Source organism: Notolepis coatsorum (assembly GCF_963971535.1).
Source record: "Notolepis coatsorum genome assembly, chromosome: 16".
NCBI lineage: Eukaryota > Metazoa > Chordata > Actinopteri > Aulopiformes > Paralepididae > Notolepis > Notolepis coatsorum.
The window spans coordinates 11,927,561-11,999,649 of NC_140180.1; the positions used below are offsets into that span (position 1 = coordinate 11,927,561).

The window sequence follows — 72,089 nt, forward strand, 5'->3', positions numbered from 1 at the left end:
AATTTAGCTGCTGCGGCTTATATTCAGGTGCGGCTTATAGTGCGAAAAGTACGGATTAAAGCCCTACGGATTGTTGCCGTTCGAATGCCACCTCACTCGACCAAATCCAACCAAATCAAGCTTATACCTATTTTTTTTTGGGAGGGGGGTGTTTGCAACCAACCACTGCAGAAAAATGTGAGTACACAAGTTCAAGTTCAACTCAAGTTCAGACTTATGTTACTCTATTAGCACTAAATGATTTTCCTTTTTCGCATTAGTAACTTCAGAATGTTATCTTTCAAAAAGAGACCGGGCATATGCATGTACTATATAAGCATAAAGTATATATAAAGATAAGCTTTGCAAAAAGAAATATGCAGTCCTCAAGTTCAAGTAAAAAAAAATGGCCGCTTTTCTGGGTGCATGTTAAGAGGTTTTAAGAAGCCCTAACGAGAAGAACACCTGCCACTTCTTTAGAATTATTTTGTCTGTGCATAATTCTACTTTGTTTTGTTCCGTGTATAATTCTACTTTTGTCTGGGTTACACATGTTAACCTCTTTGGGAAACATAAGCCTCATTCAAAACATTTGATTGAAATTCTTTTTGCCCATTAAAAGCAGCACTCCTGGGTTGCCATGTCTGGCTGAAACCAATCCGCAAATGAGTGATTTTCTTATTTTCATATTCTTGTAAAAATGCAGGCTGAATTAATCATTCAGAAATGAAACAATTAATAAAAAGCTACAGTTCAGCAAATGCTTTTCTGCAGCAGGCATTCAGTTAAGGTGTTACACACACACACACACACCACACACACACACACACACACACATCAGTATGGGCTGAGATTAGCAGTACCACCAGAAATGTAATTTAAATCCCATCAACTTTAATTTGCCTCGCTCATCTCGAATAATTGCGTTCATAAATCACATTTGAATTGCCCCGATGTAGCATATCAGGGGATATTTTAATCTGAAATACAGAAACGATGCTCTGACACGGCTGCTCGGTCAGCTGCCCCCCCCCCACCCCCAGCACCAACTGTCATGTTGGTGTGTTAATTGGACAGTCACAACACATGTGTTATCAGGGCGAGGAATTAGCGTAGTTCCGGAATATACCGAGCGTCCTCCACACAACTGAATGGACAGCGGGGGTGTGTGTGATGTATCGTTGATAGTCCACAATATCATATCACTAGAGAGTAGAGACAACCCACCCGGTAATTGTGATATTTTTCACTGTACTTTTTCCAGGGCCTAAAAAGGGGCCTTTTTGATTATATTCCCATTTCCACCCGTCTTCTCTTGCGTCTTCTGTAGACCGTATTGCGAGCTGAATACTCTTTAACCCTTTCCCTGCCACACTACCAAAGGGTTACCCCTTTCACTGCGACAATACAGAGGGTTACCCCTTTCACTGCTGCACGAGGTTAACCGTCTGTAGTGTGGTAGTGAAAGGGTTAATGACCTTTGCAAACGTCAACTTTCCCCGTTTCCTGTTCTCTGGCGATGTTTATATCCCATCCGTGTCCCTCCTTTGACTGACAAGACAGTTCGCTTGTTTGATTTGGAGGGAGATCCTGTGTGTACTGTAGACCAATCAATTTGAAATTGAAACACAAAAGGGGCGTGTGCTGCTGCTTACACAACTCTCCGGTGCAAACAGAAATCTCGCTCTGAAATCCCGCGAGATGAGTTGTTGTTGCAGGAAGACAACTCTGGTGGTCAGCCGTGGAGCGTGGGTGTATGACGAGCGTGGAAAACGCAACCGCAAAAACAGAGGTTTGTGTTCGTGCATTTCCAAATCGTGCCAACTTTGCGTAGCGATCGTACTAGACTATCAATACGGAGTCCTGCTGCGGTGCAGACAGAGTGGATGTAATGTAATTATTATTACAAATGGCGACTCCGCAGTACAATATCTGGTTATTGATGCTAAAAATGTATTTCCCTAAACAATCACTCGAGCACCACTAGAGTAATTCGAAAATCAGCATGCTGTGTTGCATTTGGATCTGGTCTTCGTCACCACACACACACACACACAGACACACACACAGACACACACACACACACACACACACAGACACACACACACACAGACACACACACACACACACACAGACACACAGACACACACACACACACAGACACACACACTCCACCCCCGACATCTCTGCTGAAGGTGTGGTGTCCCGCCTCGCTGTCTAAACATGTTGACTGGGCCTGGTGGGTGACTGACAGCTGAGAGGGAAGCCAGTACTTCCCCATTGTGCTCCGTCATTCCCTGCCTCAGAGCTGCACCGTCACTCTCTGCTCTCTCACTCTCTGCTCTCTCACTCTGCTCTCTCACTCTCTCTCTCTCACTCTCTCCTCCCTCACTCTCTCCACCCTCTCCTCCCTCACTCTCTCCTCCCTCACTCTCTGCTCTCACTCTCTCCTCTCTCACTCTCTCCTCCCTCACTCTCTCCTCCCTCACTCTCTCCTCCCTCACTCTCTCCTCCCTCACTCTCTGCTCTCTCACTCTCTGCTCTCTCACTCTCTCCTCTCTCACGGTCTCCTCCCTCACTCTCTCCTCCCTCACTCTCTGCTCTCTCACTCTCTGCTCTCACTCTCTGCTCTCTCACTCTCTGCTCTCTCACTCTCTGCTCTCTCACTCTCTCCCCCCTCACTCTCTGCTCTCACTCTCTGCTCCCTCACTCTCTCCTCCTCCCTCACTCTCTCCTCTCACTCTCTGCTCTCACTCTCTCTCTCCTCCCTCTCTCTCCTCCCTCACTCTCTCCTCCCTCACTCTCTGCTCTCTCCTCCCTCACTCTCTCCTCCCTCACTCTCTGCTCTCTCACTCTGCTCCCTCACTCTCTGCTCTCTCACTCTCTCCTCCCTCACTCTCTCCTCCCTCACTCTCTGCTCTCTCCTCCCTCACTCTCTCCTCCCTCACTCTCTGCTCCCTCACTCTCTGCTCCCTCACTCTCTCCTCCCTCACTCTCTCCTCCTTCACTCTCTCCTCCCTCACTCTCTCCTCCCTCACTCTCTCCTCCCTCACTCTCTCCTCCCTCACTCTCTGCTCTCTCACTCTCTCCTCCCTCCCTCTCTCCTCCCTCCCTCACTCTCTCCTCCCTCCCTCACTCTCTCCTCCCTCACTCTCTCCTCCCTCTCTCCCTCTCCTCCCTCACTCTCTCCTCCCTCCCTCACTGCTCTCACCTCCTGCCCCCCCTCCCCTGTCGGCTCAGCGCCTCCCAGCAGGTGCTGCTCTGATCTCTTGTTTACATCACAGACGCACGAGCAGAAGGAGACGATGAGACGATGAACCACCCCCGAAATGTCTTTATTTATGTAAAGAAAAGACAACTTTCAGGTACCCGCCGACAGGAATACAATGCAATATAATGCAGTGAGGCTCTCAGGCATTTTGTATTGCTTTCAAATATAGCTACAGGTAAGAAGGATACTATAAATGTTTTGACCCCCTTATTTTTCACCTCTGATGGGGAGGGGGTTGTCTTTCATATTAGCTATATTTTTGGAGGGGGACACAGTGAGCTCGTCTCAGGCTGCGGTTACACTAGGGCCAGTTTCGTTTTCAGTTTCGTTTTTCAGAACGCTACGTAATGGCAGGCAAGTTAGACATCGTTTTGTCTCCTTTGTTTGTTTGTTTAACCTTTATTTACCCAGGGTAGGTTCGCTGAGCACAGATGCTCTTTTTCAGCTACGCCCTGCTTCACATTCACACAGTTCCATTCACACCTGGGAGCCGCCCAGTACAACCACAGTCTGACACCATTGGCCACTGAGCAACTCCACTGGAGCAGTTGGGGGTTAAGTGCCTTGCTCAAGGGCATTGCAGCGACAGATTTTTTCTGCCGGTCCCGGGGATCGAACCGGCGACCTTCCGGTCACAAACCCGCTTCTCTAACCATTAGGCCACCGCTTCTCTCCTGACCACCGAGTGATGTATATACATGTAGTACAATGCCAAAGCAGTAGGTGGCGATGTAGTTCAAACATGAAGGCCATTTTCAACCAATCAGAAAGGTTGAATGAGTCACTCCACTTCCTGCTAAAAAAAAACAACAGTACACCATCTTTAAATACCTCACGTGAGCCATTTAGCCAACATAGCATTTATTTTTCAGCAAAGAAAGTGCGATAAAAGTGCAACGGATACATTCACTGTGTTCTGCCTCTCATTTGTTGATGAAACAAAACCAACATCAACACAATTTACCACCAAGAGCGGATAGTTTAGTCTCACAAAAAGATCTCCGGTGTTGTTAGCTACATGCTAATGTGAATGGCATTCTCCATGTATATAGTTAGCATCGAGGCTATTAACGTAGTAACGTTAACGCTAGTAGAAATGGATGAAAACTTTATTTAACAGATTGCAGAATGGGTACAATACAATACGGCTCAATACACACAATTGTTAAGGGTATGCAGACTGTTGTAGTTTTGGACTGGGCTCCTTATAACAATAACTTGACAACACGTTGGTAGCCGCAGCTACTTGGGACAGCTCTGCTGTAAACACTGGAAATAACCGTGCAGATCTCTACTGCGCATGGGCATTGGGCAGAACGGCTCCGTATCCGGCTCGCGCAAATTACATGGCACCATTGTCGGCGAGTTTCGGCGAGTTTCCAAAACGAAAAAACCCTCTGAGCGTTGCCACTAGGAAGACGCGTTTTCCTGCCAAAACTGCGTTTATTTTTAACTTGGACATGCAAACGTAATCATTCGAAAATAGAACGTTGCTGTTTTAACCCAGTGTAACCATGGCCTCAGTATCGAGGGGGACATGTCCCCTGCAGCCGTCCACCCCCCTCTGCCCTAAACCTGCGCGTTCAGTTATCTGGTGCACCAGAGGGGGCGCTGTACAGCACGCGGCAGGAGCCACGTGCCACCTTCGCCCCCAGACCTTCCTAGCCGAGCCCGGAGCCGGTCGCGGCGCACTGCGACGGAGGAAATGCGCCCGGCGGCGGCGGCACGGGCGCGACGGGGGCCAAGTCCAGGCCTATACATCATCGCTCACTTTTTAATCACCGGCATCGATCGGCTTCCATCGCCTCTCTGCGACTAGGGTTGGGCACCGAAAACCGGTTCTAATAGGAACCGGTTCCTAACTTCCGATTCTAAATTTCGATTTTTTTTTTTTTTTTACTTTGTTAATTAATACCCTAGTTACAGTACAGCAACCAAATTAAACTGTATCAAGTCAACTGAAAATGTGAATAGTATGATTTTCTTTTTGAAATAAAAAAAATCTCCTTCAAAATAAGCTGTGACCTGTTTTGACCTGCACCTCAAAGAAGCGGAATCGAGAATCGTTTAGAACAGGAATCGATATGGAGAATCGGAATCGGAACCGGAATCGTTCAAATCCAAACGATGCCCAACCCTATCTGCGACGCGGCTGCCCTTCATGGAACAGGCGGGAGGGAGGATACAGTGAACAAGAAAACAAGGGTGCTCGAGGTCCATATCGTCGCTGGCGGAAGAAAACCTTGTAACTCCATTTTTTTTTTTTTTTTTTATAAATCAACTCAGTAGATCATCCTCCATATGTGTGTGTGGTTTTACAACGTTTAAACGATGGGAAAGCATTAAACCGATCATCCGTCTAAAGAAACCGTGTAACTCGTTGCGGCCGTGTATGGTTCTTCCACACGCTACTGTTTGTTAAATTAATCAATTGTAAAATTGCCAATATGTCTCGTTTCAAGTTCAAGTTTGTTTATTAATTATCACAATAAAATACACGTACTTTACGGTGCAATGCTTGGTTCTGTATGAGCCCCTGAATGTGCTTCATACAGTAAAAAAAAAGTACGTAAAAAAAGTAGTAAAGAGGAATGTACATATACACAATACAATGTAACAATGAGTAAACAGTGAGGTACAATGCAGAAAATGAGGTACAGAACTTTAAGGAAAGGTGCAAATACAAACTATGAACGTAGTGCAAATCTCTTTAATAATAGATCAATATAATGTAGCGTTAAAGTGTCTAAAGTGAGTGTTAAGGTGAGTGTTTGTTTAAAAGTGAGTGTGTGCATGTGGATGTGTGTGCAATGAGTGTAGATGGTGGGTTGTGTTAGATAGTCATTGAGCATCCTGATGGCCTGGGGATAGAAGCTTTCTTCCTCGTTACCGATAGATTAGACTTCAATCATCCAATCCACCAAACAACACCAAACAAGAGTCAATAGCAACTGCAGAATAAGCTGTTTGAATAAGGTTTGGCACATTTTTCATGGGCGCAACCCACATACTCCGCTGTGCTGCTCATCCCACAAATGCATGTTCCTTACAAATGGGGCACCATTTAAAAAAGGTAAATAAACAGGCTTTCAAACGGTAAAATGTATTGCCAAGAAACATTGTTAACAGAGAAATAATCCACCAAACACACATCCAAACTTTTTGTTATGTTTATATATATATAGAGAGAGATATAGAGACAGAGAGATAGAGAGATATAGAGAGAGACAGAGAATCAGATATATAGAGAGAGAGAGAGAGACAGAGAGAGAGAGAGTCTCTTAACGCAACAAAGGCGACACAGATCGGCCTCGGCGGCAGCGTGGAAATTTCCATCCGTGCCAGACGAGGAGAGAGAGAGAGAGAGAGAGAGAGAGAGAGAGAGGTGATAAAGTCAATGTTAAATCAATAAAGCTGAATGTCATTGTCTCAGACGGGCCAGGGGCCCTCCGAGCCAGGCACGCTCTGCTGAGGGTGGGAGGACACTACAGGATTCTAACCCCGTTTAGCCTCAAATCGTTTTTCGAGAGCAATTGGGGGTTAAGTGTCTTGCTCAAGGACAATTTGACACGCTGCCTGGGAGGAGCGGGAATCAAACCCAGGAACCTCCGGATTACCGGATGACTGTTCTACCTCCCGAGCCACTGTCACCCCCAGATCTTTAGTCATCTTGAACACAACAAACCTACAAATCACAGTAAATTCAATAACTTGATATTGGTTTTGATTAGGGATATTAGTAGCTACAATAACATAGCTGTACGGAAAACATGTCTCGATCCGACAAGCTGCGTTTCACGTTCCCCTGTATTGGATTTCTTTCCGAGATGGCAAATATGGAGCTTAAGTATGATGAAATCTTCCACATGACCCTTGACCCACAGAAGGCAAATTGTATGCAAATACAAAAACAAATAGAGCAACGCCGGAGTCCAGCCTCACATTTGCTATCCATCCTAGCTCATATTCAAGAACGTGCAATGCTAAAGGCAGGGCTTATGAAAATAAATGTCACACAACCGACATGCAACTGTCCCGAACTACAGTTTTGTTCATCCCTCGCTGAAGGGGAAAAGTCTCAAATGCCAAAAAAAGATTTAGTTGTAAATTAATTCAGCCTCTTTTTAAATATCACCCCAGAACTGTTCCAACATTGTTATTATTCCCCGCGGTGCGCAGGATCCCTGCCTCCGACAAGGCGGGTGTGTCCCAGCTGTGAGCTGGTGACCGAAGGGTGAATGCCATGGTGTTACATCTAGGGTGCTCCACCATCTCTGCCTAAGTGCCCTTGAGCAAGGCACTGAACTCCAAAAACTGCTCCAGGGAGCACTGCACTGCGGGCGACCCTGCACTCTGACCTCTCTGATGAAATGCTGTGGGGGACTGTGTGTACTAGGAGGGATATGAGGACTGTGTGTATAATAACTAGGAGGGATATGAGGACTGTGTGTATAATAACTAGGAGGGATATGAGGACTGCGTATAACTAGGAGGGATATGAGGACTGTGTATGTGTAACTAGGAGGGATATGAGGACTGCGTGTATAATAACTAGGAGGGATATGAGGACTGTGTGTATGTGTAACTAGGGGGGATATGAGGACTGTGTGTATAATAACTAGGAGGGATATGAGGACTGTGTGTATAATAACTAGGAGGGATATGAGGACTGTGTGTATGTGTAACTAGGAGGGATATGAGGAATGTGTGTATGTGTAACTAGGAGGGATATGAGGACTGCGTGTATGTGTAACCAATGTAAAAAGTTAGTCTGGAGCCCTGAGTCAGGCTCGTTGCTAAGAAGAATCCCGTTTATTCCGGGCAAATCAGAACCGGTGTCTGCTCTTATGACCCTCCTTCATCAGCCCTGAGATTCTGTGACTCATTTTGTCCTATATTTATGTGTCTCCGTCGGCTACTTGACCTCGGCGGCGTGCAGACGAGGCAGGGCACATGGACGGCACGTCTCTCGCCAGAAACACGACAGAAAAGGCTCGAGCGGTATTCATCTTCCTTCCGAGGTAAACCGTGACCCGGTTAGACAGAGAGAAGGTTCCCCGCCCCCCTCCAATATTCAACTCTCATGCAGCCTACGCATTGCAAACGCATTTTCATCTCCCCAGAGCCACAAGAAAAAAGTGAAACATCCAAATACATCATGTCAAATTTGGTATATTATAAATGGTAAATGGTGCATTTATATAACACCTTTATCCAAAGCGCTTTACAATGTGCTCCTCACATTTTACCCATTCACACACCAACGGCGGATTGACCGTGCAAGGTGCCGACCTGTGCAGTTAGGGGTTAAGTGGTCTTGCTCAAGGACACTTCGACACGCCGCCCGGGAGGAGCTGGAATCGAACCGGGAACCTCCTGATTACCAGACGACCGCTCTACCTCCCGAGCCACTGCCGCACTTATGTACAACTTCCAAAGTTCCACTTGTGTTTTTAAATTTTTTTTTTGTTACGCAAGTCGAGCTTCTGAATTGACCGCAAACGTGCCTCGTGTTTGTTCTCAAAGGTCGCCGTCGGAGCGTCACACGGGGACAAGTCTTCCCCCGCGTTCACCACCGTCCAGAACCACAGGCCCGTCTCACGGCAGCCATTTTTGACCAGTCACCGCATTTGCGGAGCTAATGATGGAGCATCGCCGTCGGTTGTGTGATAGTAAAGGGCTAACCTTCTGTCGTGTGGCAGTGAAAGGGTTAATAATGTGGTTCCATTACCATTTAGGTGTGCCTGCCTGCCTGCCTGCCTGGCGTTCTGCAATGCCGCCACACCGGATTGTGCCGTGACGCACCTGAATGGAACAGCGCCGTCATTAATGTTACTAATTACACCTACAAAATGGCCGCTGTGAAAAGGGGGGCGTATCCGACTTTCGTTTGCCGAGCAATGTCGCCTCGCCCGCTTGGTCAACGTGATAAGAGATATAAGATAAACCAAACCACAGACCTTGTTGTGAGCCGCTTCACGTAGGAACTACTTTCAAACCAAACTACAGCCCCCATAATAATAATAATAATAATAATAATAATAATAATAATAATAATAATAATAATAATAATAATGAATGGAGTAATTGGATATGGATAATTTAACCCTTTCACAACCACACCACAGAAGGTTAACCCTTTCACTGCCACACTACAGAAGGTTAACCCTTTCACAACCACACTACAGGTTAACCCTTTCACTGCCACACGGCAAAGGGTTAACCGACAGTGGCTCGGGAGGTAGAGCAGTCGTCTGGCAATCCGGAGGTTCCCGGTTCGATTCCCGCTCCTCCCGGGCAGCGTGTCGATGTGTCCTTGAGCAAGACACTTAACCCCTAATTGCTCCCGATGAGCAGGTTGGCACCTTGCATGGTCGCCTCCGCCGTCGGTGTGCGAATGTGTGAGTGAATGTGTGAGTGAATGGGTAAAAATGTGAGTAACAAATTGTAAAGCGCTTTGGATAAAAGCGCTATATAAAAAAGCAGCCATTTACCATTACCACACAAGACGGTTAACCCCTTCACTACCACACTACAGAAGGTTAACCCTTTCACTACCACACTACAGACGGTTAACCCTTTCACAACCACACTACAGAAGGTTAACCCTTTCACTACAGGTTAACCCTTTCACTGCCACACGGCAAAGGGTTAACCCTTTCACTACCACACAAGACGGTTAACCCCTTTACTACCACACTACAGAAGGTTAACCCTTTCACTACCACACTACAGAAGGTTAACCCTTTCACTACCACACTACAGAAGGTTAACCCTTTCACAACCACACTACAGGTTAACCCTTTCACTACCACACTAGTCTGTAGTGTGGTAGTGAAAGGGTTAACCTTCTGTAGTGTGGTAGTGAAAGGGTTAACGACTATTAGAATGTTGGAAAGTCGATGCCCATCGCCCGCTAAGCGCCCGACGGGACTCGGCCAGAACCCGCTAGGCCTGCCTCTCCGGCCGCGTCGTCGTCACCACCCAGAGCCGGTGGGCCCGACCTCTGACCTCTGGAAGGCCGGTGGGAAGCCCTGGCACACGATGGTGGACGAGGTCAACCGACACTCGCAGTACAAACATCCATTGTTGCCAAAGGGCCAAAATATGTTGAGATTCTGACCCCAGCTGGAGAGACGAGGTCAGTCACACCCCTGGCCTCTGCTGAAGGCACACAATGGCGGGATGGTTCGTCAGTCGCATTCTTCACATTGCGTGTCGGGGGGGTGGGGGGTAAAGGGGTAAACAGAATTCTCATTTCTGTTGTAGGACACCCTACGACGTGCAAAACTAATTGGTTCAAATTAGTGCCGTCAATAGATTAAAAAAAAGTAACTAATTAATCTCACAATTTTCTGTAATTAACCTAGATTTATCTAGATTTTTTTTAAAGAAATCGCATTTTTCTACTTAACCCTTTCAGTGCCACGGACGACATATCTCGTTTTATCAGCCTGCCCCCCCGTTGAGTGCCCACAACGACAAATATCGTTTTATTGTTTTTATTAGCGATCCGATTTCATATTTCATCAACCGAGTCTCCCGTTGGTACACCAGCCCCTAAAGGAGCTCAGAATGGGAAAAAGCGGCCCCTATCGTCTATCACTGTATAACTGCAGGTCAGTCGCTTAGACTGACCTGGGATCTGTAGCTATGTAGAGGCGGAGCCAGCTGGTTTCTTGTGCTGGCAAGAAGTCTGATCAACATGGAAGTCATCGCGGGATGGGAATCAGCCTGGAATATATATTTACAGCAGCCAATACTCAATCAATAAGCGTGATCGATATTTGGAATGGCGATCAGGAATTGGAATGATCTTTTTGGAGAACATCTGATCTGAGGTAAGGAATCTATTTTACCAGTCTTGGGATAATCAGAGTTGTATTCGCTGAGATCTCAGCGTTTGCCCTGTGTGATGTGTCTCTGTGTGCGCGATCGCTGATGAGGAAATAAGATAATCGATTTTTCAGATCGCCTCTATAGCGTGCATACGTACACATATACTATCGATAATCTAGCGTTTATTTGAAAACTATTCATAAATAGGCCGAAAAATGACAACGTTTTTGTGTATTCTAGAATATTCCAGTAAATGTCTTTTATCATGGAATCTTTATATTTTCCTTGAAAACGAGGGCTTTTCAAAATGCTATAAAATGAAAATGAACCGATAAAAAAACAATCCGCTTCGACAATGTTGACTGCAAACGAGTCATTGATAAAGCGACGGGCAGATTAGACACATAGCCATAATTAAAAACATAGATTAGGCGTTTTTAACGCTAACATTAAAGTGGATGGTGGCTAGGCTTGGGCGGTATCATTTTTTTCATACCGTCATACCTTGCTGACATAATACCCCGGTATACGGTATATGACGGTATGACTTTCATTTTCATCAGCGGGGGGGCGGAGCTAACAATATACTCGTTATCACCATACATAACGCTTATATTGAAACACGTTGAGATTAGGGCCGTTCTTTCAACCTAAAAGTGCACTTTCTTCAACCTCGAAGTAAACAAATCACAGAACGGTAGCCAGTTAGTAGGTATCAACGTGAGCTCCCGGGACGGTAGCTAGTTAGTTAGCACCATCCAGGTATCAACGTGAGCTCCCGGGACGGTAGCTAGTTAGTTAGCACCATCCAGGTAACAACGTGAGCTCCCGGGACGGTAGCTAGTTAGTTAGCACCATCCAGGTATCAACGTGAGCTCCCGGGACGGTAGCTAGTTAGTTAGCACCATCCAGGTATCAACGTGAGCTCCCGGGACGGTAGCTAGTTTGTTAGCACCATCCAGGTATCAACGTGAGCTCCCGAGACGGTAGCTAGTTAGTTAGCACCATCCAGGTATCAACGTGAGCTTCCGGGACGGTAGCTAGTTAGTTAGCACCATCCAGGTATCAACGTGAGCTCCCGGGACGGTAGCTAGTTAGTTAGCACCATCCAGGTATCAACGTGAGCTCCCGGGACGGTAGCTAGTTAGTTAGCACCATCCAGGTATCAACGTGAGCTCCCGGGACGGTAGCCAGTTACCCCGCACCATCCAGGTACTACTATAACGTTAGCTCCCAGTCCCAGAACGATATCCACGTAACCCTCTGCTGGCGCGTGCTGTGCACTACAATCAACTCTGTGTCAGTGTAATAGCAGTCTGTGACGTCACGGTCACGGTATTGAGAATCATACCGGCGGGATCTCGAAATACCCTGGTATACCGTAATACCGTCATACCGCCCAAGCCTAATGGTGGCATTCAACGGGTAAATCAAGGTTAAGCAAGGGCTCTGAAAGTGTTAAGACCGAAGCTTGTAACAGATATTTACTTGAGTAAAATCATGGAATTAATGTAGAATCAACACAAATAAAGTATATTTAGATTCACTTGTATGAACTACCAGTAATAGAAATCATATTAACAACAAAAAATTTGTTCCATCTTCATGTCAGATGATTTTCAAAAAGGTGCATGAGTCAATGCAAAAAAAGAACAAGCAAAGATACTGCTGAAAGTTCAGAACATTGAACATTTTTCACACTATAGATTAATCTAGATTCATTTTTTTAACGCTTCAAATCATTTAAATTAATCTCCAAAGTTAAAGCATTAACTTTGACAGCCCTAGTTCAAATATATTATAGGCAAATAAGGTTTTCAAAAGGGGTGAAACTAAACAAATTTTAAATAATGGGCCTAAATATTTTTTTCGCCCTTTAGTGGAATACACAAAACACGTTGTCATTTTTCGGCCTATTTATGAATCGTTTTCAAATAAACGCTAGATTATCGATAGTATATGTGTACTTATGCACGCTAGAGAAACGTTTATTGATCCAACGCTGGGTACTCGAAACACATATTCCACGCTGTTCTGAGTGTCTACAATGAAGTGGGATCGGCTCGGGTTACATGCCTGAGAAGTAAAATGTGGATTCCGGAGTTTTCTTTTCTCATCCATTTCCATTGAGTCCAATCCAATGGATGCATTACCATCCGGGAGACGATAGGGGGCGGTATTTTCCCTGTTCGAGCTCATAGACAGTCCCAATGGTAACCTGAGGCTAGATTGATGAATGATATCGCTAATAAAAGCAATAACAATTCAAAAACAAGACTTCTCGTCATTAGCACTCAACGCATGGCATGAAATAACAAGATTTCTCGTGGCTGGCACTCAAAGTGTTAATGTAAAAAGACAAGTATAAAAAGAAAATTATTAAAACAAATGAAACCAAGTAAATCAATCCTCCTTGTTCAGTCAACAACATTACTTTTCTGTGCCATTTACAAAGTGATGGCCATTTAAGTTCAAGTTGTTTTATTTGTCACATACATGTACAGTATAGTGACATGCTTGGTTCTGTATGAGCCTCCTGGGATTTTGCTTCATACAATTAAAAAGTAAAAAAGTACAAGAGTAAAGAACAACACTATACAAAACGAAATGTACAAAATGCAAAAAAAAAAAAATACTAAATGCTCATTTATATTATATAGTATGTTTGCCAGCTACAAATTCCTATGGTGAGCAACCTACAACAATGCTCCCTTGTCATTGGAAATGATTAAACTGTATATTTTATTTTGCAGTAGTGTCGAGAAGGGAAATATTTAAATGTTAAAAATTAGGGATGTCTGATATTATCGGCCTACCGATATTGGCATAAAAATGTGATATCGTAAAATATCGGTATCGGTTTTCAGTTCTTTTTTAGCGGGATCATTTGGGACAAAATTTGTCATATTTTTAATAGGGATGCTCGATATTGGCCTATACTCGGTTAGCACCATCCAGGTATCAACGTGAGCTCCCGGGACGGTAGCTAGTTAGTTTGCACCATCCAGGTATCAACGTGAGCTCCCGGGACGGTAGCTAGTTAGTTTGCACCATCCAGGTATCAACGTGAGCTCCCGGGACGGTAGCTAGTTAGTTAGCACCATCCAGGTATCAACGTGAGCTCCCGGGACGGTAGCTAGTTAGTTAGCACCATCCAGGTATCAACGTGAGCTCCCGGGACGGTAGCTAGTTAGTTTGCACCATCCAGGTATCAACGTGAGCTCCCGGGACGGTAGCTAGTTAGTTAGCACCATCCAGGTATCAACGTGAGCTCCCGGTACGGTAGCTAGTTAGTTAGCACCATCCAGGTATCAACGTGAGCTCCCGGGACGGTAGCTAGTTAGTTAGCACCATCCAGGTATCAACGTGAGCTCCCGGTACGGTAGCTAGTTAGTTAGCACCATCTACGTTTAGAACACCTCGGCGAGGCGCCTCGGTATTCTAAACTCCGTGTCGGTCAATTATTTTGCGACAATGACCTTGTAGCTATACATTATCCCTTACATATTACATTTATTTAACCTTTATTTACCCAGGCAAGCAAGTAAGAAGAAATTATTATTTTATTTATTGTCAAAGTATGCATAATGTTGTGTTAATTACACGACAAGAAATAGGTAATGTTAATTACCTGAAATTATTCCGTTTTTGGGGGGGGGGGGGGGGGGGGGGAACCCTGCATATATCGGTATCGGTTGATATCTGTATCGGAAATTACGAGTTGGACAATATCGGTATAGGTAAAAAAGCCAATATCGAGCATCCCTATTAAAAATATGACAAATTTTGTCCCACAACTCTCTGCAGTGTATTTGAAAATAAATATGCACTAATCTTTTCTATGAAACTAAAATGTTATTATTAGATGTTCACACATTTCTCTGTGAGAGACTGGAAAATGGTTTAGGAGGTGTGAGTTCTCACAGGCAGAGGACCCCCTGCTGAGAACAGGGGAGGGGGGGGGCAGAGGTCTTTTACACTAGAAAGATAAATTAATTACATCAAATATAAGCAAAGTGACTTTTCAAATCTGGCTTCAAAAGGAGCTCTAGCCTAAAACAATTTTCTTTAACCATTTCACTGCCGCACTACCAAACGGTTAACCCTTTCACTGCGACAATACACAGAAGGTTAAACCTTTCACTGCCACACTACAGAAGGTTAACTGGGTAACCGTCGGTCGGTAGTGTGATAGTAAAGGGTTAACCTTCTGTAGTGTGGCAGTGAAAGGGTTAAGATTTCTTTGGCTGTGTAAAACAACAAAGCCTGGTTATATAATGTAGTTTCTGACCCCTAGCTACCTGTTTGCATGTCTGTCTGCCTGTACCCGTCTACCATAATCCTATCTCTCTATCTAGATCTCTGTCTACCTGCATGTAGCCTATCTATATACCCATCTATCTCTCCATCTAGATCTCTGTCTACCTGCATGTAGCCTATCTATATACCCATCTATCTCTCTCTCTCCGTCTGTCTGTCCATCTCTCATGTGTTGCAGCAGATGCTGTAAGGTGACGCTGATGTGTTCTGGTCAGATTACCTCTAACCAACCAGCTGCTCACCGGGGTATTTCTCCAGCTGCCCTGTGTGTGTGTGTGTGTGTGTGTGTGTTGGTCCAGTCGGAAGTCTATTTGAATGTTGACCACGGCTGACACAAGCCTCCAACTGTTGCTGCAACCAGCAGCTCTATAGATGTGTGTGTGTGTGTATGTGAAGACGTGTGTGTGTGTGTTCAAAACTGTTCATGCTAATTTGCGCTTGTTCCAACTTAACACAATCGGAGTGCTTGAACACCACCAGGGGCAAAACCCTGGACAACAGGGTCACCTCTGTGCTGTTCAGTGTTCACCTCTGGCTGAAGAGACGTCGACCGTCATCACAAAACACTGGTATATTGCAGGCTGTGGTAGTCTGTGATACCGGTGTATGTTTTTATATATATATATAAATAAATAAAACCCATTGAGTTCATTTTCGCATATCGGTGCCCACATTCAAATAAAAGGCGAAACTAAACCGTGTTATCAAGCGTGTAAGTCAGACAACATTATAAACTGAATGTGTCCGCGCAGACAGCGGCTATTTTTAGGTTTCACTTTCACTTAGTTTTTTGACTTCACATGAAGGAGACAAAGAGACCCGACATGCTACACAACGATGGCTGAGGAGAATATTATTTTGTATTTTATTTATTTATTTTTTAAACCCTGCAGTAGTGAAAGCTGGACTGGAGAGGAGCTCGGAGGACCAGCCCAGACCAGCAACAGTATGCTATTGCTTACGCAGTATGTGATCAATGTGCTACATTGATTCGTCCGTCAATGAACAGATAGAAAAGCGACGGAAGGCATTACTGTCCGTTGGTTTATTTTTTAAATTAGAAACCAACTTTAACTCTGTCTGTCCAACAAATGGATATTAATCATTGAAAATGTATTTAAAACGTAGACGGACAGACACAGCGGATCAACGTAGCCGCATGTTAAAGATCAAAGTGAGCGCTCTACAGATATTGAGCATCATTTTGTAAAATGTCCGGTGTCGCCCATTAATACCGGTGTCGTCATGAGATTATTAGTCATGGGAAATTTCACATCACCGCGGCGACCCTATCACCCACACACACGGTCAAAGCATTTATCTCGTAAAGGCATCATCTGGTGTAAAACCAACAATGTGATATAGTACGCTCAACACGCCCCCGAGGACTAGGAAAGACTTCTAGACCCCCTCAAAAACAGGATCATCTGTGTTCTGCTTCTCTTTTAGTCTCTGCGATGTTGGTCTCTGATAATATCACTTTTTATAGGACAAATAGAGACGCCTCTTTAGTATTCTCTAGGGCTGACCCCTATTAATAGATTAGTAATAATAATAATAATAATAATAGATTGGATTTATATAGCGCTCTTCGTGACATGTGTGTGTGTGTGTTATGCCTTTGCTCCATTAGCTATGTCTACTAATCGGTCGAAAGGAGCCGTAGTCGACTGGCCAACCTCTTAGTCGAGAGAAAAAAAAATTAAAAAATTATTTATTTTTTTTATCATTCTTTCCAAAAGAAGAGGCCTAGAAGCGTGGCTAACGCTAATGGCACGCATACCAGAGGCTAACTGCCTACGAAAACAGGCACAGAGGCACTGAAAGAGGATTTCACCCATGTAATGAACACACTAGACTAGACAAATATCAAGATGTATCCATCAGTGGATCAGTGGCATGCTTTTGGAGAGGACAAAAAGCCTTCAGTCGACTCACACTATTTTGTTTTTATCAACTTGCTTGTGAAGCACTTTGGTGTCAGCTGCCGCTGCCTGGAAATGTGCTATACAAATAAAACTGACTTGACTTGACTCCTTCAGACATTAAGCACCCCCCACAGCCCAAATGGAATGATAAAAAAAAAATTAAATCGAATCAAATCAAATTTTGGCCAATCCTAGTCGACCATCCAAATCCTTAGTCGGGGACAGCCCTAGTATTCTCCCATACTTGATGACGGCCTATAAGCTAGGGCTGCATGATTATGGAAAATAATTCACAATTATTTCGATTGATATTGAAATCACGATTATTGAACACAATTACCGTCTCCATGGCTCCCTCTCAACACGAGCTGAAACTACCGTTTGGGCTTGGAGGGGGGGGGGGGGGGGTGTAGTGCACCGCTGTGAAGGGAGGGTGCGCTGCATTTTCAACACAAGACAACATTAGAGCATTATCTCGATTATCTTGTTTTCCCCTATCTCCGTCTCCCTTTCTCAGCGCCGCAGAGTGAGAACATGTCTATTTATCATGTCTATTCTAGTTATCTTATTATTATTACTACTATTACTATTGTTTTATTGCACAATCGTAGCGGGCATGGCCCACTGTATGCCCTGGTATGTATGTGATGAATAAACTCTTGAATCTTGACCGCTGTCTCTCAGAGCAAACAAACACGGCCACTACTGTTTATTAATACAGTCTTATTGTTTTATGTTATTGTATTATTGTATCATGTAGGCAGATATATATGGCTAAAGCAGCAACTGATGTGATTTCTCATGTGGATTGGCTCAACTATCGCATCCATTCGTAAGATCGTTGCATTGTTAATTGTAGCTGCTCAGCAAATACTTGTTTGGCTGGATTGTCGAAACCTTCCAACCGCAAGAGAGACTTGGGCTGGAGGAGGTGAGGGAGAGAGAGTGGTTGAGAGACATCCACTACGACATTAGAGCTGGAGGAGGTGAGGGAGAGAGAGAGTGGTTGAGAGACATCCACTACGACATTAGAGCGACTGGTGGAACGATTGTTGGGGCTGTTGATTCCAAAACCACCAAACCTAATCAAAACAGACTAGGTCTATATGCGGCTATGACATTTATAAACGCTCGTGTTTTATCGTATTGAAAATTACGACTCAATATATTAGGTTATTTTATGTTGACATATAATAAAATGTAAACTATCGTAAATATGAATGCAACGTTGCAAGGTGGCATTTTCACTGTGGCACAAACACGCATTTATGCCAATTATATATTTGGGAAGGGTGAAAGCTGGCGCGTCTCCCTTTCAAACACCTACCGGTTTGTCAGAAGTAGACATATTAAGTGTTTAATTTGCAGTAAACATTTACTCCTAGTGCCTAGACGACCTTAAGGGAGGCAAATAAGTCAAGACAGTACAGTCGTCCGCGTCGTGCATGAGCAGAAAGCGCAGACTGGAACAGAAACAATAGTTTTCCTCCCAGTTGCATCAGGGCCTGTATATCTTCCCGATGACATTTAACACAAAGGCCATGCGATGACACGGCTTGGTGCTTAAATGCCAGTCAGTCGGGTTGGGCTCAAACTTCGCCCAAAAATCGCCTTGACGTTGTGCAATTGGCTGTAGCTCTAAACGTTGTTGATCCACAAAGTCGCTTACGACCGGCACGCAATCCCAGGTGACAAAACTCTGGGGGGGACCTCCTTGAAACTCCTCAAGGACCCCACGTTCACGTGCCCTGCAGAAACTAACCGCGGTAGCTATACAAAAAGTGAATACCATACTTTTCGGACTATAAGCCGCGGCTTTTCCCCCCATTTTACGACCCTGCGGCTTATATAACGGTGCGGCTTATATGTGGACAAAACCCGAAAATCTAAATATTGCTTTTTTTACTGCATTGAAATGTTATTTATCTGTTCCTTTATTTACTTAATACAACTTGTAAATGAGTTAATTCTTGTTATTTGTCCGACAGTATTGTGTCCCAATGGGAGTCATTCTCTGTAGAGGTGGGAGTCATTCTCTGTAGAGGTGGGAGTCATTCTCTGTAGAGGTGGGAACTTAAAGCTCAATATAAGAACGGCCATGCACCACCACTCACAGAATCGAGAAAGAGCCATCAATCTGTCAATCCTTTCCGTGTCCGGGCCGGGTGAGGTTTCCTGTGTTGAGTCAAATTAAGCCGCAGGCTCCACTCCTTACATATGGTAATTAAACATTAAAACACATGCGGCTTATAGTCCAGTGCGGCTTATATATGTACACATCATTCAATTTAGCTGCTGCGGCTTATAGTCAGGTGCGGCTTATAGTGCGAAAAGTACGGTTAGTTAGTTACTGCAATTCTTTATACCATTTTTCTCTAAAAACAGAGCAAGATTGAAACTTTGTCACGGCCGGATAAAACAGATTTTACACAAGTAAAATTTCACTTATAACTAGATTTTGAAAACAGATTGTAGTTACTGCGGTTAGCTTCTGCAGGCCAGGCGACTTCTATAGCCATTTCTTGTGAGAGGGGAACATGGACGGACGCTCACACAACAGACTTTTCCCCCCGGAATATCCTGGGTTATGACGGCCGCCCTGCAGGCGGCCTATCTCCGTTTACAGAACCTTCGGGCCGGGTCGGCGCCACGCTGCTGTGAAACTCGGCGGCTTCCAGCGGTTTCTCTGCCCCCAGGGAGACACGCGGTTCTGCCTCCGGCCCGTTTCAGCCGGCCTCAGAGAGACTTTGTGAACTAAAACAATTGGGGAGAATCCGCACTGAAAGCGGAGGGGTATGAAAATGACCCTTTAGACGTGGATCGAGGATTCAAATGTAATCGTCTTGTGAATATATTTAAATGAAGCTTCTCCATAGATAATGAATGGGGGGATAGATGGTAAAGAAGACACAGAGCAGCACCAAAGGGAATTAATTAAGACACAGTTTTTTTTTTATATGCAGTAGTTGCAGGGAGTAAGAGAGCATTGAGTGAGACTTATCTGACTCAATCAAAAAAGGCACATCTAACATCCTCGAATTTCACAATTATTTCCTTCCGTTATCTTCTACATTTCCGTGGGTAGGGTACTGGCTGACCAGGGCTAGGCTTGTCTGTCCACCGTTGCGATTTGGACAATATTTGGTTTACCTTGGCCCTCATCCACAGGGTCTAAAACAACCACACACACACACACACTGGTGTAGAAACAACTATCCCACACTACAGGAGGTTGGATCGCCATGACACTGTTGTCAGTGTGTGTGTGTTCGTTCATGTCAACGCCTCTGGTTTCTGACTGACATTCCTTCCATCCCTCTACCGTCATCTACTCAGGGTTCCCACAGACATTGCAAAAAAAAATTACTTTCAAGTATTTTCCAAGCACTATTTTTCATTTTAAAAGGGGCATTTAAAAGGATACAATTCACTTTAAAATGATGTTTTTATAAAAAAAAAAATCTGATCCAATATGTACAGCTTAAAAACCAATTTCCGACAATTAGTTACACTTTAAATAAAAAATAAATGGTATCATGGATGAACAAAACTTTCAACGCAAATGGTTGATTTGAATTTCAAGGACTTTTTAAGCACCTTGTTAAAAAATGGGCTGTTTTCAAGGAATTCCAGACCTTGTGCGAACCCTGTCTACTGCTACAGCTAAGTAGCCCGAACTTTAGCACCCCCGCCCCCCCAACATCGATGTACTGTATCTGTTGACCTATGCAAAATCATAAGATCAATAATCCAGTTGGTTGGTGTGATCATTTAAAGTGTGATTTCCAACCATATACTGTAGCCTAATGTGTGATGTTTCAAATAGCATCCCCTCAAATACTAAAGATCAAAATGTGAGGTTTGAGTTAATATGTGATTGTTATCATTCGTCAACAACATGATAGAATTGTATCATGCGACAATATCACAATACGATACAATGAACAGTAATATATATGCTGGTTTTTTTTGTTGACTTTCACGGATATGAAACGTAAAGATATTACGTATGGCGATAACACAACGTACATTATGTTCCTTTTTCCCTGTGGTCAAGATTAGTACTTTATTTACGTTTTCTGATAAGACCGTGTTGGCTCACCGCACCTGCAGAGGGCTCGACAATAGACCCTGGTGTGTCCCAGATCTGCCTCACTCTACTGCACCCACAACCCAGCACTGCCCTGGGATAACGTATGCTGCCCTACATTCACTGGGCTATAATCACAGCCTCGTTATCGCGTCAACTTTATTTATAAAGCATGTTTAAAAACAACAGAGTTGACCAAAGTGCTGTACTACAACAAGGCCTTATAAATAATAATAAACACATTAAAATACGGTAAAGCAGGCATACAAAGATCAGTACATTAGAAGAGAGACATGTACACTATATACAAGCAAGCAGCACACAAAACCCATTAAGAAGATTCAAACGCTAGTGAATAGAAGAAGTATGTTTTAACCCCCGAGACTTGAAAGAATCGACGGATGGGGCGAGTCCGATGGAAGAGGGAAGGCTATGCCATAGTCTTGGCCGGGGGGCTGGAACTGCGAAAACACGGTCGGTCACCTCCGAGTTTGAGTCTCGAGCGTGGGGATGCCCAGGAGGCCCGGGGGGTCAGGCGACCCGAGAGACATGTAGGTAGTGTGCGGGCTTAAAAGAGATCTGTGATATAGGAGCGACTCGCCAGTTGGTTCAGGGCTTTGAAAGCCAACAAGCAGGACCTTGAAATCAATTGAAGAGAGGGCAAAACACAAGGGAGATAATAATGGTCCCTGTTTTTCCGAATTTCCCTAGGGATAAATAAAGTATTTCTATTCTATTCTTTCTGGAACCAGTCAGAAGTATGGCCCCGCTGACTGTCTTGGCCCAGCCGCAGCCGGTGGGGACATGGAGCCCAGTGTACAGTAGGGGATTACAGTAGCCAAGCCGAGATGGAATTAAAGCATGGATTACTTTTTCAGTGCTAAGCACGCAATGATTGGTGGTTTTGAAAATGGTTTGAAGGCTACAAACGATGCTAATCCAAGGAGGAAATGTACCACGTCGTCCAGCAAGTGGTCAACTTCAACAAACCCCCATTTGATGTAGGCTGCAGGTAGTAGACTATTTGGTGGACCCGCAGATTCTGCACCATGTGTAGTCCAGACTGGCAGAATGTTTGTTTTAATCACACACTGGGTCCCTCCCGGCCCTGCAAAACTAAACGGCTCAGATTTGGGTCCCAATTTAAATAGTTTTAAAAGACCAGCCCAACCTCTCTCCTCTGCTCTCCAGTCTACAATGTAGACGGCACACAACAACAACAAGAATTTGGCTGAATGGAACCTTTTCCTCTAGTCTTGCTTATATCTATGTTGTTTGATTATATACACAATAACAAAGTTATAAATACGGTTACATGCCAACTTATTGAGCCACAGTGACGTTTTTTTAAAACAGACCTTGATATGGTTTCTGTCATTATAACCTCATGTGTGTGGCATGTGGTTATAACATCAATGCAAATGACAGGAACACAAAAAAAAGCAATTAATTTCAAAAATAAATATGGGACTGGTGACCTAAAATCCATAAATGAGGAATCTAAAAAGACATGTATAATGAATGCAGCTTTCCTAAATAATAGACCACTTCTTCCTCCTATGTAAAGGCTATGGCCGGAGTTCGTTGTGCAATAAGTAGAGGCTTTATGAAATCCCTGAGATAAAAAGCCAACCCAGGCTTGAGAAGTACCATCACCTCGCCTATTATTATTATTATGCATCATCTCGAACCCACAATTACTGTAATATTAGATGTAGATGATAATGTTGTCACCAACATCAGTGCATCAGGTAAACCATCATCACTGCACGGCAGACCACAACATTCCTGCAGACCCTTCACTTCATCACTGATCTCTCCGTCCCGTTGAGTTTGGTTTCGCGGTGACGGTAATAATAACGTTATGAACCAGTGATCATAACGAAACCGATGTTGTTGGTATGTCGGTTTGTGTGTGTGTGTTTTATCATATCGTAATAATAACCAACACGAAGGTTCATTTCATTGGCCGGCCGATCGATCTCGCAGCCTTCTTGCAATAAGCAAAGACTCATCATGGACCTGAGAAACGACACACTTTGCATGCTTCTTATTTTGTACATCACAGAGAAAACGTCAGACAGTCTTATCATGTTTCTCTTTCGCTTTCTGTGTAACGTTACCTGCTAGCCCCTTTCGTGACTGTGATGCACGGAGTGAATCCACAGTCACTTGCTCCTCAATAGGAAACCAACCTATGTTGACCATGAAGGACTGGTTCTGACCGAACCGCTCGTTGTACAACTATCACAGAGACATGTCAAAGGTGCTCACAGTTGCACGACGGTTTCGGACAGAGACACGGGATGGTTTGAAAGCTCGGCGTTGCTAATAAACATTTTAAATATCTTTTATAAACTGGTCAACGCTGCATTATTTCCGGCGTTGGGTGCATGCTGCGCATGCGCTGTGATCACACCAGGCAGCCAACGCCGGAAATAATGCAGTGTTGAGCAGTTTATAAAATATATTTAAACTGTTTATTAGCAACGCCGAGCTTTCAAACCATCCCGTATCTCTGTCCGAAACCCTCGTGCAACTGTGAGTACCCTTGACATGTCTCTGTGATAGTTGTACAACGAGCGGATCGGCCAGAACCAGTCCTTCATGGTCAACATACGTTGGTTTCCTATTGAGGAGCAAGTGACTGTGGATTCACTCCGTGCATCACAGTCACGAAAGGGGCTAGCAGCGAGCTAACGTTAAACTAGCCAGCGAGCTAACGTTAAACTAGCCAGCGAGCTAACGTTAAACTAGCCAGCGAGCTAACGTTAAACTAGCTAAGCGAGCTAACGTTAGCACCAAGTTGAAACGAAAACAATTCAAAGAAAACGTCCATTCGTTTTATACTAATCACACCAAAATGGACAACAAAATAAAGTTACAGCTTCGGTACAATGATAAATTCCGTAAAAATATGAACAATACGCGATGCACAACTCCCATTTCAAACCCTGTTAGTTAGCTAAAGTGGAGGAGCTGTGTCTGTTGTAATGTGTGTGTGTGTGTGTGTTGCACCTACCAGGTCAAATCCGACAGGAACGGATCAATTGATCGACGATCAATTATCGCTGTGTTTCTCCAGGAGACGTCTTGTTGACGAGAAGACGGCGACTTCGACGACTAGATCAACGCAAACGCAGGCAGGAATAATAATGTACATAACATGGTATAAGATGCCCGAGAATTAAGAAGTGGTTCCTGTTTTTTTTCTCCTCTTCTCTCTGCTCGGTCTCTCGATGCAGGTCCTTGTTGGCTGAGCTCTGCTGCTGCTGCTGGAGCGTCTCATACACAACACACCCACAGAGCAGGGAGCTGCCAAACACACACTGTCCCCGCCTCCTCCCTCAGTACACGCACGCACACACACACACACACACACACACACACACACACACACACACACACACACACACACACACACACACACACACACACGCACACACACACACATTTATATTTATGATTATGTTGTGCATGTGTGTGATTATCATACGTGTGCCTGCCTATACGGTGTTTACATGTATAGATTTGATTTGTACACTGTTTTTTATTTTTATTCATTTTTTTTTCTTTTCTTTTTTTAATAGATGCACAACATGCCTAGAGAGTGAATGTACAGAATGTGTTTTAAACTGTTTTTATATTAGCTTTAATGTCCTTCTATTTTTTTCAAAATGTTTTCCCTGTTTCTTTTCTGGCTTAAACATCTAGCCCAGGGACTACAAACTATAGCAACCCTGCTAATGTTGGCATATTTACATTTTTTTTTTATTTGTATTAATTTATAAATGTATAAACTGTTGATTAATATGCACTGTCCCTCAAATAAACTGAGTCAACTAAACACACACACACACACACACACACACACACACACACACAGACACACACACACACACACATTATGTCAGACACACCCATGACAAACAGATACACCCATGACAAACAGATTTACAGTATACGGCGGGTGACTCACTATGAATTGAAAATGGGGGACCCTGATGTAAACAAGACAAACGTCTTTCTCTGGTCTGCATTCCCTTAACAATTGTGTGTATTGAGCTGTACTGTATTGTACCCATTCTGCAATCTGTTAATAAAGTTTTCATTAATTCATTAATTCATTCACTCCAGTCAGTGTGAAACTGTGAATCCAATCCAGCTAATACTGTACTTTATTCAATCATATCTTCGCCTCATAAATAGAGCTAGTATTGAACATACCCCTCTATCTGGATATTTCCCTTTTCCATACTTTTTAATACCACCGTTTTTTTTTCTTGTTTTCTCTGAGGCTCACTGTTGCCTGAGAGAGAGAGAGAGAGAGAGAGAGAGAGAGAGAGAGAGAGAGAGAGAGAGAGAGAGAGAGAGAGAGAGAGAGAGAGAGAGAGGATAGGCTATGCTGCCTTCTACAGACTGAGTCGTCCAACTAGCAACAGTCACACAGCGCCATCGTGTGGTGTTTCTCTGCACAGTCAGGTCCTACCCCACTTTATATAGATCAGGGGTTCTCAAACTTTTTTATACCACAACCCCATTTTCTTTTTTAATATCTTTGGTGACCCCATACTTAATGTATTGCATCATTAAAAAGCACACGTTGTTGAACTTGATCATGCATTGCGATCATGCATTGTTGAACTTGATCATCTCAGTTACAGTGGGTGACAATATTGTCACAAGGAAAGATGAAATAACATACCTAGGTTCCATCCTAGAGGCAAATCTTTCTTGTGACAAAATGGCATCCAATGAAATAAAAAAAAAGTCAACCAACGAACTAGATTCTTGTACCGGATCTCCTCTCTGGTAAACAAGAATACCTTGAAGACTCTGGCAGGAGCACTCATTCAAGGGTACTACGACTATGCTTGCACCTCATGGTACCAACGCATCTCAAAGGCACTAAAATCAAGATTACAAACATCACAAAACAAACTGGTCAGACTACTGCTTGACCTTACTCCTAGAACCCACCTCACCCCTGCCCACTTTGACAACCTAGGATGGCTTAGAGTAGACGACAGAGTACAGCAACTTGCAATGGGCCTGGTCTACAAGATACACTGACTACACGACTAAGGTACCCATGTACAGTACATGTCAAAATACTTCCCAAAGGTCAGTGAATATCACGACCACAACACCAGAGGGAGCTCCACAAATCATGTTAAACCCAGATTCGGCTCAAACAAGGGACTAATTGATGTGGCATAATTGCGAAACGTGTTTAGTCCCTTGTTTGAGCCGAATCTGGGTTTAACATGATTTATGGAGCTCCCTCTGGTGTTGTGATCGTGGTATTCACTGACCTTTGGGAAGTATTTTGACATGTACATGGGTACCTTGGTCGTGTAGTGTATCTTGTAGACCAGGCCCATTGCAAGTTGCTGTACTCTCTCGTCTACTCTAAGCCATCCTAGGTTGTCAAAGTGGGCAGGGGTGAGGTGGGTTCTAGGAGTAAGGTCAAGCAGTAGTCTGACCAGTTTGTTTTGAGATGTTTGTAATTTTGTTTTTAGCGCCTTTGAGGTGCTTTGGTACCATGAGGTGCAAGCATAGTCGTAGTACCCCTGAATGAGTGCTCCTGCCAGAGTCTTCAGGGTATTCTTGTTTACCAGAGAGGAGATCCGGTACAAGAATAGAGTTCGTTGGTGGACTTTTTTTATTACATTGGATGCCATTTTGTCACAGGAAAGATTTGCCTCTAGGATGGAACCCAGGTAGGTAATTTCATCTTTCCTTGTGACAATATTGTCACCCACTGTAACTGAGAAGCCGTCGGTCTTGCTGAGTTTGTTATTTGAACCGAAGAGAATGGACTCTGTTTTGCCCATGTGTAATGATAGTTTGTTATCAGCGAGCCATATGCAGATTTTGCCTAGTTCCGAGCTGAGGGTTTTTTCAACCTGTAACTTGTTCTTGTCAGAGACCAGCAGGGCTGAGTCGTCTGCAAACAGGAACAAGTTGCAGTCACAAGCTGACAACATGTAATTTGCATATAGGAACAGTAGCGGTCCTAGTATGCTTCCTTGTGGAACACCACAGCTCACTGGGAGGGGGGGGGGATAGAGTACCGTTTACCTCCACCATCTGTTCTCTCCCCTCCAGGTAGGATTGCATCCAGCTCACTGATAGACTATCAAAACCAATTGCTTTTAGCTTGTCAATCAGAATGGTGTGATTGACAGTGTCGAAGGCCTTTTGTAGGTCCAGCATGACCATGTTGCAGTATTTGCCCGCGTCCACCTCTTGTTTGATGTGGTCGTTTAAATAGAGAAGGCATGTGTCAGTGGAGTGGGATGTTCTGAAGCCAGATTGGAATTCGTAGATTAGATTAGATTCCGCGAGGTACTTTTCGACCTGTTCTTATAAAAGATTTTCCATGACTTTCGAGATGGAGGTAAGGATAGAAACAGGGCGGTAGTTGCCTGGGTCTAATTTGCTGCCCTTTTTGTGCAGGGGTGTTACTCTTGCAATTTTGAAGTCCTTGGGGACGTGTCCCTGTTTTATGGAGAGGTTTATTATATGTGTGATGACTGGGGTGATGGCGGCTGCTGAGTCTCTGAGGAATTTGGAGGGGATGTTGTCATGGCCAGTGGCCTTGTTCGGTTGGAGGGCGCTCAGTTTTTTGTTTAATCTGTTGTTACCATTTCCAGTTTGAAGTCGTCTTTGTGGACCCCTAGGTTCTTGTAGTATGCTACAGTACTATGTGTTCTACCCCATAATGCCCTGAGTGGGAGGGTAGTTTGTTTACCAGGTCACTGCTTCAGAAGCTTGGAGATCTCTTTCTAGAAGTTGATGGCTGCTCCATCCACCCTTCCCCAGAAGTCAGCAACCTGGGTGTCATACTGGACTCCACCCTCTCATTTCATTCACACATTAAATCAATAACCAAATCTGCCTTTTTCCACCTCAAAAATATCTCCAGACTCCGGCCATCTCTCCCTGACTCCGTAGCAGAGACACTCATCCACTCCTTTATCACCTCCCGTCTGGACTACTCCAATTCAGTCCTTGCAGGGCTACCCAGCAATGCCCTGAACAGGCTGCAATATGTCCAAAACTCAGCTGCTAGGGTTCTCACCCGCACCACATCACCCCCACCCTCATCTACCTCCACTGGCTTCCAGTCAAGTCCTGCATCAACTTTAAGATCATCCTCATCACCTACAAATCCCTTCATTCCCTTGCCTCCCGGTACCTAGCTGACCTCCTCCATCCCTACATCCCACCCGGAGGCTGCAGTCCTCTGACTCTGGTCTCCTCTCCATCCCCACCACCAACCTGTCGGTCCCAGAGCCTTCTCTGTTGCCGCACCCACCCTCTGGAACTCCCTCCCTCCAAACATCCCCAATGCTACATCCCTGGACTCCTTCAAATCTCATAATAGTAATATTGTGCTTTTCCAGTGTTTTACCTACTCTACCACTCCTCTTTCAAAAGTGGTTACCAATGGTTAAAGGCAGCCATACTGGAAGATAAAGAACTACACAAACATTCCCTGCAAGACCTCTATTGGGGGCTTTTCCCTCTTCATTCTTAGAGCCTTTATACAGTGCAGTGGTGGAAAGTAACAAAGTATTTAGACTCAAGCACTGTAGCCTAAGTACAATTTTGAGGTACATGTACTTTACTTGAATATTTCCATTTTAGGTAACTTTGTACTTTTACTCCACTACATTTCCAAGTAAATATTGTACTTTTTACTCCACTATATTTATCTGAACCCATCAGTTACTAGTTACTTGAAAGAAAAATATTTTGTATAGAAAACATGGCAAAAATGTATGAAGTTGTTCTTTCAAATTTGAAGCCTGTCAACTTCAAGAGGATGTAATCAGAGCAGCATAACTGGACCACATACCACTTTAACATAACCTTTAATAAGGGCAGTATAACTGGACCACATACCACTTTAACATAACCTTTAATAAGGGCAGTATAACTGGACCACATACCACTTTAACATAACCTTTAATAAGGGCAGTATAACTGGACCACATACCACTTTAACATAACCTTTAATAAGGGCAGTATAACTGGACCACATACCACTTTAACATAACCTTTAATAAGGGCAGTATAACTGGACCACATACCACTTTAACATAACCTTTAAGCGGCACAGTGTTGTAGTGGTTAACACTGTCGCCTCACAGCAAGAAGGTCCAGGGTTCGATTCCCGCTTGGGGACCAGGTTTCCGCGTTGCCAGGTACCCAGGTGGGGTATCTCCCGGGCCTTTCTGTGTGGAGTTTGCATGTTCTCCCCGTGCTCGCAAGAGTTCCCCCCCCGATAAGATAAACCCAATGGAAAAACATGCACACAACAGATCGCTGACGCTGTCGCGTCCTTGATGAAGACGGGCAGGAGCACTTCGATCGGTCCCCGGGCGCGGTACCTCGCCGACGCCCTGTCTGCTCCCGGCTGCCCTTGGGGGGAAGGACGACGGGATGGGTTAAGTGCAGAGCTCAATCGCATCGGCGACTCACTGAGAAAAAAGACAATGTGTGTGTGTGTGTATTCCAGTGTGAGTGTGCCGCTCACATTGTATGTCCCAGTTTGTTGCATGCCGAATAAAGACCTCTAAAGAGGTCCTGCATTATTATTATTATTATTATTATTATTATTATTATTATTATTATTATTATTATTATTATTATTATTATTATTATTTATTATTATTATTGTTATTATTATTAATCAGAGCAGCATAACTGGACCACATACCAATTTAACATAACATTTAGAGGTCAATGGATCAACGATGCTCCCGAGCACTGGCATTCACAAATATCATATATCACTTTTGTTTTGATACTTAAGTACATTCAATAAACAAAACTTATTTTTTATCTACTTTTTTCTCCCATTTTCTATTTTTCTCCCATCCCAATTTCGTATCGTCCAATTCTACCCTCCCCTGTCTCGAACACTGTTAGGCCGTGCCTCCCACACGCCGGCTGCAATGTGGACGAAGCCTTGCATCACGTGTCCCCTCTGGTACTCGAGGAAGCAGCCGTCGCATCTTTTCACCTGTACAGCGTGATCTCTCAGCGGCGAGGAGTAACGCGTGGGAGGGACACGCCGCCGCCGTCGCTTCCTGATTCTGCTGCGCAGGCGCACCAACCGACCTGTAGGAGTCGCTGTCCACAACGTCCGATCCCCACCCATCAGCTTCCCACCCCCTAACACTGTCAATTGTGTTAGTATGAACGACCAGCCAAGCTGATAGCAATGCGGAGAGCTGGGCTCGAACCCAGCGCCTCCTGCATTGGTGGCGAGCGCCTTGCCCACTACACCACCTAGCCACCCAATAAACAAAACTTCTATACTTTTATCTAAGTAGAATCTTGAATGGAGGACTTTTAGACTATGTTCACACTGCAGGAATAAGTGGTCCAAATCATATTTCTTGCTCATATGTGACTCGGATCAGTTTTGATCAGCGTGAACAGCACAAATCACATGGAATATGATCTTTTGAATTCTGATTTGGGCCACTTTCATAATATGTGGACCTAAATCAGATTACAGGTCTGATTTGTTTTAATTAGCTGGCCTCCACTGCATTTAAAACCTATAAATTAAACCATAAACTGTGACTTTATGTTCTCCATGTTTATTGTTCATCATCCATCGTACGTCATCATTATTGTTCATTTGCGCATGTGGGTCGATCAGTTCACGAGCGTGACCAGTTCACACTGGAATCTGACATTGGCCACATTTAAAAATAAATAAATAAATAAATGTGAATAGCCAAACAAAGAAATCGGATCTGAGCAATCAATCTGAATTGAGCACTAAGGCTTGAGGTGTGAACATAGCCTTACTTTTACCAGAGTACTACTTTATCTGGGTATTTCTACGTTTACGTAAGTAAAGGAACTGTGTACATCTCCAGGTTAAAATGGCTACTAAGCCCCAGAGCCGAGGAAGCGTTCAGAATTGTAAAATCTCTCGTAAAGATTCTGAACTCCAGGCCACCCCCGTCTCCAGTGGTTACGCCATAACTCTACATGATGTGAAAAGAGATACCCCAGGGTAGTAGTGATGCACCGATGTGAAAATGGTGGCCGATACCGATAACCGATATTAATATTGCTGTTCTGGCCGATACCGATATTTACCGATGTCGATATCTCTGTATAGAAAACACTTTTTTTTAATGATAATCAAATAAAGAGCTATTTTCCAAAACGCATTTTCTTTTACTTTTGTAATTTATTTTCAGAAATGACTGATATTTTGAAACAATTTAAGACCAAAACATGTTAAATACAAATAAATATTTAAAATAAAAATACATTTTTTAAAAGGATACAAGTGTGTCCTGAATTCACACGATGGATAAGCCGACCCTGAGTATTCTCAATAGACATCTAACTCACTGGAGACCAAGTCACTGTATTCTGTGAACATTGTACAACAGTTCAAAACTTCAAAGTACAGTAGTAGGCCTTAAATGGCCAAAGCCAAAAGTATTGGTATTATATCGGCGGCCGATATTATATTTTGACATCGGAAAATGACCATATCTGCCGATATATCGTGCACCACTACCCCAGGGCTTAGGATACCCCTTGGCCACCCCTAGAAAAGGCACTGTATACACGCCGACAAACTGACCTATCTCAAGCTCCGCCCTCTTTTCGCGATTCTCCAATCACACAACCCGTCGCTTCCCTCCGACAAACCGTGTCTGTTCGAGGGAGGGAAGCGACGGATGCGATTGGAGGATGGAGAAGAGAGGGGGCGGAGCTCGAGATAGGGCAACTGTGTGAAGACATTGAAAAAAAAGAAGGAATGCAGGCAGACTTGTTCTAGACATTTTATTGCTGTGCTTGTTGTTTTACACTCATTGGAATGTTTTACCGTGTGTTCGTGGGCCAGTCGGAACACTGAGTTACACACCCCGTATACTATATATCTGTTACCAAACCAAGATTTAAATAGCAAAACAGCGATAACTCAGTAATACAATAATATACATTACACTAGAAAGTCTGTAAGATGAATTCATTCTCTCTAACATAATAGGCTATATTTGATCTATTTACAAAATGCTTATTTATATATTTATATATAATATATAAAACAAAAGTAAAATGCACATTCTTCGGAGTAAAGAATTTTTTTTTCTTCCTCTGCATGTAAATTGTTTGGTGACAAGAAAACAAAAACACCCAACTGTCATTATAACAATGTGTACTGATGGCATACAAAATAACAACACATTTGACAACACTGTTCAGAAGATATACTGTATGATAATATGGTGAAAATGAGTTGCATCAACCATTTAGAACATTTCTCCCACATATCTCGAACGGATAGAAGGGGAACTTACAGGTGTTGGCTACCATAGAAATGATACAAGTGTGCCATGGTAGCACCCCCCCCCCCCCCCCCTGCCCATGTAGTTGGTGAGGTTGGCCAATCAGCAACTGGTGAGATTGGCCAATCAGCAACGCCAGATCTCATTATAATTCTCACCTAAAATGTTGTTTATAAACCTAACCCTAAACTTAACCCTAATTAAGGGATTATAGTCCATTGCTTTATACGTGAGCAGTTATAAAGTTACATTTACGTCTTTTTAAATGAAATTTAAAAAGTTTTAAGCATAACTGCCGCTGGAATGTTCCACCACATGACACCGTTGCCGTGGTAACAAATCGGCGCGATAACTCTAGCGCACAACGCCAATTCTCCTTTCCACCGACGACATTATCAAACATCCTGTCGGCCAGCCATTTGCCGTTTGGGAACGTTGAGACGTTGAGAAGGAACGTCCGTTGAACACATTCGAGTCGATTCTATCCGCTCTAATTCCACTTTGTTTACAGTTCTAAAGGTGTGTCGTAATCACGAGATATTGCGCTACTAGGTTACCTTTTTATAATGTAGTGTAAAAAGAGTCGATCTATACAACGACACTAAATGGACTGAACTACAAAGGTCTTTGAAAGCCACACCGGATGTCAAATACAAGATATTAATGGTGTTCCTTACTGTTGACACAACTTGCAGATAATCCTTTTCTTTACATTCTTAAAACTACTGAATTCACAGAGTTTGTTTACTATTTGTACAGACTCTGAGCCCCACCCAACCCATAGACTGCATCATGGATTGGCACAAACAAAATAAGTGCCGCCCCATCCCACGTCCTCCACGTTGTCTAAAACTACCTCTCACACATGCTATCTATTGTACAATATGGATGTATGAATAGTAAGCTTGGTCCAATAATAGTTTGACACATCTCTCTCTGTTTGACACACACACACACACACACACACACACACACACACACACACACACACACACACACACACACACACACACACACACACACACACACACACACACACACACACACACACACACACACACACACACACACACACACACACACACACACACACACACACACACACACACACACACACACACACACACACACACAGAGAGAGAGAGAGAGCGGGAGACCTTCCCTTCCTGATAGGACCATAGTATGAACCACATGACCTGTGTGCTGTAACAAGACACTGACTGACTGATATGGAACGGTGCCCCAGAACGGTCCCCCTCCGCCCAAAGAGGAATATTATTTGTCCCGCCCCCCCAAAAAACAGAGATCAAATTCAGCAAGGACTTTTACCACGGCACTTCGACGACTATAAAATATATAATTTTTTAAAAGCAAGGTAAACAGATCTAGATGCTAATTTTGCGATCACAATTACAGACTGTCGTGACGATTACAGTATATAGCGAAAGTCAAAAGAGTGAAACATCGACGCCTGTATTTGTTTAAAGGAGTAGTTTACGGATTTTCTTTCCCCCGCATTACATGTCGGCCTCCTTGCCTTTGAAGCAGCATGGAGACCGAACGGGAGAGACCGTCGCGTCTCGTTCGCCGCGTGACAAGCTACTACGGGTGAAATGATCGGAGAGGTGAGTGACAGTCGCTAAGCTCAACGGCCGACTAAAAGGCCCACAGGATTCTTGGAACTATAGGTGAAAGAGGAAGTACTGTCTGGTAGATTATGTCTTGTACTTCACAAAAGAACTGTCCCGATGATATTGATGATGATGATGATGGTGTCGTCGTCGTCGTTGGTTGGTCTCTTCTTCTTGATCCATGTGGACTGGGAATTCACGGGGGGGTTAAGCCTCGTACACCCTGCAGGAGACACAAATGTAAACAATGTGTTACGTTCAATGCAGTGTATTGAAACTTAACACCATATCTTCATGTTTAAAAGAACACGCCAACATTTTGGGAAATTAGCTTACCGTCTTCTCCAGAGAGAGACAAGAAGATAGATACCAGTTTTTTTCTCTGTGCGTTCAGTAGAAAGCCATCTGGCTGCACGTTAGCCTAGCTTAGCACAATGAATGGAAGCGGACATGGCCGGTTAGCCTAGGCATTGTCCAACTAACACCTCTCCTGAAGGCTAACCGGCCATGTCCGCTTCCATTCATTGTGCTAAGCTAGGCTAACGTGCAGCCAGATAGCTTTCTACTGAACGCACAGAGAGGAAACTGGTATATAGACGGTAAGCTAATTTCCCAAAATGTTGGCGTGTTCCTTTAAGGCTCATTGTCACTGTGCACAACTTTGAAACAACATTTTTAAATGTCTGAGCCAAATGGGGCGGCTAGGTGGTGTAGTGGGCAAGGCACTCGCCACCAATGTGGAGACGCTGGGTTCGCGTGTTCGAATCCAGCTCTCCACATTGTTTTCAGTTTAGCTGGTCGTCCGCAGTAATACACATTGGCCGTATTACGGGGAGGGAAACTGAAGGGTGGGGATTGGGCGTTGTGGACCGCGTCTCCTACAGGTCGGTTGGTGCGCCTGCGCAGTAGAATCAGGAAGTGTCGGGGGCAGCGTGAGCCTCCCACGCGTTACTCCTCGCCACTGAGAGATCGAGCTGCGCAGGTGAAAAGATGCGACTGCTGTTACCTCAAGTACCGGAGGGGACTTGTGCTATGTATGACTTAGTCCACATTGCAGCCGGCTTGTGGGAGGCAAGAAACAGCGTTCATGACAGGGGAGGGTTGAATTGGATGATACGAAATTGGGATGGGAGAAAATATAGAAAATGGGAGAAAAAGTGGATCAAAAAAAAAATGTCTGAGCCAAACCAAGCTGTGTGTAGTATATATATATATATATATATATATATATATATATATATATATATATATATATATATATATATATACACACACACACTGTATATAATATTTACATTCACATTTAGTCATTTAGCTGACACTTTTATCCAAAGCGACTTACAAGTTCTGTACAACAAGTCAGCAGGAAGGGTACAACTCTGGCAGCTAATGGTCAGTCACATTGTTCGTCAAACAGTGTTGAACTTGAGTGCTACAGTATTGAGTACATAGTAGTAAAGACATACTAGCATAGTGGGTAGTAATATACTGTAGGAAACATAGATTCCTTAGTAGCAAAGTGCATAATAGTATTTAGTATTTATACTAAATCATCAGTATTTAAATACTATTCGGTTAGTATTTTTCAGTTGAATCTTTTTCAGATATCGAAGAAGTGTATTTTTATTCAATGGCGGATATTTAAGTACAGCTCTCTAGTATGATTACATTTGAACACAATCAAATAAAAAATCTGATAGAATCTGAAGATTTGCATACATGGAAAGTCCCTATTCTGGTGGTTCACCTGTGCAGGAACCATCTTGGAGTTGGACATTTTAACACAGAAATCTATTACAATCTTTTTGTTGTACTTATTTTTTTAAAGATTTGAATGACAAAAATCTATTACAAACATATATTTTTTAAATCTTTATGTTAAATCTATTAAAAATGTTCCAGGAGGTGTCAATATCAGAATCAGAAATGTCTTTATTGCCAAGTAAGCTTGCACATACATTCAACATTGACAGACAATTAAAGTAGGATATAAGTGAACTATATGTACTGTTGGACTGTAACAATTCCATGTACGAATACATAAAAAATGAAATGAAATGAATAAAATAAAATATATAAACTAAATTAGAATAAAAAAATATACAGGATATAGGAATATTTATTCTATGCTCATTTTATGCCTATGTCTATTTTGTGTCTACATCCCTGCTGTGAAGCACTTTGAGTTGCAATTGTTGTATGAAAGGTGCTGTACAAATAACGTTTATTATTATTATTATTATTATTATTATTATTATCTCATTATAATTATTATTATTATTATTATTATTATTATTATTATTATTATTATTATTATTATTATTATTATTATTATTATTATTATTATTATTATTATTATTATCATTATTATTATTATTACCTGTGTTTGTCCTTCCAGATACGGAACCATTTGACGAGGTTCTTGGTGCTCTGAAGCTTGGGATGCAGACAGTACTCCTGCCCTTTAAACCTAGACACGTTCTCCATCGTCACACTGAGGGAGAGAGAGAGAGAGAGAGAGAGAGAGAGAGAGAGGGAAGAAGAGTGGGAGGTGTTAAAAAATGACAACAATGAGACACATATGACTTGCTTTAAAGCAGCCCTATGTAACTTTCACACAAACACAGATAATGAGAGAAAACAGCGAGAGAGAAAAAGTAGTTCTAACACGTAAACCATGTATCTCCTCCTGTTGCAGAGAACGATTGTCCAGAAGGGCTCGTATGGGCAATTCCACTGGGTTTCATGTATCGCCGATGGGAGGGTTTTCAGCCCAACTCTGTGACTTAACCCTCGAGTCAACCTTTAAAAAACCCACTACCCATCTCCCTAGTGACCGAAACTGCGATCTCAGTAAAACATATCTTTTTCATGTATTGTTCCAATTTTCTTTCATGAATATCATTATTATTAACTTCAGTCCTCACCATACATATCGAATATTTATTCATTTTCAGGATTTTAACCATTTCTTAAATTAGGGTTAGGGTTGGGGTTAGGGTTAGGGTTACCCTAGGGTTACCCTAACCCTAACTCTAACCCCATAACCCTAACCTGTCCAGTTCTGCGACTAGGGTGAAAGGTGTGACACTTGTTGTTCACACGCTTAATAGTGAATGTTAAAAAAAAAAAAAAAAAAAAAAACATGGATTATTCTAATGTGAGTCCAAGATGTGATACTGAGCTACCTTTTTGGCATATACATAAAATCTAGCCAACGCTATCCACAAACACACGTTAAAAAAAAAATTACTTTTTGACCAGAACTGCGACAAGGGTGACTCGAGGGTTAAGCTATTGTTCCATGAAAAAGTTACATACTGTTAAGTGCCGATTTGACATCAAACCTTTGAAACGTGATCACGGGCGTCAGGACAGAGGAATTGTTTTGTGCATATAGCCTCAACTGGCGCTGACGGAGCGAGTCTGGCCAGGTTGTACTATAAACAACTTCCACATAACAACCTACAGGATATTATTGCCGTCTCTTCTCTAGAACTGACAACCAAGATCCCTGCGTGGCAAACATGACCATATTCACACAGTGGCCATTTTGCTCTTATGGTCTGGTCTGGGTTCCTTGCCACCCTTTCCTCCGTTGTATGCTGGGGGGGGGGGGCCTACATCAACTCAAGGGACACCAACTAAATGAACAAGCTGGTAAGGAAGGCTAGCTCCATGGTGGGAGTCGAGCTGGTCAGACTAGAGGTGGTGGCAGAGAGGAGGATGAGAAGGAAGTTTGATGCTATATTGGAGAACCCCTCCCACCCCCTCTATGAGGAGCTAGCCAAAATGAGGAGCACGTTCAACGGTTCAGCATACCCCCCCCCCCCCCCCCCGACACTCCACTAACCGCCTCGGCCAGTCCTTCATACCAGCGGCCATCAGGCTCCAGAACTGTCCGTGGGCATGGACTGCTGCCAGCAGCTGGAGAACTAACGGCGGCAGAACTCCAGAACTATTATAGGAACGTCTGACCACTAAGTGTGTCTGACTCTTAACCACCAAGACCTGCACGGACTACAACGTATGACGCATATCATGCCAGTTAGGGTACCTTGTGTGTACTGTTTACCTTTACTCTTACCCATCTGCACCGTTGTTTACAGTTTATTTTTCTCATATTTCTATATTCAGATCAGATTTTATTGCCTATATCTATGTCTTTCTACTATTACCCTGCCCATACCTGTATCTCCCCTCCCCCATGCTGCTATGATGCCCAAATTTCGCCAAGGGGATCAATAAAAGAATATCTTATCATATCTTACTCAGTAGTACTAATTTATATAATTATGCCCAGTTTAATCCCCTGTACATTGTATATTACTATTGCACTTTACTGTTACATTTTCACTGTAATGCCAAACCTCTTTTCGTTGTACTGTGTACTTGTGTTGTATAACGACAATACACTTGAATCTGATCTAATCTTAAGTATGACCTCAACTAAAGGTCAACTAAAGCACAGATTGGCCGGCCGTGTGTTTTAACATTTGAATCTCGTCCACATTGTGAAGCCCTGGTACGTTTCCATGACAACAACAAAATCCCTGGAAGCCATCTTACTGTGTAACAAAAGAGGAGATCGCCATGATACTCTAGGAAAGCCCCACTGCATCCCTCCCAGGACTCTGACTGATTTTCAGGACTTGTGACTCGACTTGGACTTCAAGTTTCAAGTTTCAAGTTTCAAGTTTCTTTAATAGTTGTCATACAGAAGTACAGAATACTTTTATACAAAATGCTTCTTACTGTTACGCTCCAGAGACTGTGCTAGACAAGATAAGTATGAAATAAAATAACATAGTATAGCATGTAAATTAGAAGTAAAAAAATGAGGTCACAGTGTTCAGTTTAGACATATGTACAATGTTCGATGCAGAATAGACGTAACTGAGTTACCATATAATATACAATACTGTGCAGTGTACTAATATACAATACTATATAGTGCAAGGCAGAAATGGGATGAGGTGCAATTTAGGTACAATTTACAGTAGGTGTACGAGTTGTAGTGCAAATCCTTTATCAATAAATATAAAGTGTGTTTGTGTGATCTAAAGTGTGGAGAGCAACTTGAGCAATGATGACTTGGACTTGGACTTGGACTCGAAGCATTGACTGCATTCGGACTCGGAAGGTGCAGATTCGGACTCAGGGTTAGGGTTATTTCATTTTTTTTTAATCCACCTTTTCTTCTTATTTTTCTATTTTTTTCCCATCCCAATTTCGTGTTTCCAATTCTCCCCTTCCCTGTCTTGAACGTTGCTCGACTATGCCCCCCCCACTGGTTGGCTGTAGGGAGGATAGAAGCCTTGCATCACGTGTCCCCTCCGGTACACGAGGAGGCAGCCTGTCACATCTTTTCACCTGCCAGTGCGGACTCTCAATGGCGAGGTGTAACGCATCGGCGGAGGCTCACACTACCCCCGCCACTTCCTGTCTCTGCTGTGCAGGCGTCCCCCAACCGACCTGTAGGAGTCGCTGTCCACAACGTCCAAATTACCACCCATCGACTTCCACCCGCTGGCTCTGCCAATTAATTAAGCCAGTATGACGGCCGGCCCAAGCCGGAGGCAATGCTGACACCCGGATTCGAGACCGGAGTCTCTTGCATTGGTGACGAGCGCAATCTCCGCTGCGCCACCCAGCCGCCCCGGGGGTTATTTCTTTTCTTTAATTTTATTTGGCGTAAGATATTGATGGCTAGTGCATTTGTTTGGCTAGTGTGTCACAAAGTAAATAAACTCCCTTTGAAACGGTGACCGCTGTGTCATTTATGTTTAACGCAGACCTTTTTTTATTTGTACGTCAGCTCTTTGACTGCCAGAGTGGAGCGGACTCAACCACGATGACTTGGACTCGGGACTAGGGTAACGGGGACTCGACTCGGACTCGACTCAAGCTCTTCTTTTCGTGACTCGGACTTGGACTTGGACTCGAACACCGGGGACTCAAGACTCGACTCGGACTTTTTGGAAAGAAGTGACCCAGCAATTAGCAAATCTCTTAACTCTGGATATACCTGTACACCCCTCTGTATTACTGCTGAATGATGTCTTTGAGCATGCAGTACCTCCACAGCTAAAGAGATTGGTTTTATCCGGTATCACAGTGGCTAAAAAGCTGATAGCATCACGATGGTTTCAACCGGAAAAAATGTGCCGGAAGGTCTGGACTCTTACATATCTCGATGTGATCTATCAAGAAATATCTACAGCAAGAATTTTGGGTCTCAATGAATCCAAAATGACATTGTGGTTAGAAGTGGTGGAGAGAATAAAAGCTAGCATATAATGGTAGTGTCTGGTTAGGAACAAGTTATAATGGTTGGATTATCCAATGGGGGGTCCGGGAGGGGGGGGGGGGGGTTCGAGCTGGAGCATATGTGTGTAGGTTTTTAGATAACAGGTATTAGGGGTATATCCTGTATAAGACATTTGACTAAATGGTAATTTCATTGGATATGCACTGTGAATTAATGCTTGTATATCTTATCGTGTGTTGTCATGTTTGTTTATATGTCTGTTTAAAAAATAATAAAAAAAATAATATATAAAAAAAAAAGACTCGACTCGGACTCGAGTCGAGATCACTCGACAACAACACTGGATCCCTCTCCATTCATGTCCCGCGGTGGGAGCTCTTACTCAACGCCCCCCCCCCCCCCCCCCCCCCCCCCCAGGCCCCCAAGGCCTCGGCTCCAGCCACGTGAGCCAGCGCCGCATGAGTCCATGAGCTGCCCGGCCGTGTGGAGAGAGCCGCTGCTGCGTGTGGCACGTGTTCAAGGGCCGAGCGAGAGAGAAATGTGGGAAAAACCAGCCTCTCCGCGGGGCCTCGCCATCCGGCAAAACACCACAGAGGAGGGCCCGAGTGGATGAGAACGGGCCTGACTCCCTGAGAAGATTCTTTCAGCACCAGTTACTAGATTAGATTAAGAGTTACACGCTCGTTCTCCTGCCCATTCAGCTGTCAGTGTGTTTGGTATTCAGGTTCCTACAAGTGGCCACTTTTACACACTTAAGAACTGTGCCCATACTGCGGTGCATAATGTGTGTGTGTGTGTGTGTGTGTGTGTGTGTGTGTGTGTGTGTGTGTGTGTGTGTGTGTGTGTGTGAGAATGAGACAGAGAAGGAGGTGTGCGTGTGCATGCGCGCATGTGTGTGTGTGGTGTGGTGTGGTGCATGTGTGCCTTTGTCGATGTATAATAGAACTCTTTGGTCTTTGTGTGCATGTGTGTGTGTGTGTGTGTGTGTGTGTGTGAGTGTGTGTGTGTGTGTGTGAGTGCATGACCCGCGCACACCGCGTGTGCGAACGCGTGCGCTGGATGTTTACCCCATAGCTGCTCCGCAGGGGGTGAAACCCAACCTGATTAGTGTGTTAACCCTTTCACCGCCGCACTACCAAACGGTTAACCCTTTCACTGCGACAATACACAGAAGGTTAACCCTTTCACTGCCACACGACAGCAGGTTAACCCTTTCACTGCCACGCCACAGAAGGTTAACCCTTTACTATCTATCACACTACAGACGGTAACCTTCTGTAGTGTGGCAGTGAAAGGGTTAATGTGAGCTTTTAGTCTCTGCTTATTATCATTCACCTGGGCAGCTAAATGCTCGGCTAGGGACTAATCTCTTTGGCTAGCTACTTCTCAAGGAGGGGGGGGAGAGAGAGAGAGAGACACACACACACGGAGAGAGAGAGAGAGAGAGAGAGAGAGAGAGAGACACACACACAGAGAGAGGGAGAGAGTCACAGAGAGAGAGACACACAGAAATAGAGAGAGACACACAGAGAGAGAGAGAAGAGGAAACGAGAGGGGGGAAAGAAAGAGAAACTAAAGGAGGAGGAGAGAGAGAGAGAGAAAATAGATGAGCGAGAAGAAGAGAGACAAAGAGCTGGAAAGAAATGGAGAGAAAGAGAGAGGAATACTGAGAGAGTGAGGAGGGGGGGGGGGGGGGTCTGTCAGAGTGGCCCCCCAGAATGTTAAACTGAGCGCTGTGAGCCAATGACAACAACAAAGAGAAGGGGGTTCTCTGGTTTCTCTCTCTCTATCTCTCTCTCCTTCTCTCTCTCTATCTCTTCTCTCTTTCTCTCTCTCCTATCTCTCTCTCCTATATTTTTCCTTCTCTCTCTCTCCTTAACTCACTTTCTCTCTCTATCTCCTTCTCGCTCTTGCCTTCTCTCTCTCTCTCTCTCTCTCTCCTTCTCTCTCTGTCTCTCCTCTGTCCTCTCCCTCTCTCTCTCTCTCTCCTTGTCACTCTTGCCTTCTCTCTCTGTCTCTCTCCTCTTTCTCTCTCTTTTCTCTCACCTATCTGTCTCTCCTTCTCTCTGTCTCTGTCTCTCCTCTCTCTCTCCCCGTCTCTGTCTCTCCCCTCTATCTCTCCCTCTATCTGTCTCTCTCTTTCTCTCTCTCCTTCGTTCTCTGTCTTTCCGGACTCCGCAGAGACTCATTCTTCACTGGGGCTCCATGGCTGGTGGCCACCATCTCATGCTAATAGACTAGACTTAACTGTTGGGAGAAAAAAAAAGAGAGAGAGAGAGAGAGAGAGAGAGAGAGAGAGAGAGAGAGAGAGAGAGAGAGAGAGAGAGAGAGAGAGAGAGAGAGAGAGAGAGAGACTGTCTGTGTGTGTATGCATAACATAATAATATGAATAATAATAGTAAATGGCATTATTATTATGGTTTGGGTTTATTATTTACGATCATAATTGACTTTAAAAACAACCTGCTTCTGCAGAATTCAGTTCTCTGTTGCAGTACTTTGAAATACCAGCAGGAGGCAGCAGAGTTCATTGTTTTTGTCAACAAGGGGGCAAGGTCAAAGGAAGGAGCTGCTACCTTTCAACTCAGAAATGACTCCAGAAAGAGTGGCTGTGTTGGACAATGGGCTCTTTGATGTACAGTAGGCTCAAAGCTGAAATCCACCGTGTGAGGGAAAGCACATACAATTCAAGTCTCTAGCTCTGGGGAGCCTTGTTCTAGCAAATCCCTCGTCATTACAGGGTGGGTTTTTGCTTTTTAAGTGTCGTCTAACAAGCTCATTCAGGTCTCTAATTGAAACCTTCTAGGACCTACGTCGCATTCCAAGAAGGCTCAAATTGACAATACTACAGGCAGCCTGTTTTGCTCGAACGCTGCAATCTTTTTAAATAGGTCAAAGGTCGCAGGAAAGGAACCATCAAAGGATAGGAAATGCTGGAATGTTCCGCGCGTGCCGTGTATTCCCCCTAGGACCACGCGGTCGAGGACAGGGGTCGCAGCCCCGACGACGTTCTCACGGAGGAAGTTTGGATCCCATTTAGATCGTTTAGATCCCGCGTTGAGATAAGATTAAAATCTCTTTTTTTCCAAGAGAAACCTGGTCAACGACAGCAGCCATACATATAGTTTCCTACACGACATTAAAACCCATATCGAGACAGTCGAGCTAAAAGTGCAGAGGAAAAACACAATCATACTGTCAAAGAAAGCATTTTCAATTATTAAGAGACTCCACTGAATTCCAGTGACTTTGTGAGAGTGACTAATGTGAGAGTGACTAATGTGAGAGTGACTTTGTGAGAGTGACTTTGTGAGAGTGACTTTGTGAGAGTGACTAATGTGAGAGTGACTAATGTGAGAGTGACTTTGTGAGAGTGACTTTGTGAGAGTGACTTTGTGAGAGTGACTAATGTGAGAGTGACTTTGTGAGAGTGACTTTGTGAGAGTGACTTTGTGAGAGTGACTTAGTGAGAGTGACTAATGTGAGAGTGACTTTGTGAGAGTGACTTTGTGAGAGTGACTAATGTGAGAGTGACTTTGTGAGAGTGACTAATGTGAGAGTGACTTTGTGAGAGTGACTTTGTGAGAGTGACTTAGTGAGAGTGACTAATGTGAGAGTGACTTTGTGAGAGTGACTTTGTGAGAGTGACTAATGTGAGAGTGACTTTGTGAGAGTGACTTTGTGAGAGTGACTAATGTGAGAGTGACTTTGTGAGAGTGACTTTGTGAGAGTGACTTTGTGAGAGTGACTAATGTAGGTCCTGGAGTTTCAGTTGCCCCTGCGGTTCATTCCACACAGAGGGTGCAGAAAACATCAAGGCCTTCTTGCCCAACCGAGTCTGATTCTTTAGGAAACCACCATACAGGTGTCACTATACTTTACTTTACTTTACTTACTTTACTTTACTTTACTTCACAGTGTATTCTTCAAGGATACATCTGAAACTTTGGACCTAAACACACATTGAGCCGGTGTTAAATGTACTCTTAGAGAGTCAAATATACATTTACATTTAGTCATTTAGCTGATGCTTCCCCCCCCCCCCAAAAGCAACTTACAAGTTCTGTACAACAAGTCAGCAGGAAGGGTACAACTCTGGCAACTAAGTAAGATTGTTTGTCAAACAGTGTTGAACTTGAGTGCTACAGTCTTGAGTGCATCGTAGTATAGACATTATCAGCATAGTGGGTAGTAATATAGATACGGTCGATTCCTTAGTAGCAAAGTGCATGATAGTAAAAGACTATTAGTTTAGAAAACTGTTTTTCTGATATCGATTGTAGAAGTGTGTTTTTAGTCGACGGGGGAACATTGGGAGGGTTTCAGCTGTCCTCCTGACTGTGGTGGGAAGTTTGTTCCACCATCGTGGAGCGATGACCGAGAATAACCTGCTTCTCTTTGATGACCCCCCCCCCCACATGAGCTTGGAAAGGAGTGCTTCAAGTCTGGGGGGGGACGACGACGTGCTTTTGCGGTCGCAGCCCCTGACCTCTGGAACAGCGTCCCCATGTCCATCAAATCTGCCCCCCCTCCATCGAGTCTTTTACATCGAAACTCAAGTCAAGTCAAGTCAAGTCAGTTTTATTTGTATAGCACATTTCCAGGCAGCGGCAGCTGACACCAAAGTGCTTCACAAGCAAGTTGATAAAAACAAATTAGTGTGAGGCAAGGTATAAGATTAAAAGAAAGAAAAAAAAACATAGCAAAGCAATGAAAGCAACAAAAACAAAACAATATGGTGCAAGATATAGGATTAAAAACATAATAAAGCAATGAAAGTAATAAAAACTGGTAGGGCACAGTAAAACAAAGAGGATAGAGGGGCCAGGGGTCTAGTGGTGGTTAAGTAGGGGGGAAGGCCAAGGAGAACAGGTAGGTTTTCAAGAGTGATTTAAAAGCCTGTACGGTCTGGGCAGTCCGTACGCTGAGGGGGAGGCTGTTCCACAGTCTAGGCGCTGCGGTGGAGAAAGCTCTGTCTCCCCTAGTCTTGAGCCTGGTTCTGGGTACCACCAATAGCATCTGGTCAGCTGATCTGAGGGATCGGTGGGGGGTGTGGCGGTGCAGGAGCTCGGACAGATAGGAGGGAACTCAAAGCCCACCTATATACCGCCTGGCCTTCCCTGACTCACTCTGACTCTCGCCTTGCTTGTCGACGTGTTGTTCTGTTTCCTTGACTATCCGTTGGTTGTTTTTATTTTCCGTTTTTTTCTATACTTTTCTTTGTTCTTAGCTATGTGAAGCACTTTGGTTGACGAGATCGTGTCATAGATCGAGGTTTACTTTCTGCGTCTTTGTCTCTCTTTTGCCCATCAATACATACATCACTGTTCATCTCACGCTCATGGGAAGATGTTTTCACATAATAGGTCACAGCTACGCTGCAGCCAAAGATAATGGCTTGGACTGTGTGTTTCTGAGTGGTTTACAGTCACACCACAGTTGTATACGCCTGGCCGACAAACGGGTTCAAACACAAAACCCAGCTGTTGATGATGGATATAATGGAACCTTTGCACACACACACACACACACACACACACACACACACACTGCACGCAAAGGAGAGGGAGGGAGAGAGAGGGAGAGGGGAGGGAGGAGAGGGGAGGGAGGAGAGGGAGGGAGAGAGAGGGAGAGGGAAGAGAGGGGAGGGAGGAGAGGGAGGGAGAGAGAGGGAGAGGGAAGAGAAGGGAGGGAGGGAGAGAAAGGGAAGGAGAAGAGAGGGTAGGGAGGGGGAGGAGAGGGAGAGAGAGAGAGAGAGGGGGAGGAGAGATAGGGGGGAGAAGAGAGAGAGCGACAAAGAGAGATAGAGAGAGGAGGGGGGAGAAGAGAGACAGAGAGAGGGGGGAGAGAGAGAGACAAAGAAAGATAGAGAGGAGGGGGGAGAAGAGAGACAGAGAGCGAGAGACAAAGTGAGATATAGAGAGGAGGGGGGAGAAGAGAGACAGAGAGAGAGCGGGGGGAGAGAGAGAGACAAAGAAAGATAGAGAGGAGGGGGAGAAGAGAGACAGAGAGCGAGAGACAAAGTGAGATATAGAGAGGAGGGGGGAGAAGAGAGACAGAGAGAGAGCGGGGGGAGGAGAGAGAGAGGAGGGGGGAGAGGAGAGAGAGACAAAGGGAGAGAGACAAAGAGAGATAGAGAGAGCTCTTACAATATCATCTTCTCTTGACAGAAGGGGTGTTTAGGTTTGATCTCCAGCTTCTGTACGTCCTTGTATCTGATCTTCGGTCCCTTCCTGGTGCACCTGCACTTGTAGGCTGTTGACAGAACCAGACACACCTGTCAGCAAGACATTATTGACTTTTCTCTATTGACCTATCTAAAAACCCGCCCTCTTCTCTTGATCCTCCAATCGCAACTGTCGCAACCCCCGTTTGTCCGGAGGGAAGCAGAGGATTGGACGTGGAGGGGGCGGAGTTTGAGATAGGTCAATTCAATTGCATTTCATGATTTTGTAATAATGTTATTGTGTTACAATTACAGGCTGACAATTATGAATCTGAATTTAAATAGCAGAAGCTAATGACTAGCTAATGACGATCTCGTAATTTAGGATTGAACTGGATCTTTTACAGATGCAACAGTTAATCAAGAGTGATTATGAGAATGTATAGGTCCATCCCGGCAATGAGGTCTACAGAAGATTCTAGAATTACACACTGACAAATAAAGCGTCATTAAAACGTCAAGCACTTCCAGACATGTTTTATAGACAACCTTTAACAGGTCATTCTAATAACCGTCAGCCCTATGCTACAGTATATACTGCAAAAGTGATCCACCAGTTCATATCTACAACAAGCATTTCAGGTAAATGGTAAATTTATATAGCGCTTTTCAATCAATCAATCAAATAATTTATTTAACCAGATGAGCATCATTGAGATTAAAATACCTTTTTATCCCTTTTATCCAAAGCGCTTTAAAATTTGTTCCTCACATTCACCCATTCACACACCGATGGCGGAGACCACCATGCAAGGTGCCAACCTGCTCATCAGGAGCAATTAGGGGTTAAGTATCTTGCTCAAGGACACTTCGACACGCTGCCCAGGAGGAGAGGGAATCAAACCGGGAACCTCCGCAGATTACCAGACGACTGCTCTACCTCCTGAGCCACTGTCGCCCCGAGGTATTTCAAGGTAATTCAGATGTGTTTTCTTCAACACTTCAAACAACGTGGTGTAGTTGAGGGTATATATGGGCCACTTAGCGCTGGGTGGTTTCCAGGTCATACCTATCAGCTGGAACCTGTAAGAGGCCTCTGTTTGCAAGATAATAAAAAAATAAAATAAAAAAATAAAAACATAGCTTAACTTAAGCACTTAACTGGCGCCCAGAAAAGTTTGGTAAACTGGGAGAAAGAAAGAAAGCTCTGCAGGTTTCAGTTTTCTCATCGACTCCAATGCATTCAGCGTTTTTTTCTCTTCCTGTTTTCGCTCGTGATTCGCAGATCCCAACGTGGGGTATCATTGGAAAGCCACACTCATTGGTTACAACCCTGTCCAATAATTTTCGAGATCGCCAAATGATTGGCGGAGCTAGAGCCCCGGGAGTCGCGGGTCATAATTAAAAAAAAGAGTGCTGTGTACTTTGGCGCACGCCACACATATAGGCATGTAACTCGAGAACCGCTGAACGGGTTTTGTCGCCTGAAGCGGCAATCGACAGGCAACAAACAGGGCTTTAATAAAATGTATATATTGTATTAAAAGATATGCACACCCGAGCCGCTAGAGGTCGGTGCCAGTTAAGAGGTTAACTTAACTTCAAAATTTAAAAAGCACTCGGAGTGATTCTTCCTGTTGTGGATGAAAATTCAGAATGTTTCCTTTCAAAAGAGACCAGACTCATGCATGTGCTATAAGTATAAAGTATAATAAATGGCAGATTACTTTGGGTATGCAATTTTCAGGCACATTTTCTGACAAATTTGCCCGTCAGTTAAGTAGTTAATGTATACTCACCGATCAGCCTAACTGAAAGGCAGAGAATGATGCGGCCTTAATATACTCAACTCCCCCTCTAGAGTACAACAACTCTTTCATCGGGGTGTTTACATAGAGAACACGCACTAGTTGGCCTAGCTGATTTGTGTGGTCACGTACAGTATATCCAACACATACGTCCTCTGGATGTAGTGTGTGTTTCTGATGGTAGGTGTTGACCTAGATACCCCCAAGGCGTCAGTCATTTATCTCGCCTGTCACGCCTGGTGGTTAGATCTGTCAGTCAGCGCTCAGCACATGCAGCAGTAAACACACCCAGGCAGGCAGGCAGAGACAGTAAACACACACAGACAGACACACTAAACACACACAGTAAACACACCCAGGCAGACACAGTAAACACACACAGTAAACACACCAAGGCAGACACACTACACACACCCAGGCACACACACTAAACACACCCAGGCAGAGACACTACACACACCCAGGCACACACACTAAACACACCCAGGCAGACACACTAAACACACCCAGGCAGACACACTAAACACACCCAGGCAGACACACTAAACACACCCAGGCAGACACACTAAACACACCCAGGCAGACACACTAACCACACCCAGGCAGACACACTAAACACACCCAGGCAGAGACACTACACACACCCAGGCAGACACACTAACCACACCAGGCAGACACACTAAACACACCCAGGCAGACACACTACACACACCCAGGCACACACACTAACCACACCCAGGCAGACACACTACACACACCCAGGCAGAGACACTACAAACACCAAGGCAGACACACTACACACACCCAGGAAGACACACTAAACACACCAGGCAGACACACTAAACACACCCAGGCAGACACACTAAACACACCCAGGCAGACACACTACACACACCCAGGCAGAGACACTACACACACCCAGGCAGAGACACTAAACACACCCAGGCAGACACACTAAACACACCCAGGCAGACACACTAAACACACCCAGGCAGAGACACTAAACACACCCAGGCAGACACACTAACCACACCAGGCAGACACACTAACCACACCAGGCAGAGACACTAAACACACCCAGGCAGAGACACTACACACACCCAGGCACACACACTACACACACCCAGGCAGACACACTAACCACACCAGGCAGACACACTAAACACACCCAGGCAGAGACACTAAACACACCCAGGCAGACACACTAAACACACCCAGGCAGACACACTAAACACACCCAGGCACACACACTACACACACCCAGGCACACACACTAAACACACCCAGGCAGACACACTAAACACACCCAGGCAGAGACACTAAACACACCCAGGCAGACACACTAAACACACCCAGGCAGACACACTAAACACACCCAGGCAGACACACTAAACACACCCAGGCAGACACAGTAAACACACCCAGGCAGACACACTAAACACACCCAGGCAGAGACACTAATCACACCCAGGCAGACACACTAAACACACCCAGGCAGACACACTAAACACACCCAGGCAGACACACTAAACACACCCAGGCACACACACTACACACACCCAGGCACACACACTAAACACACCCAGGCAGACACACTAAACACACCCAGGCAGAGACACTAAACACACCCAGGCAGACACACTAAACACACCCAGGCAGACACACTAAACACACCCAGGCAGACACACTAAACACACCCAGGCAGACACACTAAACACACCCAGGCAGACACACTAAACACACCCAGGAAGACACACTAAACACACCAGGCAGACACACTAAACTAGGGATGCACCAATCCGACTTTTCAGTCCCGATACCAATACCTGGGTTTAGGTATCGGCCGATACCGTTCCGATACCGATCCGATTTGACCCATTGTTCAAACTTTAAAAAAAAAATGTTATAAAAAAATGTTATAAAAAAAATCCCAATATATATATTTTTTAAATGTATACTAAAATATATTTTGTTTTTAACACTTTAATCACCATGGGTTAAATTCATAATTTACCATCCCTCGCCAGCTCTATTTGTCTATGGAGAAGTTCCCCTTATTTGCAGGGCTATAACTTTTTTAATTCTATTGCTACATTGCCATTATTATGGCCCATTCAATGTCCTATATGTATTGTTCAGGGTGTAACAACGTTAAACTTTTTCATTCACATATTCATACTAAAATATGGTCTAAAGTATAAGTATGTTTTTATCGTTTTCTGCAGCTTTCTTCAGAACGTGATTTATAGCCCTAAATGCATTATATTGATGATGAAATACAGTTTGGTAGTGATCGGCGCGAGATGAAAAATTTCAACTGGACGTACTTCTAGAATGATCTACGTATGATCTGATGATGACCGGATGGGCGGGGGATCGTTTATAATTCCGTGGGCAGCGTTAGATGATTCATCCAGAGTGGGTCATATGTTCATCATAGCAGTTTATATGGAATAAGTTAGAAAATAACGCTGAATCTTACCGTATGTTCCTCGCGCCGTTGGACGATCAGCGTGGAGTAGACCGTTTTCGATTATGGGATGTTGATCCTGATGAACCATTTCCAGGTTGTATAATACTATATACGTCCAAATAACGTTGTTTATTGAGTTAGGGCGAGCGATTGATCATCCAGTGTGTTGAGATGGAGTCCGGCTACCGATCGCGAGTGCCAAGAGCACATATGGATGGGCACTTCCTGTTTGGCGCGCCCCTCCCTCTGCCGATCGGCCACCAGATGGCGCTCTCGAACCGTTAGACAGTTGAGTGGAGCTCACCAGTACATCTCAGGGCTCCCGAAAGGAAATATGATTTCGATGACAGATTTTTTAAATATTGACATCAAAGACGAGTTACGGCGTCTTCGGCAGAATGAGCATGGCTCCGAATGACGTGAAACTCGTCCGCGGCGATCATAGTGTTAAGAATTGTAAAGGATCACAAGTGTGTTTTTGATTTGTTGTAAACAAAGACAGAAAATAAACACACTAAACACACCCAGGCAGACACACTAAACACACAATGGGCAAACAATGAGACAGACCAGTAAACAAGCTAAGCAGGATGACTGACAGAGTAACTGGTTATTAACGTCACATACTGTATAATGGAATGGATTCTAGTCTAGTTTAAAAGAAAAGAAAAAAAAAGGAGCGGTAATCGTTACGGGAGTAAGGGATTACATGTAATGAGGTTATTGTAATCGGATTACAAAAAAGTAACTATCTATATCTATAATCTATTATCTCGTTGGATTACTCCAAAACTTGGGGGAAAGTTTTAAAGGGGGACAGTTTTAAAGATCTATGCGATCATAGACCCAAATTATAATTTGACACACATCTTGCAATAATGTGTCATCATAGTAGATGATAACGACAACTGGAATCACTTGTAAACATTCTATAGATTTGGGGGGCAAAGTGATTTGAAAGTCATCATAGAGAAAGTCAGTGAGTTAGTGTGGATTAAGCAGATAATCGTAATGAACAACGGGGTACATGAGGAGAGTAACCTTGCCAAGCTGCTGCCCGGCGGTCCTGATCAGACCCGTGTTGAGTATTAGAACCAAGTGGGTGAGGATCTATACTGTTACACTTCACCGCCTCTATACTGTACACTTCACCTCTATACTGTACACTTCACCTCTATACTGTACACTTCACCTCTATACTGTACACTTCACCTCCTCTATACTGTACACTTCACCGCCTCTATACTGTACACTTCACCTCCTCTATACTGTACACTTCACCTCCTCTATACTGTACACTTCACTGCCTCTATACTGTACACTTCACCTCTATACTGTACACTTCACCTCTATACTGTACACTTCACCTCCTCTATACTGTACACTTCACCGCCTCTATACTGTACACTTCACCTCTATACTGTATATCAAAAAGCAGGGTAGCCGGACCAGCACTCACAGGTTCAATGTTTTTTAATGGCAGCCTGAATAAATAGCAGACATAGCCATATCACTGAAGAAGGACATTGTCCGAAACATGTCTGCTATTTATTCAGGCTGCCATTAAAAAACATTGAACCTGTGAGTGCTGGTCCGGCTACCCTGCTTTTTGATATACTGAACTTTATGGGATTACAGCACCCAGTGTGAGAACTTGTGAGCGCGGTCTAACTTGACTATATACCTCTATACTGTACACTTCACCTCTATACTGTACACTTCACCTCCTCTATACTGTACACTAGGGCTGGGCGATATGGCCTAAATATGATATCACGATATTTTCTGACCTTTCGGCGATACACGATACACATCACAATGTTTTTCTTTTTCCCCCCAAACAATTCATTATGAGGCTTACCAAGAATGTATTTGAGTTTGCAAGCTAACATTAAAGACAAAATAAAATACCCATGCATTTCATCATCATTAGGTGGCTTCTTCGTTCCGAAGGTTGCCTATCACTCTCCAACCCATTCTGTCCCCACTTCTTCTCTCCAACTCCGTGACTCCGCCTCTCACTCCACTCCACTTAGCATTTTTATATTATATATTAGATTATTGGATTAGATTATATATTGCATATATTTAGCAATGAGATATTATATGATTTAGATATGAAATATGATTAATTGAAAATGGGGGACCCTGATGTAAAAAAGACGAAAGTCTTTCTCTGGTCTGCATCCCCTTAACAATTGTATGTATTGAGCTGTACCCATTCTGCAATATGTTAATAAAGTTTTAAATCAATCAATCAATAAATAGCATTTTTATGAAACTACTGTATATTTGCATGTCTCTAAATGTTTTGATGAATTGAAAATGGAGGACCCTTATGTAAAAAAGCCGAAAGTCTTTTTCTGGTCTTCATCCTCCAGTCAGTCCACTGTTGTTGTATTGTACACTTCACCTCCTCTATACTGTACACTTCACCCCCTCTATACTGTACACTTCACCTCCTCTATACTGTACACTTCACCTCTATACTGTACACTTCACCTCTATACTGTACACTTCACCTCCTCTATACTGTACACTTCACCTCTATACTGTACACTTCACCTCTATACTGTACACTTCACCTCTATACTGTACACGTTACCTCTATACTGTACACTTCACCTCCTCTATACTGTACACTTCACCTCTATACTGTACACTTCACCTCCTCTATACTGTACACTTCACCTCCTCTATACTGTACACTTCACCTCCTCTATACTGTACACTTCACCTCTATACTGTACACTTCACCTCTATACTGTACACTTCACCCCCTCTATACTGTACACTTCACCCCCTCTATACTGTACACTTCACCGCCTCTATACTGTACACTTCACCTCCTCTATACTGTACACTTCACCTCTATACTGTACACTTCACCTCCTCTATACTGTACACTTCACCTCCTCTATACTGTACACGTCACCTCTATACTGTACACTTCACCGCCTCTATACTGTACACTTCACCTCTATACTGTACACTTCACCTCTATACTGTACACTTCACCTCTATACTGTACACTTCACCTCCTCTATACTGTACACTTCACCCCCTCTATACTGTACACTTCACCTCTATACTGTACACTTCACCTCCTCTATACTGTACACTTCACCTCTATACTGTACACTTCACCTCTATACTGTACACTTCACCTCCTCTATACTGTACACTTCACCTCTATACTGTACACTTCACCTCCTCTATACTGTACACTTCACCTCTATACTGTACACTTCACCTCCTCTATACTGTACACTTCACCTCTATACTGTACACTTCACCTCCTCTATACTGTACACTTCACCTCCTCTATACTGTACACTTCACCTCTATACTGTACACTTCACCTCTATACTGTACACTTCACCTCCTCTATACTGTACACTTCACCTCTATACTGTACACTTCACCTCTATACTGTACACTTCACCTCCTCTATACTGTACACTTCACCTCTATACTGTACACTTCACCTCCTCTATACTGTACACTTCACCTCCTCTATACTGTACACTTCACCTCTATACTGTACACTTCACCTCCTCTATACTGTACACTTCACCTCCTCTATACTGTACACTTCACCTCCTCTATACTGTACACTTCACCTCCTCTATACTGTACACTTCACCTCCTCTATACTGTACACTTCACCTCCTCTATACTGTACACTTCACCTCCTCTATACTGTACACTTCACCTCCTCTATACTGTACACTTCACCTCTATACTGTACACTTCACCTCTATACTGTACACTTCACCTCCTCTATACTGTACACTTCACCTCCTCTATACTGTACACTTCACCTCCTCTATACTGTACACTTCACCTCCTCTATACTGTACACTTCACCTCCTCTATACTGTACACTTCACCTCCTCTATACTGTACACTTCACCTCCTCTATACTGTACACTTCACCTCCTCTATACTGTACACTTCACCTCCTCTATACTGTACACTTCACCTCTATACTGTACACTTCACCCCCTCTATACTGTACACTTCACCACCTCTATACTGTACACTTCACCTCTATACTGTACACTTCACCTCTATACTGTACACTTCACCTCTATACTGTACACTTCACCCCCTCTATACTGTACACTTCACCACCTCTATACTGTACACTTCACCTCTATACTGTACACTTCACCTCTATACTGTACACTTCACCACCTCTATACTGTACACTTCACCTCCTCTATACTGTACACTTCACCTCTATACTGTACACTTCACCTCCTCTATACTGTACACTTCACCTCTATACTGTACACTTCACCACCTCTATACTGTACACTTCACCTCCTCTATACTGTACACTTCACCTCTATACTGTACACTTCACCTCTATACTGTACACTTCACCTCTATACTGTACACTTCACCTCTATACTGTACACTTCACCCCCTCTATACTGTACACTTCACCCCCTCTATACTGTACACTTCACCTCCTCTATACTGTACACGTCACCTCTATATTGTACACTTCACCTCCTCTATACTGTACACTTCACCTCTATACTGTACACTTCACCTCTATACTGTACACTTCACCTCTATACTGTACACTTCACCTCTATACTGTACACTTCACCACCTCTATACTGTACACTTCACCTCCTCTATACTGTACACTTCACCTCTATACTGTACACTTCACCTCTATACTGTACACTTCACCTCTATACTGTACACTTCACCTCCTCTATACTGTACACTTCACCTCCTCTATACTGTACACTTCACCTCCTCTATACTGTACACTTCACCCCCTCTATACTGTACACTTCACCTCTATACTGTACACTTCACCTCTATACTGTACACTTCACCTCTATACTGTACACTTCACCTCCTCTATACTGTACACTTCACCTCCTCTATACTGTACACTTCACCTCCTCTATACTGTACACTTCACCTCTATACTGTACACTTCACCTCTATACTGTACACTTCACCTCCTCTATACTGTACACTTCACCTCCTCTATACTGTTACACTTCACCTCTATACTGTACACTTCACCTCCTCTATACTGTACACTTCACCTCTATACTGTACACTTCACCCCCTCTATACTGTACACTTCACCTCCTCTATACTGTTACACTTCACCTCTATACTGTACACTTCACCTCTATACTGTACACTTCACCTCTATACTGTACACTTCACCTCCTCTATACTGTACACTTCACCTCTATACTGTACACTTCACCTCTATACTGTACACTTCATCCCCTCTATACTGTACACTTCACCCCCTCTATACTGTACACTTCACCTCCTCTATACTGTACACTTCACCTCTATACTGTACACTTCACCTCCTCTATACTGTACACTTCACCTCTATACTGTACACTTCACCTCTATACTGTACACTTCACCTCTATACTGTACACTTCACCTCCTCTATACTGTACACTTCACCTCTATACTGTACACTTCACCTCTATACTGTACACTTCACCTCTATACTGTACACTTCACCTCTATACTGTACACTTCACCTCTATACTGTACACTTCACCTCTATACTGTACACTTCACCTCCTCTATACTGTACACTTCACCTCTATACTGTACACTTCACCTCTATACTGTACACTTCACCTCCTCTATACTGTACACTTCACCTCCTCTATACTGTACACTTCACCTCCTCTATACTGTACACTTCACCTCCTCTATACTGTACACTTCACCTCCTCTATACTGTACACTTCACCTCCTCTATACTGTACACTTCACCTCCTCTATACTGTACACTTCACCTCCTCTATACTGTTACACTTCACCTCTATACTGTACACTTCACCTCCTCTATACTGTACACTTCACCTCCTCTCATCTATATATATCTATATTATGGTCAGCTGTTTATCCAGATTTAATGAAGGAAGATGGAGAGGCAATAGCTATGCATTACACACACACACACACACACACACACACACACACACACACACACACACACACACACACACACACACACACACACACACACACACACACACACACACACACACACACACACACACACACACACACACACACACACACACACACAGATTTGCACTACAATTCATACCTCATTGCACCTTACCCTAAGCTGTACCTGATCCCATTGCTGCATTGTACCTCACTGTTACTCTTTTTTTAAACTCTGTATTGTATATTGTATATATGTATATTGATTGACTGAACACTTTTTGTTTACTTTTTCTATTTTATACTTTTTATCTATTTTATCTAGCACACTCTCATGGGAGCTCATACAGAAAAAAGCATTTCATGGAAAAGTATTCTGTATTTTACTACTGTACTGACTAAAATTAAAGAAACTATTAAAGAAACTTTTTTTTATTTGTTATTTTTTCCACTTTTTCTCCTTATTTTCTATTTTTCTCCCATCCCAATTTCGTATTTCCAATTCTCCCCTCCCCTGTCTTGAATGTTGCTAGACTATGCCTCCCACTGGTCGGCTATATGAGGATAGAAGCCTTGCATCACGTGTCCCCTCCGGTACACGAGGAGGCAGCCTGTCGCATCTTTTCACCACAACAGCGCGGACTCTCAGTGGCGAGGAGTAACGCGTGGGAGGCTCACGCTGCCCCCGACACTTCCTGTTTCCGCCGTACCGCCGTCACCCAACCGACCTGTAGGAGTCGCTGTCCACAACGTCCAATCCCCACCCACCGGCTTTCCCACCCTCTAACACTGCCAATTGTGTTAGTATGACGGCCGGCCAAGCCGGTAGCAACGCCGAGAGCTGGGCTCGATACCAGCGTCTCCTGCGTTAGTGGCGAGCGCCTTGCCCACTGCGCCACTCAGCCGCCACTATTAAAGAAACTTGAACTTGAAACTTGAAACACACAAACATGCGCACACACAAACACATAACACACACACAAACATGCGCACACACAAACACACATAACACACAAAAACACAGACACACACAAACACATATAAACACACAAACACAAACAAACACACACCGTGCACCATTACATCAGGAAGGGGAATTTCATAATTTGTCCTATCAAGGATGATGCTTCCTTCCTGATGGCTCAATTGTTGTACAGAACTTGTAAGTCGCTTTGGATAAAAGTGTCAGCTAAATGACTAAATGTAAATGTAAATGATGCGACCCCCATCCCCCCACACCCTCTTAGATATACACAAGCCTGCACTTCTGTTACCAAACACATATGAGAGAACATCTCTGAGATTAATATTCATCCCACTCACCCAATTCAATTAATGTTTTCTCCCTGTCTGCTTGAGAAGCACTAAAGGGTGTACTATTGTTCTAGGTTTAGGATGTCAACGTGACAAATCAACAGATTACTATCGGTTACAAATCATATCTTAATTTAAGGATTTTGGACAGCAGCCAGGCACGTCAAGTTGGTCCCCATCTCCATTATAGCCCAATTTCAAAATAGTCTTGTGGTGATATTTTGCACTGATGGAATGCAAAGCCAAAGTCTAGTTGATTTTCAACTTGAACACACATACACTCACACACCCAAATAATATGTATATCAGGGTGATGATAGTGGACTGAAAAATCGTGCCATGCACCTCATTATTGGCATACAAGTTTATTATGAGCCAAATGTAATAAATCAATGAATGTTAATAAATAAGTGTATTTACCTTCTGCGTTCAGGAAATATAAGGCGACGACTAACAAAAGTAACGCGACTGTACACCGACGCATCTTGTGTTTTGATTATTAAAAAAAAGAAAACACAAGAGAAATCCTGAAAATCCGCGAGCGGACTGTCCCGAGTTCAACTTCAGGAGATGTTTCTCAAAAAGGCAAATAGCATCCACTTGTGCAAAAAAAATGTCGATGAGAATTTCTTTTTTGGAAAAAATAAAGACAAATCTGTAATTTCTTTCCTCTCGAGCGTCCGCGCGTCCAGAGGCGCAGTCCGGGTCCGCGACACAGCGTTTTGCTCTCGTTTCTTTCTCCCCTTCTTCTCTCTCTCTCTCTTTCTCTCCCTTTCTCTCTCTGTCTCCCCCTCTCTCTTCGCTCTCTCGGCTTTTAAAAAGCAGCTCGCTGCCCCCTCTCATTAACATGCACAGCCAGACAGCGAATCAAACACTTGTAGCCCGCGAGCGAGAGAAGTGGGGGAACATGGAAAGAAGGAGGGAGGGATGGAAAAAAACACGAGAGAGAGAGAGAGGAGAGAGAGAGAGAGAGAGAGAGAGAGAGAGAGAGAGAGAGAGAGAGAGAGAGAGAGAGAGAGAGAGAGAGAGAAGAGAGAGAGAGAGAGAGAGAGAGAGAGAGAGAGAACGTATATGGAAACAGGTTAACAATGTTGTGGTGACCCATGGTCCGAGCAGTTATGGATGGGGATGCGTATTAAACTTGAATGGGATGCAGCCGTAGCCGTCTTTATTTTGGCATATATTTATGTCTCACAGCCATATTTAGAACTCTTGTGTAGTTTATTGGGGGTGGGTGGTAATGGGTTTGTTTTGATTTTAAATCCTATAGGTCTACCGATTTACTAATTTATGCCATTATGGGGGGTGTCCTTTTTATCTTTATTATTATTTTAAATAATAACAATAAACATCTTGTCACAGATAGCCATCCACACATGGTATGGAAATAATAACATTATACAAAATATAATTATATTATATATATTAATAAAGCCTTAAAACCCATTTGTTTTGCTCTGCCTTCCACTAGGGCCTGTTTTTTTTTACTGCTCCAATTTCTTTTTATGACGTTTGATGTTTTTTATTTTATTTTATACATTTTTAAATGTTTTTATGTTTTAAACCTTTTTATTCGTATATGCTTTTATTCTAATGTTTTCATCTTTTAAACCTTTTATTTTATTTACATTTTTATTTTCCTTTTGCTGTGAAGCACCTTGAGATCTCACTGAGTTTAAAGTGTGCTATATAAATGAAATGTATTATTATTATTATATTATATTATTATGACATACTAAAATGAATGCATTACAGAAGGGCACTTTCTGAGCAGCCTACAAGTCAGAGTGGTTCTCCCTTATCTCTCTCATCTGTGATTGATTGATTGATTGATTGAAAACATTATTAACAGATTGCAGAATGGGTACAGTACAGTACGGCTCAATACACACAATTGTTAAGGGGATGCAGACCAGAGAAAGACTTTCGTCTTGTTTACATCAGGGTCCCCCATTTTCAATTCATCATAACATATTTATGACACACACGACATACAGGTAAACAGTAGGCCTATACTGTTACATCCAGACATTTATGACATACAAGATATAGAAATATACAGTACTGTTTAAGAGACAGAGTTTCTAAAAGAGAGTATATACATTTGAGGGGGAAGAAACTGTACATTGGAGGGTGTTGGGTGGGGGGGGGGGGGGGGGGGGGGGATTTGGACATTTACAGGGGCCAGTGGCGTCCTTTCAGTAAAAGGCAAGGTATGGCGAGGAGGGGGGGGGGGGGGGTTAAAGGGGGGATTTGAACATCAATTTAACTTTGCACATGTACATTTTGAACCTGGAACTATTATGCGACTGCAATAACGTTTTTGAACCCTGGCTGTTTAGATTTATTCCTCTTAGGCTCCTTTAGGCGGAATTTGACCTTGGTGGTCGACCTTGAAGCTTCAGGTAGAATTCTACCTGTGTTTACTTCCTCAATAACTCCCGCAGTTTTTGGGTTACCGTAATAAGCCATATAATTATGTGAAGAAAGCTCAGCTCCTTGGCTTTCAGACGGTGCTGAGATTTATTTAGATAGCGAGAGTTACGGTAAAGAGAAGCAGCGGTGGTAAATGAGCCCCAGGAGGGGCCCCGTTAACAAGAGATCTTTTGAGAGAACATCTGCATTTCAAATCCCTCATCCTCTGTTTACCAGTCTGTTGATCACCATTAGTTTGACAGTACACCATGTCACTCTATAGCTGGATTCTACATAAAGATGCATTCGTTTTTTAAATTGCTATTTTGTGTGGTCTTTCTACCACAAGATATAGCTTCCGAAGTCTATATCCTGGATGGATAACGAAGCTATTCTATTTTATTATATTGTCTGTTATATGTATGAAACAATGCAGCCATTTCTTCTGCGGACGTCCTAAATAATGAAGTTCTATTCTATTTTATTCTATTCTATTCTTTTTTTTAAAACTTTGACCAGTCAGCTGGTTCTTTTAGCGTTTATCGCTTTTTTCTGGTCAAGCATGACCGACAGAAACAGGTTGAATGGGGTATAGATCGGGGGAAAGACACTCTGAGAAAATACGGCGAGTCCGGGAGTCGAACTCGTGTACCCCAGATCCGTGACGCGCACGGTTGTCCCCGACGCCGAAATAGCGTCCGAGGTACGCGGTGAGCTACTGGAGCTCCCCATATTCTATTCTATTCTATATGCAGGGCCGTAGCCAGTTTAGAAATGAGGGAGGTCCATTTATTTATATATATATATATATATATATATATATATATATATATATATATATATATATATATATATATATATATATATATATATATATATATATATATATATATATATATATATATATATATATATATATATATATATATATATATATATATATATATATATATATATATATATATATATATATTTCTTTAACTTTCTTATGCAACTGGCTAGCCATGATCTAGACTAGAGCAGGGGTTCTCAAACTTTTTCATATCGGGACCCCATTTTATTTAGTAATTTTTTGGGGACCCCACATCGCGTAATTTCAACGTGGAATTAAGGAATATCAAAATAAAAGCACACGTTGGTTGAACTTGATCATGCATATTTATTAGAAAATGTAATTACAGCACTATGTTATCAATACACATTTATAAAACGAGGCATATTTAGCCAGGATATGTTGCCAGAACATAAATTATTATAATTTCTTTAAAGGTGCTATGCATTATAAATGTCATTTTTCAGTCTCTAGCATTGTATTATAGTAATAGGAGTTCGTATCAATGTGTATTTGGGCCTAAATACTATATTGGCGAATTCCTCAGCTACAGCCCATCCCCTCTTTGCCTCTAGTAAATCAGGTCATGTTGATTTGACGACCTGGTGCACGTCACAGGGCGCTGTTTATAGCGCACGGTGATGTGATTGGCTCTGTGGTTTTAGTAATGCCCGCCTCCATTCTTGCTACCTGCAGGGTGGAAGGCTTGTCCAGAAGATCACTAATCAGCTGAAGCCTGATGCGGTTCCCTCGGTCTTCGACAGACAGACCGGCGTTAGCTCTCGGGACTCGGGAGCGATCGCTAGCTACTTAGCACCAGCCGGGGCCGGCGTTAGCAACCGGGAGCGTCGTTGAGCATTCAGCCTGCTGGCTACCTAGATCCACTTCAACCAGCGTCGCGGAGCATTCAGCCTGCTGGCTACACAGCTTGTCGGTGTGCTAATAGCCTCTGCAAGCTAACGGTAGCTGGCTCCAGGCTATTAGCACATCGACAAGCTGCTGGAGCTCCCGACGCTCGGCTGGTTGAAGTGGATCTAGGTAGCCAGCAGGCTGAATGCTCCGCGACGCTCCCGGTTGCTATCATGTGCAGGTCCTCTTCTCAGACCTGTGTGGCAAAGCACTGCACACGCATCATGCAAGCTACACATCGCTGCATGTTGATCAATGGTGGCCCACTCGGTGCATCACAGTGGGCTACTATTGTGCTAACAACAACCGCGGTGTCCGGCTTGTCGGCCGGCATGAGTGCTCGATTTGGGGTGGTTCTCTCCTCCTTGTGTGCCCCCGTTCTCGCGGGTGTCCTGCCGGGGAGCTTGTGGACGCGACAACAGCGGCGGCCGTAGCGTTAGTTAGCTCATAGCTATTGTGTACCACTAGCGTTACGGCGGGCTCGAGCACCCTACGGCTGCCGCCGTTGTCGCGTCCATGGGCTCCCCGGCAGGGTACCCGTGGGGACGGGGGTGTACAGAGAGGAGAGAACCATTTTGTGTCGGGCGTGCATGCCGGCCAGCGAGCCGGACGTCGGGATATGTTGTTAGCACAATAGCTACCAAGCTAAGCTATGTTAGCTTCTAACGGTGTATACACAATATGTACAACGACACAATGATTTACATTATTACAAATATGGTAACGTGGTTGTGGCTTTTACAAATAGTGGTAACATATATATAGATAGACAGTACTGCTACATCTCTATATTTATGACATACCATATTTGTATGTAACCTGAAACCTAATCTCTGACGGGGAGATGGGCGGAGCTATTTGGTGGGTGGCTGTCACTCAAAGCATTCTGCTAGTATGGTTGGAGCCAAGCCAATAATAGCCTGCTTTCATGAGGCTGAAAAATGCTGGTTTTGAGTACAATATTAGAAATATAAAACAATGATTATTTTTGGAATAAAAATTACAGATGTGTTACATAGACTCACAGGAAGTGTGTAAAGTTGCCCAAATAGTGCTAGGAATAGCAGTGCATAACCCCTTTAAATTATTTTTATTTAATAATTATTTTTCTACTTGCCAATGTCACCTACCCACCTACCCACTCACAAAGTCATGTACAGGATGTGGGGCACTTACATGTGAGTGCCCTAAAGAGTGCACCAAAGCCCTGTGGTCTTTTATGCATTTATAATTTGGCTACCACATCATAATTTGGTGAATGGGCAAAATTCATACCAAAATTACACCTAGTTATACAACCCAACTTATTCATTCAAAATGCATTATCTATAATAAAATCCAGAGTCACCTTTTGTTGGTAGAAAATTATTTTACTGAAGTATTAACATATTTCTCAGTATTTCTCCACTTCTTGGCTCAGTAAATGGAAGATTGCTGCACTTCTACGACCATTTGCATGTTCTTGGTATCTAGAGACATCTATTGATCTCAGGGAATGTATTCCCAGTGTCCGAAATATTGTGTCTGTTACTAGGCTTGAGTCAATTGTAATGAACCAAAGGAGAATATACATTTTCAATTTTTCTCTTTTCTTTTTTCATCTTTGACAGTGAATAACACCATGCTAAAATTGACCAGACATGAAAAATTCAGTCAGCACCTTATTGAGATCACATGTACAAAAAATCTAAGCAAATGAATAAAGGGCAGATGATTAAAAGGGAGGTTTTGTAGATACAGTACTGAATTCTGCCATCCGGACACATGCAATTTGAAGTGTAGTTATTTGAAATTCGAAAGCCCATCGAAAGCCCTGGGTCTCTTCTCTCAAAAGACTACACTCAAGTTAGGTTGCGCCAAATCTTCACGTCTATAAGCGCCTTTTTCCGACTCGATGCCCTGACATTTCTATTATAAACTCATATTTCACTACAGTTAACAACAGTTAACATCATTGGTAAACAAACGTAGTGCTGAAAATATACACTTTTATTTATTTATTATAATTATTTTTTGTTCTCACTTTTTCTGTATTTTCGCTCCCATCCCAATTTAGTCGTTATGCCAATTCCCTTCCTGGTCGTTGCGCGCATTGCCCCACTGTCGGCCTATAGGGAGGGTGTAGAACTACCACATGCCTCCTCCGATACATGTGGAGTCAGCCAGCCGCTTCTTTTCACCTGACAGCGAGGACTCTCACTGGGGGAACAGAACGCGTGCAGAGGTTCACGCTATTTCCCCCCGATTCCGTCCCTGCTGAACAGGCGCCCGACCAACCAGTAGGAACCGCAGTTTACAACGACCAGGACACACACCCCGCCGGCTTCCCACCCGCTAACACTGCCAATTGTGTTAGTAGGGACGACTGACCAAGCCGGAGGTACCGCTGACAGCTGGATTCGATCCCAGAGTCTCTGCGGTGGTAGGCGAGTGCATTCTCAACATTTATATTGTGACCTTTCTATGACATTTATTTGGGGGATTTTTATGTTTTCATACTTTTAAAGTATTTTTTTTTTATTATAATTACCGAGGTCCGGACCTCGGTGACCTCATAGCTGGCTACGGCCCTGTGACTATATGTATGACTAAATGCAGCCATTGTTTCTGTGAATGTCCTGAATTATGAAGTTCTATTCTATTCTATTCTATTCTATTCTATTCTATTCTATTCTATTCTATTCTATTCTATTCTATTCTATTCTATTCTATTCTATTCTATTCTATTATATTATATTCTATTGTCTGTTATATGAATAAATGCAGCCATCTTGTCTGTGGATGTCTTGAATAATGAAGTTCTATTCTATTCTATTTTATTCTATTCCATTCTATTCTATTATATTCCATTCTATTCTATATGTATGACTAAATGCAGCCATTGTTTCTGTGAAGGTCCTGAATCATGAAGTTCTATTCTATTCTATTCTATTCTATTCTATTCTATTCTATTCTATTCTATTCTATTCTATTCTATTCTATTCTATTCCATTACATTCTATTCTATTCCATTCTATTCTATTCCATTCTATTCTATATGTATGACTAAATGCAGCCATTGTTTCTGTGAAAGTCCTGAATCATGAAGTTCTATTCTATTCTATTCTATTCTATTCTATTCTATTCTATTCTATTCTATTCTATTCTATTCTATTCTATTCTATTCCATTCCATTCTATTCCATTCTATTCTATTCCATTCTATTCTATATGTATGACTAAATGCAGCCATTGTTTCTGTGAAAGTACTGAATCATGAAGTTCTATTCTATTCTATTCTAGTGTCTGTTATATGTATGAATAAATGCAGCCATTGTTTCCTTGCCTGATATCAGACGACTCTGTGGCGGTGGGCGGGACTCAGAGGTCTGGACTCAGAGGTCTGGACTCAGGCACGTAGTTTGTGTGAAAGGCCTCAGACTGACCTGCCGGTCTGAAAGAGATAGCCCTGAGAACCCCTCCCACCAGGGAAGTACCATCACAGGATTAAACAGCATTCATCACAGGGTTTATGCACGTGTGTGTCTGTGTGTGTGTGTGTCTCTGTGTGTGTGTGTGTGTGTGTGTGTGTGTGTGTGTGTGTGTGTGTGTGTGTGTGTGTGTGTGTGTGTGTGTGTGTGTGTGTGTGTGTGTGTGTGTGTGTGTGTGTCTCTGTGTGTGTGTGTGTGTGTGTGTGTGTGTGTGTGTGTGTGTGTGTGTGTGTGTGTGTGTGTGTGTGTGTGTGTGTGCTCTCTCTCTGTATGTGTGTGTGTGTGTGTGTGTGTGTGTGTGTGTGTGTGTGTGTGTGTGTGTGTGTGTGTGTGTGTGTGTGTGTGTGTGTGTGTGTGCTCTCACTTCCCTGGCCTGGATACTGAGGCAATCAGTTCCTGTCATCACTCAAACCACTGGCCATGAAATGTCTGTCTTCGACATGGGCTTGTGTGTGTGTGTGTGTGTGTGTGTGTGTGTGTGTGTGTGTGTGGGTGTTTATGTCCATTGTCCACGTGTGCCTGCATTCTTGTCTGTGTGGGTGTGTGAGTGTATGTATGTATGTATGTATGTATGTATGTATGTATGTATGTATGTATGTATGTATGTATGTATGTATGTATGTATGTATGTATGTATGTATGTATGTATGTATGTATGTATGTATGTATGTATGTATGTATGTATGTATGTATGTATGTATGTATGTGTGTGTGTGTGTGTGTGTGTGTGTGTGTGTGTGTGTGTGTGTGTGTGTGTGTGTGAGTGTGTGTGTGTGTGTATCAATGTGTCTGTGTGTATACGTGTGTGTGCGTGTATGTGTGTGTGTGTGTGTTGGCTCAGTAGTGCTCAACTCTGAAGCCACCTGTACGTCAGGCCAGGGGTATCCAGTAACTAGCAGGCTGTCTTGGACTCAGAATCTCTGGATTCATCACCCCTGGGCCTCCATGTGACCCTGGGTTCTGCCGTTTTGATTTCTGGCTAAACATCTGGGTCACAGTACTAGTGACCTGGTTAAAACACGGGGTCATCTTCGCCGGATCCGCAGGAGAATCTGTGATATTGGCAACTCTTGAATCGTTGCCTACTTGCCTTACGTACGAATTGAAATCATACAGCATACGTACAAATTGTACACATTTGTATGAAGCACACTCTCGGGGGCTCATACAGAACCAAGCATTTCACCGTAAAGTACGTGTATTTTATTGTGACAATTAATAAACAAACTTGAACTATGTATCCTCAGCAAGTACAGAATCCTCAGCTGGGAAAACCTCACAAAATACACTGATGCCTGCCTACTATTCAACATCTTAAATGGCAAGGCCCCCCCCACCCCTCAGTACTTTTATCAAACAAAAAACATCTTATAATAGGTCCACAAGATCTACCCAGAGAGGGGACTGTACTGTGTCGTTTAGGTCCAGCTCCTTCAGTCAGTCCTGTTTTTCAGTCAGAGCCACTCAGTTCTGGAACACCCTACCAACTGAAATAAGACACATTTACAAAAAAATACCTAATCAAACATGTAATCACTTTTAATCATTTCATTGTGTATTTTATTATTGCTTTTATTATTATGTTGGATTATGTTGTAAATACTGTGTTGTACTTTTAATGTTTCTGTTCTAGGTGTATTGTCGGTCTCATAACATCTTGCCAAAAGGACTACAGTTGCGAATTAGCCAGCTGACTAAAACGGACACATTTACAGAAATGTTTATCAATGTGTACTGTCCTTTAAAAAAAGAAAATAAACTGAAACTGAAACTGTATCGTATTGTGGTGAAGCCAGGGGTCTACACTTCGAGTATGAGGCTCGGCTGAGCCCCTTTGAAGACAGTAGACAACATCCTTGCGTGACTTTAGTGTTTTTATAAACAATTTCAGTGGAATTTTGCGTTGGACCCAAATGTATTTCCTGTTGTTTAAGCGGGAAAATTCTGAGCGTCAAACACTTCCTTTCCTGCATTCTGGTGTACTTTTATGAGAGGCGTGTCTGCAAGGTTGAGATGGTATGGTCCTGTGTAGAGGGGTGTCTGAAATAGTTGGTTAATATATAGTTACAGGTAAGAAGGATATAAAAATGTTTTAACCCCCTTATTTATTTTACCTCTTTTGGGGAGGGGGTTGTCTTTCATATTAGCTATATCTTTTGAGGGGGGGAATTTTACGTCTTTTCAATATTGAGGGCGACATCCCCCCCCTAACATATGCCTACTGTATGTGTACAGCTGTTTCCAACCGGTACTGCCTGAAAAGATTGTTGTTATTGTCTAACTACACCCCCCCCAAGACCCCTCCGCTCTACATCTTCTGGCCGCCTCAGACCCACTCCTATCCGAGCTCCGGGAGGGTCATCAAAGAGAAGCCGCCTATTCTTGGCCCTCACTCCACAATGTTAGGACACACAGTTAGGACACAATGTTAGGACACACAGTTAGGACACAATGTATAGGACACACAGTTAGGACACAATGTATAGGACACACAGTTAGGACACACAGTTAGGACACACAGTTAGGACACAATGTATAGGACACACAGTTAGGACACAATGTATAGGACACACAGTTAGGACACAATGTATAGGACACACAGTTAGGACACACAGTTAGGACACACAGTTAGGACACACAGTTAGGACACAATGTTAGGACACACAGTTAGGACACACAGTTAGGACACAATGTTAGGACACACAGTTAGGACACAATGTTAGGACACACAGTTAGGACACAATGTTAGGACACACAGTTAGGACACAATGTTAGGACACACAGTTAGGACACAATGTTAGGACACACAGTTGGGACACAATGTTAGGACACACAGTTAGGACACAATGTTAGGACACACAGTTAGGACACAATGTTAGGACACACAGTTAGGACAGCCGAAACCTGACCAATCGTTCACCGTCGACTAAAAACACACTTCAATATCTGAAATGAAAAAAATTTACCTTCGTACTGTCTTCTGCTATCATGCACTCTTCCACTAATTAAATCTTCCTTGTCTATATTACTACCTACTATACTAATATGTCTCTACTACTATGCACTCAACACCGCAGCACCCAAGTTTCAACACTGTTTAATGAACATTGTTACTCAGCTGAAAGAGTTGTACCCTTCCTGCAGACTTATCGTACAGAACTTGTAAGTCACTTTGGATAAAAGCGTCAGCTAAATGATTAAAATGTAAAATGTAAATGTAAATTGTCATAAGAGTGAAATCTAGGAGAAAACAAGAACGACGTTAGCTAGCTCCCAGGTTAATCTAATCTAATCTAATCTAATCTAATCTAATCTAATCTAATCTAATCTCAATGCCTTCGTCGTAATCAATTAAAACCGGTGCCTCACCGAATGACGAGGGATGAGTGGAACGGGCACAGCAGGGAGTAGTGGGCGGATGGTCAAAAGAAATACTGGAGATCCAGGTTGCAATCTAAGACAATCAATTCAATGAACTGTAACCACAATCAATTACAGTTGACGTTGATTCAAGTACAGAGGGAAAAAAACGACAGAAGAAGAAGAAGATGGTTTGACGAGACAGGAAACAGCGGAGATTTTGGTCAAAGTGATGGATGATGAGAAGTGTCTCAACCAATAGAAGCTGAGGCCGAGCAGCCCTGCCAGGCCGAGGCTGGCGGCTACATGTAAAGGAAACGCCTTCATCCTGAAAACAGTCGGCAAGTTCATCGGCCGTACGGTCGGCGCCGGCGGGTGGTTTGAAGTGAGGCACAAGAAGTCTGGGGGGGGGGGGGGGGGGGGCGGGTCGTAGCCAGGAGCGGGTATTCAGACTGTCCAGGGAGTCAGCAGGTATACGGGGTAGTCAGACGAGAGTATGAATGAATGAATGAATGAATGAATTGAATGAATGAATGAATGAATGAATGAATGAATGAATGAATGGAAACTTTATTTAACAGAATGCAGAATGGGTACAATAATACAGTACGGCTCAATACACACAATTGTTAAGGGGATGCAGACCAGAGAAAGATGTTTGTCTTGTTTACATCAGGGTCCCCCATTTTCAATTCATAGTGATAGTAGGGGTTGTAGCCGGGAGAGGGTTCTCATACAGTCCAGGGCCCTCATTTATCAATGGTGCGTACGCACAGATAAGTGTGGGACTTATCATTTTGAACGTGTGCTTGACTTTGTGCGTATATCTACGCACAGCTCGGAGCATGCGTACCTGGCACCCGGCGGTAGAATATGAAGACTACAACGCGGAAATAAGCTTCCGTGCATTAGTTTCAACACTGGCGTGTTCTGTATGACCCCGTAATTCATTATAGTTCATTGTAAAATAGCGACAGTAGTGTAATTATAACGGGCTCACGCGCGAACAAGAGGTTGGCCTGCTTGTTTGGCACGGGGGGGCAGACGCAGAACACCCACCTCCAAACGCGATTAAATATAGTTTCAAATAAAAAGCGAAATACTATTATTTTGTGTGTCATGTTTCCAAATAAGATTGGTCACAACGAAATGCTTTCTACTTCAATTTGTTGGTTAGAATAGATGACCTCCGTTGAAACTTCACTGAGACTAACAGTCTATTTGTGACTCCCGCACAGACATGATAATAATAATATTAACAATAACAATAATAATAATATAATAATAATAATAATAATAATAATAATAATAATAATAATAATAATAATAAATAATAATAATAATATATATAATAATAATAATAATAATAATAATAATAATAATAATAATAATAATAATAATAATAATAATAATAATAATAATAATAATAATAATAATAATAATAATAATAATAATAATAATAATAATAATAATAATAATAATAATAATAATATAATAATAATAATAATAATAATAATAATAATAATAATAATAATAGCTTCATTTTATATAGCGCCTTTCAAGAGACCCAATGTCGCTTTACATAGGGGGAAAAAATAACAAAGTAACAAACATAGTGGACAGACACAACATATAAATATGATGATGGGATTAAAGTTCGTGTTTTTATTGATCACATAGGCAGGCTATACATATTGCGTAGGCTACATGGCAGTGAGATTCATTGTTCTTGTATGCTCTCATATTATATAGTATATGCTATTGTCAAGAAGGAAGTACATTATTTTCAATCGTGGTTTTAATTCGTATAGCCGAGAAGCAGTCTAGTCCTAGCAGCTTCATTAATCGCGACCCGTCTCAGCCACAGCATAACTGAGACCGGCTATGGAAACAAATCATAAATAGACTACTGTAAATAAAATAGCCTAGGATAGGCTATAGCAGGGGTTCCCAACATTTATTCCCCAGAGCCCCACGATTCCTTGGAGACATATAGGAATATGATATAATATAAAGGTATACTGGTCCGTCAGCGAGGAGATAGCCATTAAATGCCATTTGAGAATAGGCTATTAAGGCAAAACGACGGCCTATAGCCTATACATATTATTTAATGTTTTCATAAGCGTAAAGATACAAGGACAACAGTTATATTAACGATCACGTTAGTTTACTGTATGCAGGGGCGGGGCTCCGTGTGACATGTCTGTGCCATGCTGCGTTATGCGCAAATTACTATTGCATAATGTAGGCTATGCATATATAATTTATATAGGCTATACCTAATACCAACATCAAAATAGATTGTATGCAGGGCGGCTAAGTGGCGCAGTGGGCAAGGCGCTCACCACTAGCGCAGGAGATGCTGGGTTCGAGCCCAGCTCTCGGCGTTGCTACCAGCTTGGCTGGTCGTTCATACTAACACAATTGGCAGTGTCAGGGGTGGGAAAGCTGGTGGGTGGGGATCGGACGTTGTGGACAGCGACTCCTACAGGTCGGTTGGTGCGCCTGTACAGCAGAATCAGGAAGCAACAGGGGCAGCGTGTCCCTCCCACGCGTTACTCCTCGCCACTGAGAGATCGCGCTGTACAGGTGAAAAGATGCGACGGCTGCCTCCTCGTGTACCGGAGGGGACACGTGATGCAAGGCTTGGTCCTCACTGCAGCCGACCAGTGGGAGGCATAGTCTAGCAACGTTCGAGACAG

The 72,089-nt window shown here is 43.3% G+C and overlaps 1 protein-coding gene across 1 annotated transcript; it reads right to left on the reverse strand.

Moving 5' to 3' along the window:
- Positions 1-32,256: 32,256 nt before the first annotated feature.
- Positions 32,257-59,175, reverse strand: cxcl14 (chemokine (C-X-C motif) ligand 14). Its single transcript, XM_084331688.1, has 4 exons — positions 58,820-59,175; positions 46,821-46,926; positions 36,781-36,894; positions 32,257-34,623 (listed from the first exon to the last, which is right to left on the reverse strand). The coding sequence occupies exons 1-4, from the start codon at positions 58,881-58,883 to the stop codon at positions 34,608-34,610; spliced, it is 300 nt and encodes a 99-aa protein (XP_084187814.1). The 5' UTR covers positions 58,884-59,175; the 3' UTR covers positions 32,257-34,607.
- Between the last annotated feature and the right edge of the window lie 12,914 nt (positions 59,176-72,089).

Bases quoted from the DNA above. Each gene is read 5' to 3' on its own strand.
- cxcl14 (XM_084331688.1), bottom strand. From the start codon at position 58,883: ATGCGTCGGTGTACAGTCGCGTTACTTTTGTTAGTCGTCGCCTTATAT. The intron at 46,927-58,819 runs GTAAATACACTT...TTCTGTCAACAG, and splicing joins ATATTTCCTGAACGCAGAAG to CCTACAAGTGCAGGTGCACC. The intron at 36,895-46,820 runs GTAAGAGCTCTC...TCTCTCCCTCAG, and splicing joins TGTCAAGAGAAGATGATATT to TGTGACGATGGAGAACGTGT.